The sequence below is a fragment of the Phodopus roborovskii genome, unplaced genomic scaffold (assembly GCF_943737965.1).
Source record: "Phodopus roborovskii unplaced genomic scaffold, PHOROB, whole genome shotgun sequence".
In the NCBI taxonomy this organism is placed as follows: domain Eukaryota; kingdom Metazoa; phylum Chordata; class Mammalia; order Rodentia; family Cricetidae; genus Phodopus; species Phodopus roborovskii.
Window position 1 is genome coordinate 1301296 of NW_026126624.1, and position 71763 is coordinate 1373058.

At 46.3% G+C, this 71763-nt stretch overlaps 1 protein-coding gene across 1 annotated transcript; it reads left to right on the plus strand.

Moving 5' to 3' along the window:
- The first annotated feature begins 3649 nt into the window (after positions 1-3649).
- Fam174b (family with sequence similarity 174 member B) lies at positions 3650-43618 on the plus strand. The gene is made up of 3 exons (XM_051206523.1): positions 3650-4211; positions 33461-33592; positions 41609-43618. Exons 1-3 carry the CDS (start codon positions 3892-3894, stop codon positions 41610-41612), a joined length of 456 nt encoding a protein of 151 aa, XP_051062480.1. The 5' UTR covers positions 3650-3891; the 3' UTR covers positions 41613-43618.
- The last annotated feature ends 28145 nt before the right edge of the window (positions 43619-71763 follow it).

The window sequence follows — 71763 nt, forward strand, 5'->3', positions numbered from 1 at the left end:
CTTTTAATGGACCTTCACTCACCGTTAATTCCTAACTATGTGCATCTGCCTCTCAGGAAAAATTAGTCTGCTGGTGTAAGCAGACTTTCCAAATTTTGATAGGTTTCATTATAAAACATTCATGATTTCACAGCCTTTAAGGCATAAACTTTGGATGCCATAGTCTTGTAATTTGGTGCTTAGGAGGAGTTCCTGCAGGATAAGAGTTATAAACTATAAAATCTACAAAGGAGCTGGAACAACAGCTCAGCAGTTAAGAGCACTGTTGCCCTTGCAGCAGATCTGAGTTCACTTTCCAGCATCTGTGTGGTGGTTTAGCCTCTGTTCTAGACTATAGGATGCTCTCTTCTGTCCTCCATGGGCACCAGGCATGGGCATGGTACATGTACATACATACAACTAAAACACTCAGACAGACAACCAGACAGACAGACAGACAGACAGACAGACAGACAGACACACACACACACACACACACACACACACACACACACACACACACGCACAAATCTAAAAACTGAAAAATATACAAAAAAGAATTCAGGTACTATGGTACACAGCTGTAATCCCAAAGCTCAGGAGATATAGGTGGGAAAATTGAAAGTTTGAAGCCAATCTGTGCTACACTCACATTATTTGTCTCAGAGAGGGAGAGAGAAGGGAGGGAGGGAAGGAGTAAGAGGTGGTGGAGGGAGGAGTAAGAAGTGAAGGGGGTAAGGAGTAAGAGGTGGGGGGGGGAGGAGTGAGAAGTTGGGGAGGCTTACACTTTTAAATACTTCCATACTCAGAAAAGTTTTGAGGCACTGGGAAACTATCAAACTCATGATATAAAGCATCCTAATGGACAAGTTTTCTAAAATTTCACTTGAAGTCTTGGATTTTATCATTGGCCACAATACTGTCAGCTGGCTTCCTTGAAGCTATAGCTCGTTTTGTTCATATTTTTGGGACACTGCCTGCCAAAGACCCACTCTGAAGTCTGTCAGTCACTCTGCTGTTCCAAGAAAAAAAAAATGACCATTTGGTTTGCGGCTCCAAGAATCCCATGCTTGCTTTTCCTCAAGTTCGCCATCAGTTCTCAGCATGGAACAAAAGTGACTTATTGGTTCTTCCTGTCTTATCACATATGATGGTAACATGCCCTGTTCTCCAGAGTCAATGCTCAACAATTTCAGGGCTATATCAAGGGAATTTTGCAGTGACATTGGCTCTGTCTGTGCAGAGCATGGCTTTGAGATGACACCTGGCTAAGTAGAATTTGCCTTGAGTCATGCTGCCACCCTTGTTGACAATAGCACAGGTGTCAGCTCAATGAAAAAGGAAGATCCCCTCTCAGCATCATTCTGGAATTATTTCTCACTCTGAAGATTCCACAAAATGGTGTGGGGAACCGCAGTGGGGACCATGCTTCTAGACTGTTCTAGTGGACAGTCGTCTTGGAGGCAGCCTAACCTGTGTCCAGTAACCCTTGATTTAATATCAGCTAAAGTTGGTCACTGTCACCTGTTACCAATTTCCCACGTTAAAAAGGCCATTGTTCACAGCTATTTGGAGCAAAATGCTTTAGGGAATTCTAATATGGAGCAATTTATAAGTGAGCCTTAATTAGGACAAATGAAAGACCCTAAAATGTCACTTCACTAGTTTAATGTTTATGCTTTCTATATTCTTGGTGTTAAGTCAATGTCAAATAATCACATCTATAGCTCATATGTTGTGGCAAGAGGAGAGAAGGCTGATATTTATTTTTATGTATGTATATGTTTGTGTGCCTACATATGTGTGTACCAACTGTGTGCAGTGCCTAGGGAGGCCAGAAGGGGGCGCTTGATCCCCTGGAACTGGAGTTGTGTTCCAGTGGGTGCTAGGAACTGGACCAAAGCCCTTTGCAGCTCCATTTCTCTAGCCTGCTTCTCCATTGTGGATTTTCTCAGGGACCTTATTATGTTCAGCCCTGTTACTCTTATTACATATTAAAAAACCTCTACTCATTGGTTGTCTTTACAGCTAAGACCACTCAACAGTCAACGTCCATCCTTACTGAGTAGCTTTAACTTGGGTACACCTGTGCTCTACTTTGTTAGAATTTCTTTTAAGTAACAAATTACAAGTCTGTGGCCTCTGAAGCTTGTTTTAGAGAAGGCTGGGGGAATTATCCAGATCTATAGAAAGTCTTCTGTGTACATTCTGATATGAAAACAATGGTAGTTTAGAGTTGAAAGATCTTAACCATATGATTTTTCTTTTCTTTCTTCCTTCCTTCCTTCATTTCTTTTTTCTTCTTTTTTTTGGGGGGTGGTGGTGGTAGGAGTTTGGATCTCACCATGTAGCTCTGGCTGTTCTGGTACTATATAGACCAGGATGGCACTGGATGCATAACAGATCTGCCTGCCTCTGCCTCCTCAGTGCTGGGATTAAAGGTATGCACTATTATGCTGAACATATGATTTCTCTATCTCTCATCCCTGTAGCATGTGCAAACACACATTACACATAGTGCCTGATGGGCAATGAATGTTGTTCATCCCCTCCAAAATAAAAATTCATCACTCTATATGGCAGACAGCTGTTAGGTGGCCCTAATGCTCCCAGCTTCCTGTTATTGCCATCATTGCACAGTCTCAAGTGTGAACGAAAGCTGTGGCATGCTTCTAATGAATTGTTTCAGGAAAAAGTGTGGGTATGTCCCATCTGCGAGTATGTTTTATAGAACTGTCTTCTGTCTTGCTCACTGACTTAATTGCTAACTGGGCTTGAATGCTTTGAAGATGACAAATGTTCTGTTAGAAAGTCTCCCACCAGAGAACTCAGGACAGCTTCTGACAGACAGATGGTGGGGGTTGGGGCCTCTGGTCTCATAGCCTGAACAGGGTTGAGTCTGCCGGGAGAAGCTGACTGAGTCCAGAGACAGATCCTTACTCGGTGAACCTTGGGAGGTCTTAAACTTAACAAGACATAGAAACCTCAGAGCCCAGATAGCCTTGGGTCCGGGGCAATATATGTGTGCTGTTGTGAGGTACTAAGTTTTGGAGTAATTATTGAAGTTTGGTTAGGCTGATACAGACACCGAACATGTCATTATATTGGTTTGCCTCTCTAGCAGGACCAGAAATGGGGCGTTCAAACTCTCCTGGTCTTGGTCTATCGTTGGGGAGTGCCTTCCAGATTGTTCTGGGGTCTGCTCCAGGAATACACTCAGCACTGCCTCAATTCATGGGCTCCCAGAAGAGTGCCCACAGCTGTTTTCCACTCCAGCACCATTTAGTTTATATACCAGAGACTGCACAACAATCAATTACTCCTCGGAGTTTGAAACTTCAGGCTGGTCTGGAGAATCTGTTTAACCAAAGGTGGGAACACAGAAAACTAGTTCACCAGTAGAAAAGCAAAATGCTTGCAAGCTCCAGGTGGGAAATCTAGGTTGCTGTGAGCTGGCTCTTTCGTGCTAAATCAACTAATGAGGACAAGAGAATACCTGTTCCTAGAGGGGGCTGCTGGATTGAATGAGAAATCGCGTGAGCCGCTCAGCATACTGCTCTGAGCAGAGTGAGCCAGGCCCTTAGGATTTCTCCGTGGGGTCTCAGGTCCGGATCAGCCTGGGGCCACCTAGGGGCGGAGCACAGCGGGGACCCAGCCGAAGTCTGCCCCGCCCACGCGGGGCCGAAGCCCGTCGAATGACTCGGTGCAACGTGTTGGTGGCTGCTGCGCGGCGGCGCGGGTTCTTCCGGGCTCTGCTGCTTCCTGCCGAGCACCGCGCAGCCGCCTCGGCCGCGGGAGCCCCCGGCGCAGGCCTCCGGGGTGCAAGCCTCCAGGGCACAGACCTTCTGGCTGCGAGTCTCCCAGGCTCAGGCTTCCTGGAGGCAGACCTCCGCACCGTGCGCACAGCGCACCATGAGCGCCTTGTCGCCACCGCTGCCGCTGCTGCCGCTGCTGCTCGCTCTCCTGGCCGCGCCCGCCGCCCTCGCTCACACAGCCGAGTCCGTCTCGGCCTCGCAGCGCGAAGCGGAGCACCAGCCTTCGCTTAGCCTGAAAAATGTCACCCGGCTGGAATCTGGCGTGGCGGGCGGGGGCGGCTCCAATAGCAGCGGCCAAGCTGTGGTGACCCGAATCTCCAGCTTGCTTCGCGACCTGCCCACCCTGAAGGCGGCAGTGATCGTGGCGTGCGCCTTCAGCGCGCTGCTCATCGCCTGCCTGCTGCTGCGAGTCTTCAGGTGGGTCGCATCGTCCCGCTCCTAGCTCAGCTGGCTCTGCGGGGCGGTGTCGCCATGTTGTTGTCCCCACGCGCCGGCCCCACCTGCGCGCACAGGTGCCCAGTTCTGGCGCTCTCTCCCCCGACGCGCACTTTTCTGCTCTCCCTCCGATGGTGGGATCCGGAGGGCGGGGGCGTGCATTTGATTCTTACAGGTGCAAATTTCAGGAACCATATTCCCCTTTAAGGCTGTTCGGTGTTTCCCAGGTCCTCGATTCCATTGCTTTACTCTCTCTACTCAGGGTTACACCGCGGTTTACTCACTCTGAATTGACCACCTTCCGCGGAATTTATTTTTATGCCCCCCAAAAATGTTAAGACAGGTAACATTCAAAGAGGGGTGGCTTACACAGGTACTTAGAGGAGGAGGGACAGTTTTGGAATAGAGTTCTCCCAACATGAACCTCGCTCCTCTCCTTACCACCTGCAGCTCTCTCTCCCCTGTCCCACCCGGTTCTCTTCTTTTCACCTACAGAGAGCAGAAGAGGAGAGAGGGATGCTCGAGGAACCCGGGGGGGGGGAGCACCCGTTTTACACCTGTTTTGGTAATAAGTTTCAGGAGATTTGGTGGCTCTCCACAGCTGCAGTGACTTTCCATTGCTGAGCTTCCAGAATGAGCTGTCCCAGTGCACATTTACAGGGGCAGGTTGTTCAAGGCCAAGGAGAAAGTGTCCAGGAAATTTAGACGATCCCTGGGACAATGAAGCGGACAGGGTCACAGGGGAGGTCACTTGGACATTTCTCTGGAATGCTAGGGAAATCCTGGTTTGTAGGGAAAAAAGCCAAATACATCCTGTTGTTCCCACCAGCCAGCCAGGAAACATGCGTGTGTCATGTGTTTTGTGTGTGTGTGTGTGTGTGTGTGTGTGGTTATTGACCCAGCTACTGAAGATAGGGCAAACGGCTTGTTCCTCTGGTGAACATCTACCAGCAAGAGTAGAAATTAGGCCGGGGAAAGTCGGGATTGGGGGCTATGTGTAGAGGGGTACTCTCAGGTTTATATAAGTCTATTGGGTCTCATATGATGACACTGAGAACAGAGAAGAGGGGTTCCAGGTCCCCTGCTCCCTCCCACTTCCTGCTCTGGCTCTTCCAACCTCCCCACTTCCCTCATGAACTTCACTGGCTATGTGTAGGCACAGCCTAGGCGAGGGATTAGTTACCTGTGTGAGGTGTTTGGGGCCCTTACACACTGGCCCAGTTCACCTTGCTTCCCTTAACCAGCCCTTCTGAGCCTTGCCCTTTTTTTTTTTTTTTTTTTTTATCCCTTGCTTTTTCCTTTTACACCCATGGCCCTGGATTGTGCTTTTCTGTCTCTAGTTGGATTTGTACTCTACATCTTCCAAGACCGCATACTGAACCCTGAATGGTTTCTGGACAACTGAATGGGGTCCTTGCTTTCTTCTCTGGCCTCTTCAGCCCTAACCTGTGTCTCCTTCACTACATCCAATATCCCACCATGCTGGATTATAGTTCTTGGACTCAGCAAAGATGCCCCATTCATCTTAGTGTTTCTGTGCAGAATGAGGGTCTGGCATTCAGCTGAGGCAGCGGTGTCTTTTATTGACTTCCTCATTGTTCACTGGAGTCAGTGAATGCCTAGAGCAGCTCAGAGCCGGGAGGTTTGAAGCATTTAGCTCAAAATAGTCCCAGCCCACACAGCTGTGTGCTTTTAAAAGAAGGCATTTCAACTATTTTGCCAGTCTGCTCTTTATTACCCAAGAGTGGGGGAGAAGACAAGGCATCGTGTGGCCAGATGTTGGGGACGGGGAACAGGACTGTGAGTTTAAGTTGATGTGGCACTCAGACCTAGAAGGGAGAATCCTTGGCTTGGGTGTGGAAGGAAGAGACCACTTCATAAAATAAACTGCTTCTGGTTATGATCAGTATCCTCTTCCTGGGAAGGCATGCTTGTTAGTTGAGTCTCTGGGCAGAGAGCTGTCAATCTGGATTCTGATGTAGATAGGGTTTGCAGCATTTTACCGAAGGGAAGGGCCTTGATGGTACCCAGTACCCTAGTGTTCCTTTGGAGATGTTGCGCCTCCGAATGTGGGACAAGTATTGGCTTATAGAACGTCCCACAGGTGTGTGTGTGTGTGTGTGTGTGTGTGTGTGTGTGTGTGTGTGTGTGGATAAAGAAGGGGGCTGCACCTCAGCCCTGCTGCTTGGTACTCTGTTCTGGGGCTGTTACCTGTAGTCATGTTCCCCTGTGGACATGATTAACTGGGCTTCCAGAACATCTGGACTGCTGGCTGGGGATCTTTTGTACCTCTTTGCATTCCGTCTCCTTAGCTTGTAGACCCGAGTCCTGATCTTCAATCACCTAGAAGGCCCAAGACCATTTCACTCCCGTCCACTTTTGCATGGGTTGCACCTTCCTCATCCCTCCTGGGTCACAATGATGTTCTGTGGGCTGGGGTTCCTGGATGACCCCTGTTCCTCTGCACTCCACCCTCGCTCTTCCTCTGGAGTGATGGTCTTGGTCGTTGATTCTCTCAGTCTGCTGCATCCAAATCTTGGATCCATGTGTGAGGCTGTCTTTTCATGATTGCCATCATGCCTTGTTTGAGTCCCCACTTAAGCTCTGCCCAGTGCTCTTCTGCCTTTAGCTGTGCTGTACTCCAAGGGCTCTCTAGTGGCATTGTATCGTCCTTTATGGATTTATTTGTTTACTTAACTTTTTTTGGGGATTGGATTTTTCCAATCCTATAAGGCCCCAGTTTCTCCTGTGCTATCCAGTCTGGTAGCCATTAGCCACCTGTGGTTATGGAGAACTGGAAATTTAACTCTCTGAACTGGGAGGTATTGTAACCATGAAATACACATGGAACTTATTAAGGGATGCTTGACTTTTTTTTTTCTTTTGCTAAGCTTTTGAAGTAATGTTATTGTTTCAAATTTACAATTTTGATGTATTGGGTTAAATATATTAAAATTAGGGCTGGGGATGCTCTTCAGTGATACATGCCTGCTTGTGCACTCTCTCTTTCCCTCCCACCCCTCTCTCTCTCTCACACACACACACCAGTGAGCATTCATATCTTCAGATCTGTTTCTTTTGTTGAGCCTAGCAGGCTGGTCTCAAGATCAAGCAATCCTCCTGTCTTAGTTAGGGTTTCTGTTGCTGCGATGACACACCATGACCAAAACACAAATTGGGGAGGGAAGGGTTTATTAGGCTTACACTTCAGCATTGCTGTTCATCACTGAAGGAAGTCAGGATGGGAATTCAAACAGGGCAGGATCCTGGAGGCAGGAGCTGATGCAGAGGTCATGGAAGGGAGCTGCTTACTGGCTTTCTCCTCATGGCTTGTTCAGCCCACCTTCTTATAGAACCCAGGATGACCAGCCCAGGGATGGCACCACTCACCATATGTTGGGCCCTCCCACACTGATAACTAATTAAGAAAATAACCTACAGTTGGATCTGATGGAGACATTTCCTTAAATGAGGCTCCTTCCTCTCTGGTGACTCTAGCTTGTGTCATGTTGACACACAAAAACCAGCCAATATACCTCCTGTCACAGCTTCCCAAGTGCTAAGATTACAGGCATGAATCACCATGTTTGGTTCTAGGTTTTCATGTATTTACGAAGGCTCTGGTGCCATGTAAAACATACCACAATCTCTGTTAGAGGGGAAAATACTATGTTGGGTTTTCATGCTGCTGAGACAAAAATCCTGACAAAACAGGCTGAGCATGAGCTGTTGGTCTCAGTTCATGGTTTCAGAGGTACCTGGGCCCCAGAGCTGTGGAACTGTGCTGAGGCAGGACATTAGGGCTGGGAGGTTGGGTTGGAACCAAATTGCTCACTTCCTAGTCTCTGAGGAAAAAAGAGAGAGCGCCTGAACATGTTGTGCCACTCTGCCCCTTGTCTGGATTCCCCTGGGACACCAAGTCTACACGACCAGCTCACTGCTGACCATCTTGTGTTATTACTCAGGAAAGCTCCCTGGTTAGGCCCCCTTCCCTCAAGCTCCCAAAGCACACTTGAGCTTTGAATTTCCTGTCCCTCTGCATTACCAGGCTGATGGCTGCCAAGGGCAGGGCTTCCATGGCTCTCTAGCACCTAGTGTCATTCCAAGAATAGGCTGGCATTTAATAAAGATATTTTTAGCAAAAGAATGTTGAACTCCCAAGTATTTCACATTGTTGATGACTCTCCAAGTGTCCCCTGTGACTAGATGCATGGTCAATGTGGGATGTGTGTGGGGTGAGAATTTGGGTGGTACATGTTCATTGTCTTAGCAATGCAGACATACTGGGGAAGAGAACATGGTATCATTGCTTTTAAATTAACACTCCTTCCTGTGTGTTTTCCCTGAAGGTATCACCTTGCTAGACAACAGTAAAAACATGGATCAAAGGAAAGAGTGTAATAAGAGGAAAGATCCATGTAGCAAAAATCAGGAACTTTTAATTAGGCGGCCACACTGCTAAGGTCACTTATTTTCACTTTGGTATTCTTATTTTGATGCTAATGATTAGAAGAAGATGATGAAATGTGTGCATGTTGGGGTATGCACAGCAGTTCTGTTTTATAGTGAAAACTTTTAAATAACTTATGTAAGAGCTGAGTGTGGTGCACACCTGTAATCTCAGTATTGAGGAGGCCACACCTGTAATCTCAGTATTGAGGAGGCCGAGGCAGGAGGATCATGAGTTGGAAGCTAGCTGGTATGAAGTATGACCTTGATGAAACAAAGCACAAAAACCAAGACACATCCAGCAGTTGACAGTGTTTAAAAGAATAGGGTAGTCTGTGATGGGTTAATACTGAGTGGCAACTTGACAGGGTCTAGAATCATCTAGAGGATGGACCTATAGGCATGTCTGTGATGGAGTTCCTAGATTGGGTTTGTGGAGGTGAGCCGATACACCTTAAACGTGGTCAGTGCTGTGGCATGGGCTGGGGTCGCAGATGGAGTGAGAAGGGGAGACTGAGCTGGGCATCAGTGTTCACATCTCTCTGTCTCCTGACTGTGGGTGCCATATGATGGACACCTCCTGCTGCTGCCATCCTGGGGTCCCAACCATGCTGCATTGTACCTTCAAAATGTGAACCAAAAATCAGCCCCTCCTTCCTTATGTTGCTATTTCAGGTATTTTGTAACAGCAACAAGACAAGTACAGAATATGCAATCCTTAAGAGCTGCTAGAAGTAATGACACGGGGAGGTGGGGGTGTGAATTAAGTAAGACTCAAACTATGGGAAAAAGTAATATTGTCCCTGTGTCATTGAATGCAGCCGATTATAGAGTGGCATGGAAGTATTGGTTCACTTCACTCAGTTATAAATATATGCATATATGAATGTGCAAAGACATATGCCAGCATGTGCACATACCTGTAAATTTGGGCAATTCCTTATGTATTTCAATTCATGGCATGATTCTGTGACACCTGGGCTCTTTTACAGTTCTGAGTCATGTATTCATGCATGAACATTGTATCCTAGGACATGTCTGAAGACCAGTAGGAAAACATATGGGGTGTACCAGTGGCCACAGGATTCCTGGGTCCCTTATACTTGGTTTCCCTGGTTGGCTACCAGGATATGCTCCATGCAGCCATGCCTGGGGATCCTTAATTTGTACCTGACACTTAGGATTTCTGATGCTTTCCCATGTGCTGCAATATACTGTAGTATCTCTTTGCTTTGGTTTCCATTTCTTTAGTGTCTGCAGGACCCAAACAACACTCAGTGCTCGCGCTCTCTCTCTCTCTCTCTCTCTCTCTCTCTCTCTCTCTCTCTCTCTGTGTGTCTCCCCCTTCTCCCCCCTCTCTCTGTGCTTCTTTTGTGTGTATGACATGCAAGTGGAGGCCAAGGGAAGCTTTTGGTTGTCCTCTCTTGCTCTCCACTCTGTTCCCTTCAGATAGGATCTCTTACTGAAGTGGGACTTCACCATTTTTTTTCAGTCAAGGATGGCTGTCAGCAAACCCCATCCATCCTCCTGTCTCCATTTGCCTAGGGGGGTTTTCAGGCATCCCCAGCTACACCCAGTTTTTTTTTTTTTTTTTTTTTTTTTTTTTTTAGTGGGTTCTTGGAATCTGAACTTTGGCTTTCATGCTTGTACAACAAATGCTTTTAACCACTGATCCCCAGGACCCATACTTCGTCTGATTTCCCATCTGTTTTAGCTACTTTTCTCCTGTGATAAAATGCTGTGACCAAGGCAACTTAACAAAAGTTTAATGGGCTTTGGTTTTAGGGGGTTAGCATCATGATGCTTCTTATTAAGTGTTTTGATTTTTATTTAGTTTTACTTTCTATTACATTTTAATCTCTCTCTCTCTCTCTCTCTCTCTCTCTCTCTCTCTCTCTCTCTCTCTCTCTCTCTCTCTCTCTGTATATGTGTAGGTTAGAAACTTGTTGGAGTCAGTTCTCCCCTACTACCATATGGGACCCAGAAATTGAACTCAGGTCCTCAGGATGGGCGGCAGGAGCCATTACTCACTGATCCACTTTATCTGCCCCATGTATTGATATTTTGCCATTAAGGAAAACTCTTTAGATAGGAGATCAGATCTGGAGAGAATGGTGTTTTGATTCCAGAGCACCCTCTGGTGCGTATGATTGCATGGTGTGGGTGAGTGTCCTGGAGGCTCGGGGCGGGAGAACAGGCACCTCTGGGTTGGCTGCTTCATGCCTTTCCTGAAAGAGCAGGAGGTAGACTTTTTTTTCTTTTTTTAAAGAGGCTATGTGTAGGAGTATAAAACTGATTTCTCCTACTTTTTGGGTGCTGGTAGCCTTGCATGGCTTCAGGGATGATGCCCATAGACCAGAGACTGCAGAGACCCTTTCCCAGAAGCTCCCTTGCAACAGCTCCCTCTTTGAGCTTTGGGAATTGCACTTTGCACTCCTGTGATGAGGCTTCCAGCCAGGAGGGCTTTACACCTTGAAATCCTTGAAACCACAGCTTCCTTGCTCTGTGGCTTGGCCGCTCTCCCAGTTTTCTGCTCTCTCCCATCTCCGTGGCTGCATGCTCAACCCCTTCTTCTTTCAAAATCTCTGTGAAACCCTCTTATCTGAAGGGGTTTGTTTTGGTGCATACCCAGGGATTGGGAAGACAAAGTTGAGGTGATTTAAAACGTTGCCCAATGTGGTGGTGAGGGAGTAACCACTGTGTTCTGGAGACAGCGATGCCTCGCATCCCCGATTTGCTGATCCAGGTTTTGGAGAAGGGGCTAAAGTTTCCTACTTGCCTTGGGTTCCCCAAATTTTTCATTATTAGTATTTATAATAAGGAGAAAAGTTATATATAAACACAAACTCCAGGGCTGGGTTCAGTGCCAGGAGGGCTCCTAAACTCACTGGCCAACTAGCCTAGCTGAATTGATGAACTCCAGCCTCCATAAGAGAACCTGTCTCAGAAACCAAGGGGGAGAGTAGTGGAGGAAGACAACCAGTGTAACACATGTATGCATGCACACACCCTCTTGGATGTGTACATGCAGCATATATAATCATCACTCTCATGTAACCACAAACATCCGGGGTACTAGGGCTGAGCCACTCTCAGACATGGCTTTCTGGTTTGCTTGTTGGCAATGTGAGCAATTTTATGAACAGGGGTAGGTATCCATTCCCCATTATTAATTACAGAACATGCTTCTAAGACCTGGTGGGATAGTTAGGGTAACACTGTGTCAACCACATCCCAGTTTCTCCTGGAGCAGCAGAGTGTCTTGTGGTACAGAAAAATATGACTCTGAAGACAGAGGCAGTTTCTATTCGACCTTTTGGTCTTGTTTCTGCTTGTGAGCAAGGCAGCCATATGGTCAAAATAATCAGGCAGCTGCATGCACCTTCAAGCACATTTCAAACGAATTGGTAATGGGCTCAGCTGAGCCCTTTTGAAGGCTTGGCTCCCCAGCAAAGAAGGTATCTTGTGACTACGCTTATGAATAGGCCTTTTAGGCATGGGCACCTGCCACTGGTTCCTTCTAGCAAATTGAAAAGGGAAGAACAAATCCCTCTTTAATTTAACCCTGAGCCCCTGGCTTACATGGCGTTTCCATAGACTCCCTGGCACACATAACTCTTGCTGGTGTGGGTTCTTGTGATACTGGACATATGTAAGGCTAAGTGGGAATATAGATGGCTGAGGGTTGGGTGGAGTGGGTGGTTCCACCAGAAAGGAAACCCTCCTGTATTTAGTCTTCTGGTGCATGCTTAGGTCTAAACATTTGCAAGCGGATGTTCTGGAAGCAGGCATTTAAAATCTATGGTTTCACTTAAAAAGTGACAACAATATCTCCTAATTTGAGGGTAACCTGCAAGGAATCCAGACTTCATGTTTATTTTCTGGGGCTACAGGGAGGAGGAAGCCTGTTCTAGCTAGGTGTGGCTCAGAGGAGGGTGCTAGCACAGAGAACTCTGGCAGGGTCCCCCAGATCTGGGAGGCTGTGGGCCCTGTAACCTCTCAGGTGTGAGCTTGCTTCACATTCAGGTCTCTGTTGACCTTCCTTCCCCCTTTTGCATTGTACAGTTGGAACTGAGGCCCCTAGCTAGGAGAGCTGTATCCTCAGGTGCTTGTATGCTCAGCTGGGCTCTCTCTGGGCCTCCAGGATTTGGCAGGCTGCCTATTGGCCTGTCAAATGGGTCTCCCTAACACTTAGCCCAGCAGCTAGGAGGAAGCCTGACTGAAGAAACAGCACATTCTTCCTCGTGTGTCTCATAAGTGTCTCTGAGCACAGGGTGCTGTGCTGAACACAGGGAGCATCCCAGAGACTCAGGAACATCAATGTGGAAGGGAAGCTAACACCTTTATTGCTTATCTGATGGGAAGGAAGCCATGCAGTTCAACAGGAGAGTCACAAATCAAAACTGGCTTTGGATGGAGATAGTGTGGCCTGGTAAGGCAGAGGAGGGAGATTCGGACTTAGCAGTGGGAAGGAGGGCTTCTTCCAAGGTTGGCTAGACAGGGCAAGTGTGACGGTTAGTTCTAGTTGTCAACACAATTTCAGATCATCCAGGAAGAGACTCTTAATGAGTCATTGTCCAGGTCACATTGGCCAACAAGCATGTCTGTAAGGGGTTGTCTTGGTTACATTAGCTGATGTGGAAATGGCTAGCCTGCTGTGGGTTAGGAATTGTATAAGAATTGAAAAGATGAGCTGAGCACAGGTATTCATGTATTAATTCTTTCTTTGCTCTTGATTATGGATGTGAATAGCTGCTTTGTTCCTGCCTCGACTTTCCTAAGTCTGTGATGAACTGTAACCTGGAATTGTGAGCTGAAATAAACCCCCCTCCCTGGAGTACCTCATTGTCCCACAGTTCTGTGCTGGACAGTTTATGTTCCCCACTCCAGGGAGAGGCACTTTGTTGGGGTTCCCATTTTACAGATGAGCAAAACAAGTCACTGAAGGTGGATGCGTCTCACTTAAAGGCCTATAGCTGAATGGGGGAGGGGAAGAGTTCAACTCATGCTTCTTTTGTTGAAATGAAATATGTGTGGAAAATACCCAATACTTTTCAGAGGTTTGACATGCTGGAGGCAACAGAGAGATAATTGAATACAGGCTTAAAACTTAGAGCGCTGTTTTCAAAAGACTGGTCCAGATGAGGTCTTAGTTATGGAATGAGTGTCTGAATAAGGATTGGTTGCAACGGGGGTGCATAGTGTTTAAGGGGACCCAGAAAAGGTGTTGGAAGAACCAGTTGGTTGGGCTGGTCTGAGTGATAATGATGAGAAAAAGAAAGTGTCCGCAGAGGGTGAAGGGGGAAGGAGGGTGGTCAGGCTTGATGACAATAGGGATGGAACAAGGGAGAGCAGTCAGTAAGCCCCTGCCCCTTTCTGTGCCATGGACCACAGATGCTACTACTAGCTTACTCTGTCAGGTACCCTCATCTGTTGAGGGTAAGAGCGCCCCTCCCATCCCATCTTCATAGGAGGACTAACTCTTAAGTGTTCTTAACTCTTTTCATTTTTAAAATCAGTTTACAAGCCAAAACTAAATAGAAGAGCATGTCTGTGGTCAGAATTTCCAAGGCCCGGGCCTGTGCTTGGTAACCTCTGACTTAGGATGAAACACACACGAAATTTGTGAATGAATATGCCTGAAAGTTGTGAATGATTATGCCTGTAAGCAGCTGGGTGGCTGGCCTGGAACTTGGCATTTCCCCTGTTGGGTGGTAAAACCCGACAGTGCCATTGTTCCCCTTACTGTGGGCAAGGGTGTGTGGACACTGACAGGGCTGCTTGCTATGTCTCCTAAAGCATGATGGCCCCAGGCTTCCAGGCTCCCTTGGGCCACTAAATGATCCATTCCTCTTGGTTACTTGTCACTGCTCTCAAAATGGTGAACTCTAGAGGCTACTTTCTTTTCTTTATGTTTGTCTCTTCTGTCCCCAGCCTCCTATACAAACAAAATAGACCCAGCCCTTTGCAAACACACCCAGCAGCTGGAAGAACAGGACCAGGAGCATTGGCCACGGCAGTGTTTCACATGGTTCCCTGCCACAGGTCAAACTCAGGATGTGCTGTATTTGTCTGGGAGAACAAGAGAGATCAGCCTTCCAAGTGTGAGGGTGACAGGTTAGGGGGCAGGGAGTTGGATTTGGGGCTCATAGATCTGTAGTTGAGATCTTATGGGTTGTCTGGCTCATATTGTCTAACACCTAGGGTTACAGTCCTGGATGCCAGTGTTGGGATGTATTGATAGTACCATTTTCCCAATCCTAAGTGAGTAGAGACAGGAAGCAGATTGATTTGCTGATCATGGCAGAATTGCCATGGTAGAGGGAGAAGGAGGGGATCCTGGTTGATGTGCATAGCATTTCATCTGTCAGGGGTCCTCAGCTTTTAGTAGAGTTATTAAATACCACTCATGCTTGGCACTCATGACCATATAAGCCACAGCTAAGAAACTTGGATAAATTTTACCACCAGAAGGCCTGGGAGTTAGAAATTCTGGCCACAGACAGGCATGCTGTTCTGTTTGGTTTTGATCTGGTACTGACTTGGAAAACTGGGAGAGCAGAGAACATTTATTGTAAAGATTGGGGTCCCTCTTCTCTTGTCAAATGAGAATCCATAATGATACAGTGCCAGCAGTCCTCTGGCCAGGAAGGGACAGGAGCTGGCTGCTCCTGCCCCCTTTGGGCTGGGCATGGCACTTCTCTCTCTCTCTCTCTCTCTCTCTCTCTCTCTCTCTCTCTTTTTAAAATTATTTTTACATTTATGTGTTTATTGTGTGTGTGCACAAATGTGGGTGCTATTTTTACATTTATTGTGTGTTTGTTCGCACATGTAGGTGAGCACGTGCTGCAGTGTGTGTGTGTGTGTGTGTGTGTGTGTGTGTGTGTGTGTGTGTCTATGTAGAAAACTTTGGGAGTTGATATTTACCTTCTGTCATGTGGGTCCCAGAGATCAAACTCAGGTGACAAGCATTTCAGCAAGCACCTTTGTCCACTGAGGTATTTCAGTTCTTCCCCTCCAGGTACTGTTCTCTGGGTCTTTGATTTGAAGGCAGTGCTTAGTCACCATCTGTCACCATGTTTGTTCCCATATTTACATCACAGCATTTCCACTTCACGGGTCCCTTGTAGCCACAGGGCAGAGTAGCATCTGAGTTGTTGACTTGCTGCTTTGAGTCACAGGGCTGGGTCAGTGCTGGTACACTGGGACAGCATCTTGGGGGAGGGGTAGCATCACGGCCCTGTGAGGAGTGGGTGCTTACAAAGAGTCTCATCACAGCATTCAGGAGGCCCAGGTGGAGCCTGCCTGCTGGAGGCCCTAAAGTTACTGCTGCACTATAGGGATACTCCCATGTTTCATGTGACTGTGTTTTTTATTTTTTTTTTTATTTTTTTTTATTTTATATGTTGATCCCAGTTCCCTCTCCCTCCCTCCCTTTCTCCCTTCCTCCCTCCTTCCCTCTTACCATCTCTCCCCCATTACATGTACCCTGACCACCCTCCCCTCCCATCCCCCCACCCCAATTCCACATGTAGGGCAATGCCATCCAGGTGGGGTCATGTAAATCTGTCAAGTCATTTAAAGTAGGGAATAGGGCTTCTCTCCTGTCTCTAGGTTAAGGCAGTATCCCTCCATAGGGGATGTGTTCACAAAGTCCTTTTGTGCACCAGGAATACATCCTGGTTCTACTGTCTGAGGTCCCTTAGACTGCTCAGTCCTTCTGGCTGAGACCCATATTCAGGGGGGCCTGAGTCAGTCCCATGCTGGTTTCCCAGCTATAAGTCTGGTGGTCCATTAGCTCCTCCTTGTTCGGGTCAGCTGTCTCTGTGGTTTCTGTAGCCTGGTCTTGTCCCTATTTTTTTTTTTTTTTTAATCACTTCTCCCTCTCTGCATCTGGATTCCAGTTCAGCTCAGTGTTCAGCTGTGGGTGTCTGCTTCTGTTTCCATCAGCTACTAGATAAGGGCTCTATGATGGTTGGATAAGTTAGTCATCAATCTTTCCACTGTTGCTCAGATTGTTAGTTGGGGTCATCCTTATAGGTCTCTGGACGTTTCTGTAGAGTCAGTTTTCTCTTCAAACCTATAATGGCTCCCTCTTTTATGGCATCTCTCTCTCCTCTCTCTTTTCTCTCATCTATTACTCGCCTGCTTCAATCTTCCTAGTCCCACATGCTTTCCTCTCCTCCCCTTCTCTTTCTCCTAGCTCCCTCTCCACTCACTGTGCCCACCCCCACTCCCCATATGCTCAGGAGATCTTGTTCCTTTCCCCTTCTGTGAGGGGCCTTGTATGAATCTCTTAGAATCCTCCTTGTATCCTAGTTTCTCTGGCAGTGTGAATTATAGGCTGCTTTATGTCTAAAATCCATATATGAGTGAGTACATACCCTATTCCTCTTTTTGTGACTGAGTAACCTCATTCAGGATGGATTCAAGTTCCATCAATTTGCCTGTGAATTTCAAGATTCCATTGTTTTTTTTTTTTTTTGCCACTGAATAGTGTTACATTGTGTAAATGTGCCACATCTTTATCCATTCTTCAGTTGAGGGGCATCTAGGTTGCTTCCAGGTTCTTGCTATTACAAATAATGCTGCTATGAAGATAGTTGAACAGATGTCTTTGTTGCATGGATGTAGATCATTTGGGTATATGCCTAAGAGTGGGATTGCTGGGTTCTGTGGTAGACTGATTCCCATTTTCCTGAGGAAATGCCATATTTACCTCCAAAATGGCTGTATGAGTTTGCACTCCCACCAGCAGTGGAGGAGTGTTCCCCTTTCTCCACATCCTCTCCAGCATTAAGTTGTCATTGGTGTTTCAAACACATATTTTTCCCCCAACTTTTACATCAGAATATTTTTAAACCAAAAACAACACATCATTTTGCTAGCTTGGTCAAATATTGAGACAGGTAGATCCTGTCTTTACAAAGCTAAAAGGAGATTGACATAGGCACACATATACAAGAACAACATTCTCATTCAAAACATATTTGCAGAAGTAGGGGTGATCTGCCTCCGATCCCGTCGCACTGAATCAGACACAGCTCTCAGGGTGTGGAGTGACAGCTGGCATCCCCAGACAAGAAACCTGAGAAGCATCAGCTCCCAGAGAATTTTAGGGGAAAATACTGGAGAAAAAAGTGGGGTTTCCAGGAATGATCACATCTGTCCCATGAATGGCTGACAACGTGACATTAGACTGCCAAGAGAATGATCAATATTACGAGAGAGAAGAGAGCCTGCAGGCTGTGTAGTCCCACACTGTTCTGTGTCTCACTAGAAGCAGATGAAGGACACAGCTTCTTCATCTGCTTGCCAACATTGGCTGCTGTCTGTCTTTCTGATCCTGGAGTGTGTGAAGTGGTACCTCATTGTGGTTCAGTTTGCCCTGTGCTGTTTGATAGTGGTGTGACCTTCCCTGTGTGTGTTTATTGGCCATTTATATGTTTGCTTTGAAGAACTATTAAGTTCTGCCTAGAGACTTGGGGGAGATGGCTCAGTGGGTAAGAGCAGTTGCTAAAGCACTAGGGCCTGAGTTTGACCCCAGTGCCTGTGTAAAAAGCCAAGTGTGGTCACTTGCTCATATAAACCCAGTGCTGTGCACTGTGTGTGAGGGTTGAGAGCAGAAGGCAGGGAGATCCCTGTGCTTGCTGGCTACAAGCCTGGTTCTAGGTTCACTGAGAGATCCTGTCTTGAGGAAGTAAGGTGGAGAACTGTCGAGCAAGGCACCCAGAGCCTTCTTCTGGTCGAGCAAGGCACCCAGAGCCCTCTTCTGGACTCTGCATGTGTGCATGGGTGCATTCACTGGCACTCTCTCTCTCTCTCTCTCTCTCTCTCTCTCTCTCTCTCTCTCTCTCTCTCACACACACACACACACACACACACACACTCTCTGCTGGTAATTTGTCAAGTTGATATAATCCAGAGTCACCTGAGAAGAGGGGGCCTCAATTGAAAATTTGCCTCTATTAGATTAGCCCATGGGCAAGCCTGTATGGCATTTTCTTGATTAATGATTGATGTAGGCAGATCCAGCTCATTCTGGGTGGTGCTATCTCTGGAGAGGTGGTTCTGGGTTCTATAAAATAAGCAAGCTGAGTTGGCCATAGAGAGAAAGTCAGTAAACAGAGTTCCTCATGGTTCCTGCCTCTGCCCCTGCTTGAGTACTTGTCTTGATTTCCTTCAGCAATGGAGTCTGATCAGGATGTATGTATAAGCCAAATAAGTCCTTTCCTTCCATTAGAAACCTAACTAGAAAACACATACACACACACACACACACACACACACACACACACACACACACACACACAAAAGACATTTTGCCTATTTTTAAATGGTATTACCATTTCATCATTGAGGTGGAAGAATATTTTTGTATAGCAAATGCAATTTTATCCTATTCTCTCGCTGTCTTTTCTCTTTTTGAATGGTATTCTTTGAAGCACATTAAAACATTTTTTTTTAAAGTCTAATGTATCTTTTTTTTTTCTGCTTTAGCTTCTGATGGCCTAATCTAAGGTCACAAAAACTTATCCTATGCTTTCTTCTGTAAATTCATAGCTTTAGTTCTGCCATATCTGCTATGTATTTACATACTTCTCTGGAAATACTCTGAGGTAATTTTTTTATATGATGGCTTAATGTTTTATATCTTGTATGGGGGAAGCTGCTTCCAAATTTATTTTTTGCATGCGATATCTTCTCTCTCTTTACTCATATACTATATGTCTCATCTTGGATTTTATAAATATTAATCTTGCATATATGAGAGATTTTTTTTTCACGTAGCGACAGTAGCTCCGTGTTGATGATGTGGAGGGTTCATGTTTTGTGTGGTCAGTCTCTTACTAATGGGCCCTTGTATATCATATAACTAAGATAGTTTTTCAAAAGGGGAATTCCTGGTGAGGTTTATACTGTTGTGATGGGCATTGCTGAACTGCTTCCTGTATGTGTAACGGCGTGAGCATCCAGTATGATAATGAGAGGACCCGTTTCCCATGCCCCTGTCCATTGTGCATCTTTAGTCATTTTGATGTTTGTCAAGCTTGCAAGTGGATAATGGGATCTCTTTAAAGGCTGAATTTGCATTTGTCTTACTGTGAGGTTGCAGAATGCAATGCTATTTGCTTTTTCTCTGCCTGTGACGTGCCTGCTTTTATATCCTTTGACACATTTTTCAATTAGATGATTGGTCTCTTTTATTGATTTGTAGCTACTCCTTATATCTGTTAAGGAGGTTAGTTTACACCTGCACTGGAAATTGGATATCTTTTCCCAAGCTTATCGTTTATCTTGACTGAAGTTATTATCATTTTCCCCCATGACCCCCATTGATTTAAATTATTTTTCTATGTTTGAATTCACCACCCTTCTCTTTGTATGGCTTTTGGATCTCTTCCATATTTTCCACTAATAGATAGGCTTAAGGGTAGGAAATAAAACTATCTCATTTATTATGATAGAGTATGAGATATAGGTGGTTATAAGCAAAACACTGGATAAATGACTTCCCCTGAGCCACAATGCTACTTTTATTCTGTGTTGGATTTTGGGTCACAGTGGTGTCTGTCTCTGGGTGCTCTTGTCTACTACAGCATCTCTTTGTTGGTGTGTAGCTCAGTGTTGTGGTTGTGGCTTTGCTATGTGGAGAAACCAGTTCCCTCTATTACTCCTTTGCAGAAGGCTCTTGGCTCTGTGCCCACCTCTATGCTTTGCTTTGTGTTCATTTGAGATGGGGGGGGGTCTCCCAGACTAGCTTTGATCTTCCTGTCTTAGCCTCTGAATGCTGGAACTACAGGTGTGTACTAACATTGAAATCAGCATGTCTAGATTTACCAACAAAAGTTGTGTTAGTATTTTATTGTATTTCATTAAACTTGTAGGTTAGGTTAATTTAGATGGCTTAATATCGCATCTGTGCACAGATGTCTTCTGGTGACTTTTAGTTGTAGTAGTAACGGCCTGGCAACCAAAGGAACTAGGGGCTGTCCTTATAGTCATCTGGGGAGAATCACAAACTGCCTGTACTTCTCAGCAGTGGTTAAACCCAGACTCTGAGTTTATCTGGATATACCCAGCACTCCCTATCCTTTGCTGGTGTGTGATAAGTTTGAAGTTTGAGTCCCACTTACTAGGTCAGGCTCCTCAGCATCTCCTGGATTTGGTTTTCTTGGCTTCAAAGTGTGAACTCACCTGCATTTCCAGCTTCAGGTGGTGATGAGATCATGTGTTTTGTTGTGCTAAGGCCATTGGGGTGGCTGCTCCTACTGTCACCCCAGGGGAGAGGCTGGTAGAGGACCAGCTTATAAGTCACAGGTAGACTTGTGTCCCTGTTGAAGCTGTTGACAAGAGTCAGAACAAGATTTAGGTGTCCTTAATGAATGGGGGAAAACTTAAAAGTCCTGTGGTGTAGGTTGTCTGGGAGATCCACCACCAGAACCCCAGAACCTCTTGGAAAGAAACATGAAGTTTGCATTTAGGATGAGCATCGTATTCACAAGGACAAGGGCTAGGATTCAAACCTCCATCTCATGGTCTATGTCTCTGATTGCCATACTCCAAACCCAGCCTACCCACTGGGGTTCAGGGTTGCTTTGCTCTACCTAGTTGGGGAGCACAAGTCTGGAAGGTTTCTTACCAGGTTGTTCTGCCAATCCTGGGGCTTGCTCCCCGAGCTTCCTTGCCCTCTGAGTAAACAAACCCTCAACCTGGGGACATTCCAGAGTGGAAGAATAAAAAAAAAATGTATTTTGTAATATCTCCCTCTTGTCTTTTCATTAAACTTCTATTCTTGAGGATTTTATACATGTGTACGATGTGATCATATATACTCCCCATTTCTCCTCTCCAACTCTTGTCATCTCCAACATGTCCCCCTCCCATCTCATATGTATACAGGTGTGGAGCCATCTATTGGAGCATGGGAATCCTATCAGTGCCTGTATTTAAAAAAAATACTGATTCTCTCCCAGCAACTACCTACTGCCAACAGCTCCCCAGTAAGGGGTGGGGCCTGTAAATCATCTACATCTACACTGGGCTTTTGGCTTGCTTGATATTGTGCAGATGGCCACGGCTGCTGTGAGTTCATGAATGTGATGCTCATCTATGTCTAGGACACAGAATTTTATAGCATTCCTCCACATCTTCTAGCTCTTACATTCTTTTTGCTTCCCATGCCATGCTATTCTCTGAGCCTTCATAGGGGGTAGGGTGGCATTGATATAGATGCCCCATTTAGGACTGAGTATTCCATTTCCTATACTCAGTATGGATCTCCCTGTTGACTGCTACTCCTTGCAAAGAGCTTGAGAACAGCCCAGTTCTATAGATATAAACATCTGTATGTAGGAGACATTTTGAAATCATGACCATTTAGCAAAATAATAGTAGCAGGCTCTACCTTAGGCTCTGTGATTTCCCTAGTCATGGGTTTTTGGCCAGGTTTATCCCTCCTGTGGAGCAGGCCTCATAACCAATCAGAAAATGGTTGGTTACCCCCTCAATAGTCATGCCACTATTACATAATTGGGCACATCTTGCCTGGAAGGCAATATTGTAACCAGCAGGGTTCAACTCTGTGTAAAAGACAATTGAGGTCTTTTGTCTCTCAGAAGCACTGTGACAGCTAGCCAGTAGGGAGGAAGTTTACTCTTGATTCAAGATTGTCCTATAGTCAAAGTATGTGTTGTCTTCAGCAATAGAATCTTACCATGTAGTTTGGAGGGTGATCAAAGGGAATGATGATACTCTGTATTGCTTTGGATATCTCTAGGGCCTCCTTGACCAATAACTCAGCTCAAAAGGAGAGATGCAAATGACTAGAAAACATTTTAAAAAGTGTTCTACATCCCCAGCCATCTGGGAAAGTGTCTTGGTTAGGGTTGCTATTGCTGTGAAGAGACACCATGACAACGGCAACTCTTATAAAGGAAAAAATTTAATTGGAGCTGGCTTACAGTGTTAGAAGTTTAATCCATTACCATCACGATGAGAAACATGATGCAGGCAGACTTGGTACTGGAGAAGGGGCTGAGAGTTCTACATCTTGATCCACGAGCAGCAGAAGAGGACTGTGTACTACACTGGGTATGGTTTGAGTATATGAGACCTCAAAGCCCCCCTGCACAGTGACACGCTTCCTCCAACAAGGCCACACCTCCTAACTGTGCCACTCCCTATGGGCTAAGCATTCAAATACACAAGTCTATGGGGTGCATTTTAAAATTGTTTTTATTTTTATTTTCTGTGCATTGGTGTTTCTCCTGCATGTCTGGGTGAAAGTGTCAGATCCCCTGGATCTGGGGTTACAGACAGTTGTGAGCTGCCATGTGGGTGCTGGGAATTGAACCTGGGTCCCCTGAAAGAACAGCCAGTGGTCTTAGCCACTGAGCCATCTCTCTAGCCTATGGAGGCCATTTAAACCACCACAGAAAGGCAAATTAAAACTATTTTTAAATTCTGTCTGACTGAGTTAGGGTTGCTACTGATGTGAGAAAACACCATGACCAAAAAAGCAGTTTGGAGTGGGGTGGGGGAAAGGGTATATTTTGCTTATATTTCTCCATCACTGGTGACCATTGAAGGCAGTCAGGGCAGAAACCTGGAGGCAGGAACTGAAACAAAATCCATGAAGGGACAGTGCTTACTGGCTTGCTAATCATGGCTTGTTCAGCCTAATTTTTTAATAGCCCTGGACCACCAGCCAGGGGTAGCATCACCTATAATGGTTTAGGCCCTCCCCTATTAATCACTAACTAAGAAAATGCTACAGGATTGCCTGCCCATAGCCTGTTCCTATGAATCTATTTTCTCAATTAAGGTTCCCTCCTCTCCGGTGACTCTAATTTGTGTCAAGTTTGATGTAAAAACTGTCTGGCATGACATGTTACCCCAGTCATAATGGATATCATCAGTGATGTTAATGACAAAAACAAAAGACCAAAAACCGTGACTGTAGCAAAAGAGGAACCTTTACATACTGTTGGTGAGGCTGAAAACTAGTGCAACCTATCTGGAAGCCAGTCTGGAAATTTCTCAGAAAAATTAGAAACATAACTGCCATGTGACCCAGCCATACTGCTTTTGGGCATATACCCAGTGGACTTATAATGTCTTTCCACAGAGACACGCATACACGTTCATTGCAGCAATATTCACAATAGTTGTGGAATGGGATCAACCTCAATGTCCATCAACAGGTGAATACATAAGAAAAATTTGGAGTTTATACACAGTAGGATAATATTACTTAGCTACAATGAAGAAGGAAGTCATGAAAATTTCTGGTAAATGGATAGAACTGGGAAAATCATACTGAATGACGTGACTTGGACCAAGAAAGACAAATAAACCTTACCTTCTCTCTCATATGCATAGCTTACCTTCAAATCTTGCGGTTTGTGTTTAATTTGGAGCAAAAGTGGAAGCCAGGAAACAAGAAGGGTGCTTTTTGGGCTTATGCTCATTAAGGGAAGGAGATAATAGATTGAAGGTAAAACAAAAGCAGAGAGGAGGAATCCTTGGGGTAGAAAGGGTAGAAAGGCTTAAGTAGGGAGGATACAAGGGTATGGGAGAAGCCAGGGGGCAGAGACGAGGTAATCCAAAGGAAAACTCAATGGCACTCTACTGTCTATATTGAAAAAACAATTGGAGGATAGTAGAAAACATGGGAAAGAAGAAGGAGGGGTGGGTATCAGGGGTTAAAGGATTAATCATGGATGGGAGGGGGATGAGGGAGAGGAGAAGGTAGTGATAAGTTAAAGCTAAGGGTGTATAAAAAAAAAGCCTGTGGAAATCCACTACTCAGTAAGCTAACTTCAGAATACAACTTAAAAACATTAGGAAGGAATTACCCTGCATGGATGGATGATGTATCTCCCAGTATACATGGGTTATTAAATGAAAATCTCAGTACAGGGCAGAATGGAAGAGGTTTGAATGACTCCTTGGGAGCAAAGGTTAAAGGGTCCTGGAGATGGCTCAGCGTGTAAGTGCTTGCTGTGCGAACATGAGGACCTGAGGGTGTTCAGATCTTCAGCACCCAAAGAAAACGTCTGGTGTGGTGGGCTTGAGGGGGAGGGGTGGGTGGAGGCAGGTAGACTTCCAGAGCTCATGAAGCAGCCAGTCTAGCCTACCGGTGAGCTCTGGGCTCACTGAGAGACCCTGTCTGCAAGAGAGGAGAGTGATGGGGGAAGACACAACATTGACCTCTGGCCTCCATGGGTGATAAAGGCTAGTTGAGCAGTGCATGTCTGTAACCCAGTGTTGAGAGGGTAGAGATGACTGGATCCCTGGCCAACCAGTCTAACCAGTCAGTGAGCTTGAGAATATGTGAGAGACCCTGTCTCAAAACTTAAAGTGGAGGGAGATAGAGGAAGATACTCACAGGCAATGCACACACTGCCTGCTTACCCACAAACATGTGAACACGCCACACACACAAAAGCAGGAGGAGGAAGCTGAGTATGGGAACACACTTGTGAGTTGCTTAGCATCACTGACACAAGTGCAGATTCTCAGACAGCTGTCCCCAACTTTCTCGCACTCCCTCTTGCTGGTGCAGGATGTCCTGCTTCCTCACTCCCAGGACAGTTGGACTCTGGGGTCTGAAGGTCTGTGAAAATCATGATCCATTCTCTTTCTAAAATTTCCTGCTTGTGCCTGGCGCAAAGGTCCTCTGTGGAAGAAGTGTGAGACTCCCACTTTCTGCCCCCTCTGTCCACACACTGCACAGTGTCCCTCCTATCGCTGGATGTCCTTTTTGACGAATAATGTGATGTGAGCTCTGCCCAGAATGGACCCGAGCATTATCAACTTTTCATGGGTCTTATCAACTTTTCATGGGTCTCAGTTTTGTCTGGTTAACACGCCTGGCAAGGCTTGTGCTTCCCAGGAAAAGGGTATTTTTGTTTCAGAGTTTGAAATGCAGTTTCTCTAGCTCAGTGTCAGAGCTGGTGTTTGAAGTACATATGAGCACCCTTCCGGATGGCCTTATGTACTAGTGAGGGCTCTCCACAGAAGCAGCGGCGTGCTGTCTCTCTCTTCGCGGGGTGTGTGTGTGTGTGTGTGTGTGTGTGTGTGTGTGTTTCAGAGAGGGAGGGAGGGAGAGGTGGGCCATATACTTATATGAAATTGCTTATGAAGATCTGATGGTCTAAGTTCTGGCCTTTTTTTTTTTTTTAATTTTTCTTTATTTGTTGTGAATTTCATACCATGCATCTTGATCCCATTCATCGCCCTGTCCCTTTCTATCTGTCCTCTGCCCTTGCAACCTCCACTCCTCAAATGAAATAAAATTTAAGAGAAAGGAAAAAAAGAAAAAGGAAAAGGAAAATCTCATTGTGGAAGCTGTAATGTGACACAGTAAGACACACCAGTAAACCCTTTAGTTCATTTGTCTTCACTTGCAAATGTTCTTTGCAAAGAATCATTGGTCTGGTTTGAGGCCTCTGCTTTCTGCTACACCATTGATGCTGGGCCCTCTCTGGGACTCTTCCTGGACATCTTGTTGTTGCTCTTTGGGATAGAGATCCTGCAGCCCTAGGTTCACAGGACTGATACCTCCCTCCCACTCCCCAGGTGCTGCAGCAGATCCCAGAGGGTGTGAGTGTTGGGGTGGACCAACATATAACTTGTTCTGGGTCTGGATTGATCAGCCTGCCAGGCCCCCCCCCCCACTAGTTTACCTTATAAGGGAAGAAGCAAGGGGCAGGGCTAGTTCTGCTTTAATACCCTTAGGGCTGGCGCACTGACCCTATACCACCAGGGCTAGCTCTACTGTGTCGCCCAGGTGACATGCAGGGGCCCCTCTCCTGAGTGTTGTAACTGAAGAGGGACAAAACCAGCTCTTCCATTCTCATGACCTCAGAGCCAGCTCTCCCAAACCACTACAGGCAGAGTGTGTGTGGGGGAGGGGAAGAGCATCTCTCCTTTGCCCACACCACCATATGGCAGATGAGGGGTGGGGCCAGATCTCCTTCACATATGTTCTCAGGCCTGCTTGGCTCACCACTGCCTCAGTTAGCTCTATCGTGCTGCCCAGGTGAAGTGCAGGACTTGTTGCTAAAGGGGAGGGTCTGCTTTGGGAGGGCATCTTTCCCTCACCATTGATACCACATGGCAGGTGAGGGGTACAGGGCCATTTCACCCACTCTCATGACCCAAGGGCTAGCTCTCCCACCTACTGCAGGTGTCAGAGGGTGAGGGGCAAGAGGAGGGACATCTCTTCCTTGCCCGTATATGGCAGGCAGATGAGGGGCAAGGCCATGCTCATGTTCTCAAGACTGGCTCACACATACCTCTCTTGACAAGATTAGCTCCACTGTGCTGGCCAGGTGAGGTGTAGGGCCTGCTCTCCTGTGTGCTGCAGCTGGTGAGGGCCAGGGTCAGCTCTCCATAGTGCTGCAGCCAGTGAGGGGCAGAGTCAGCTCTGCGCAGCTTTTCAGTGGTATCAGGAGCCATGAACATCAACACAGATCATGGCTGCAGCAGAGCCACAGACCCAGACATGGGCCTTGGCAGCATCCCAGGCCTGGACATCACCATGGCCCCTGGTGGCAAGCAGGCCACCCACCTCAGCCCCCTCATCACTTTCACCTCTTCAGATCTGCCTCTCTACACAGGACATGAACAATTCTCTCTCTCTCTCTCTCTCTCTCTCTCTCTCTCTCTCTCTCTCTCCCACACTCCACCACATGTCTGCCTATGGTAATAGTGCTCAACCATCTAGCACTACAAGGTGCCTAAGGGCAGGGTCCCTGGACAAGCAGGCATGTGGGTCTCCTCCTGCTTAGTTTTAGTGATGCTGAGCAGGGATTTTTTTCCAATTAGTTAATTACTTTGCCTACATTTATGTCTGTGTGAAGTGTTGGTTCCTTTGGAACTGGAGTTACAGACAGTAGTGACCAGCTATGTGGGTGCTAGGAATTGAACCCAGGTCCTCTGGAAAAGCAACCAGTGCTCTTAGTCACTGAGCCATCTTTCTACCTCCTAGGTTCTGGTCTGAGTGCAGACACACTTAAGGCTGAGAAGCAGCCATTGTTTCGTGAATCTAAGGGCAGTATATCTGGCTGTGTGGGGTAGTAACACTTCCTTGAAATGGAGGCAGGAGGATGTGAGTCTTGAGGTGAGTTTGAGATACATAGCAAGACTCCCTTAGAAACCAATATAACAAAACAAATGAAGAAACACCCACCTTTCCCTGCACCCTGATGTCTGATGGGTAGGAAGACTTCCCTTTATTCCTCAAGGAAGAGTCTGCCTTTTGTTTTACTCAGGCCTCAAGTGAGTGAGGCCCACTCACGTGGAGGACAGCTGACTTATTTAAAAAAGTTTAAAGTGATTTATTTATTTTTATTTCACATGCAATGGTGTTTTGCCTGAAAATATGTCTGCATATGGGTATTGGGTCCCCTGGAACTGGAGCTACAGACAGTTATGAGCTGCCATGTGGGTGCTGGGAATTGAACCCATGTCCTCTGGAAAAGCTGCCGGTATTCTTAACCACTGCACCATCTTTCCAGCCCCAGCTTTATTTAATCTATCTACTTTAGATGTTATATCCATTCAGAAATACCTGGGGTAATGTGTATCCATGTGTCTGGGTGTCTGTAGCCCCGTCATTTTACATATAATATTTCCTATTACATCCTTGGTATCATCTTGGGGTTCATGATTCTGTTTTGAGTTTTTGAGGTCTCCAGGTTGATGTTGTTTTTCCTAATCTCCCATGGTAAATATATAAGGCCTTGATGGATGGTGGTGGCACATCCCTTTAACCCCAGCACCTGGGAGGCAGGGGCAGGTGGATCTCTGTGAGTTCAAGGCCAGCCTGGTCTATGGAGTGAGTTCCAGGTCAGCCAGAGCTGTACAGGGACCTCCTTCCCAGAATCAGTACGAAAGAATATGCCACATTACACATGCACACTGAAGTTTGTAGATCAGGGCTTGCATACTGCAGAGTTCACCATATCTGGAAACACAGCCCTGAGACTCCTCAGTCTGAAGCCATCTGGGCATGGCTATTTTGAGTGTGTACAGGTGGCTTTCTCAAGTCCTTGGGTTCAGGGACATTTCCTTCTCTAAACACTTCAGATGCATCTTCTGCCCAGGCCTGTGTCATAGCAAACAGAGTAGGGGCCTCACTGATTCTCAAAGCCACATGTACCCCCAGACAGCTGTGGATCATCTAAGGGGTGGGGGGGTGTTGGATTGGCTTCCTGAGGAAGGTTGAGTCTTCATGGACGGAATCAGACCTTCCTCCTGAGGGATTAGAGCAAGGGTGGCTTCCCCTGTCAGTTGGTCTTGGATGACTTGTGGAATTTGGAGCCATTGCTGAGCTTACACTTCCCAATCAGGTACTGGAGTTGGAGCTGGCAGTGACGAGGAACAGAACGTAAAGATTATCTTCCCTTTGGGTAGTGCAGGTGGAGAGATAAGAATTTTGTTGGAGTGTTGATCTGACTTGCACTGTTGTTTTTGAACATAGGTTGCTCCCTGAGTCACTGGTAAGACTGAGACAGACAGGAGGACAAGTGCTCCCTCCCTAAGGGTATTTGACTATTAAGACTGTTAATGTCATTATATACGCACCATTCAGGGTTTACTTTTTCATATAAACTAAGCTACTGAGGTCATCCTTGTTGTACCCTTAGAGGAATATCTGTCAGAATCTTCCCTTGTGCCTAGCTGCTTTGATCGAGGGACTGCTGATGAAGTAGGCTCCTCCTATCTCACCTCCGTTATTCTGAGTTAGGGTCTTAGGGTAAGTACAGGCTAATCTTCAACTTGTAGCAATCCTGACCCATCTGCCTCTGTCTCCCGAGTATTGATATTACCAGGTATGTGCTACTGTGGCTGGCTGGAGCAGCTTTTCCATGCATAGGCTGTCATTCCCAGCTGCTTTTTTGTACCCTGAAGAAATTACAAGCCAGCCACAAGGAAGGCTGCTGCTGAAGCCACAGAGCTCTGGTTCAGGAGGGCTTCTGCCAGCCAAGACCATTGGTGCAATGTGCATTGTGTTTGGAAGATTCTGCTCCAGGCGAGACAATCCCAGATGGATTCTGGATGCTGCTTCCCACCTTGCAGCTATTCTCACTCAGGATAGGAGGGGACGGCACTCCCCCAGCTCTTCACCTGGAAGTCTACAATTCCTCTCACGTGAAGCCTGTGGTTAGTTCCAGTAATATGGAAGGGCCCACTGGTGGAACTATAATCGGTGTGTGAGCTTGCTGTGCTTTTCTTCTGCCTGTATAAGCAGACTGTTTCCCACTGCTTTGGGGGCTGGTCTGGGAGTCTTTCTCCTGCAGGCCCCCATCACATTCCAACATTCGGCCCAGTAAAGACTTCTTTCAAATGATCTTGTATTGGCTGGGCTGCTTGCACCTATCCACCCAAAGGTAGCAAGAAGGCAGTTGTGGGATTTCAGAGGGTGGCCTGAAGCAGGCATTATAGAAAGCTGGGGCTACTGAAGGTGAGAAGATAGGAAAGCTGAAAATCACACTTCCCCTGAGAGCTGTCCAGGGTTAAAAGCTGATCATCTCAACACCTGATAGTCAGGAGTGCACATCAGCCAAATACCAGTCTGCTGCCAGTCAAAGCTCAGAACACCTACATCAAAAGTCTGTGGCTTTGAAAGCTTAGGGCCACAGCCTCTGGTTCTAGGAGCCTAGAGCTGTAAGCTAGTGGTTTTGCAAGCCCAGCCTGTAAATCTCAGGCACTCAGGATCTCATTATGGCAAGGCGGCCAGCTATGTCCCTTTGGTTTACTGCCTTGCTGTGAGGTATAGCATTTGCACCATTCTTCATCCTAATTTTGGAATCCAGGTAGACACATTTGTGCCCATGAGCATACCTGTGAAGACAGCTGGGAGGAAGCATTACTCTGCAGCGAGGCTTCAGGTTGCTGCATTTTGTTGCTAGGTTCTTATTTGCCAAGGTCTTCCCTCTGTCTGTGCTGTTGCATGACTTCTAGGAGAACACACACACACACACACACACACACACACACACACACACAGATAGGGCCCTAACAACAGATAGAAGGAGTTATTTTATGTAAGCCTATCTTTGTGACCAGTGAATTTATTAGAGTTACTTAGAGGAACATGGGTGACTTAGAGGCAGCTGCACCATGGAAGAGCATGTTCCACTTTGCACATCTGGAGTTCCCTGCAGCTTGTAGGCATCAAGGCCATGGAAATGTCACCTACCTCCAGCAACTATTCACTACTTATGTACTTTGGGGAAGGAGCCTTACGAGGCTTAAACTCGCTTGTAGCTTGTGAGTTCCCCCAGCTTCCCACCTCCCCTCCTTAAGGAATATTTCAATCTAGAGAAAACCTGAAATACATGGTCAAGCAGGCACTATACATCGCATAGGTTGACTTATGCTAGAGCTCAGTGCTAAAATTTACTACGTAAATGACATGACAGCTTGGTAAGTCCTATTTTTGGTAATTTGTAGTAGGTAAGCCAAGAGCATGTTGCTGTTCCTAAGACATTTTTAGAGGACCTAAAAGTGAGTTTCTGTTTTGATGCTTTTTGAGAACTTGAGTGAATTTCTCTTGGCAAGAGGGAAAAAGATCTGCTGGTGTCTTTGACAAGTGGTCTCAGGGGAACCGCCCGCCATCTGCGGGAAGACTCTTCAGTGCCCTACTTAGGATGTTTGGATTGGCTGCGTTTTCATAGAGAGCATCCTTAAGAGGAGGCTGGCAGAGAATACAAAGCATTGGGGACAGATGTAAAACCACAGAGGAGCAGGCTCAGAGAGCATCGGTGGTCATTAGTAGAGGACTTTCCTTGGGTGGCATCATGCATCTTCCAGACACTCCCTGAAAAATATTGCAATCTTCATGCAAGGAGTCATATGCTAGGGGCTCATGTTAGCTTTTTTCCTGTGGCCCACCATGTCCCTCTACCATATTATCCATTGGTAAAAAATAGCATAGTAGTATAACCTTTGGCATGGAAGGAATACTGACTCATTTTCACAGGTCCTAATCTTAGGGTAGAGGCTGGAGCATGTGCGGTTTCTATATTTGTCATTATCAACTCAAACTAACTTATATCAAGAGCCTCCTGTATGCAGGCTTGTTAAGGACATCAGTTGCCTCAGAGACCATCCCTCACCTTTGAGGAAGAGTGCTCCTATCCCATTTTATATATAAGGAAACTGAAGGAACTTGTCTGGGCTTTGTCCCAGATTCCATAGGGTGGTGCTTGCATCTCTGGCCAGGCTATCCTTCTCTTGTCCTCAGAGAATGATTTGATCTTTTGTTCCCAATGCATTTGCTTTGCATGAATTTTACCTTTTTGAACTGCTGCATTTGAGTTGTATTTCTCTCAGTTATTGAGTTGTTGGTACTCAAATAGCTCTGCTTTGGGAAGATAGGAAGGGTTAGGGTGTTGGTAACTTAGTCCTATGGACACTGTGAACACCTGGGGTGTGTGTATGTGTGGGGTATGTGTATGTTTATCTGTGGAGTATGTGCATATGTATGTATGTACATATCTGTGGGTTATGTGTATGTGTTGCATGAGTGTCCATTGTGGGTTCTTCCTCAATTGCTTTCTAGTTTGTGAGGCACGCTTTCTTGCTGAACTGGGAGCTTACCTCTTGGGCTAGTCCAGCCTGGAGCCCTCTTTTTTTTTTTTTAATTTTTTAATTAAAATTAGAAACAAGCTTGTTTTACAGTCAACGCCAGTTCCTTCTCCCTCCCCTCTTCCCCTCCTCCCCTGCCCTACTGGCCAGCCTCCAGTCCCATCCCCTTTCTTCTCCCCAGGGAGGGTGAGGCCTTCCATGGAGAATCTTCAAAGTCTGTCAGATCATTTGGAACAGAGCCTAGGCCCTCCCCCATGTGTCTAGGCTGAGGGAGTATCCCTCTATGTGGAATGGGCTCCCAAATACCATATACTAGGGATAAATACTTATCAGCAGCCCCATAGACTGCTCAGTCCCCCTAACACACACACACTCATTCAGGGGGTTTGGGTTTCCCAGCTATCAGACTGGAGTCCATGAGCTTCCCCTTGTTCAGGTCAGCAATTTCTGTGGGTTTCTCCAGCCTGGTCTTGACCCCTTTGCTCATCACTACTCCTCCTCTGCAACTGGATTCCAAGAGTTTGGCTCATTGTTTAGCTGTGGGTGTCTGCTTCTGCTTCCATCAGCTACTGGATGAGGGCTCTAGGCTGGCATATAATAATCAATCTCATTATTAGGGAAGGGTATTTAAGGTAGCCTCTCCATTACTGCTTAGATTGTTAGTTGGGGTCATCCTAGTATAGCTCTGGACCTTTCTCTAATGCCAGATTTCTCTTTAAATCTAATGGCTCCCTCTATTATGGTATCTCTTTTCTTGCTCTCCTCTATTCTTTCTCTGACTCAATCTTCCTGTCCCCTCATGCCCACCTGCAGCCCTCTTGCTCCAGGGATTCCCTGTCTGGCTTCTGAGTGCTGAAATTTCAGGAGGGCCATTATACTCATCTGGCATTTGACCTTTCCCTTGCCGCTGAGGGTGAGTGCTGGCAATTCAAACCCCAGTCTCCATGCTTGCACAACAAGTTCTATACCCCGAGGTCTCCCTCTAGCCCCCAGCTTCTGGGACCTTAACCAAGTCTTCTGGGTACAGCTGCAGCATCTGTCTGGAGGTGGTAGCAAGCTTTGTCTGCAGATGTCAGGAAGTGAACTTGTCTCAGCACAAGCTGCTTCATCTGTGTGGAGACTTGGCTTCATCAGCATCTCTCACAGGCATCACAAATATGCTTCTCCTCCTCCAGGATGGGAAAGAGGTTGAAGAAGACCCGAAAGTATGACATCATCACCACTCCTGCTGAGCGTGTGGAGATGGCCCCACTGAACGAGGAGGACGATGAGGACGAGGACGCCACGGTATTTGACATCAAGTATAGGTGTGTGCTGGGGATAGAGGCTTCCTCCCAGGCTGTGTCTGGTAGGATGGTTCAGCCACAGTGTCCTTGTGCTTTCATTAAGTGTTAGGCTTTGAGATGCTCTTATTGTGGTGGGACCTGTTCCCATCACTGCCTTAGTAACAGTACCCCAGAGTCCAGAAGAGCAGGACTGGTAGGTTAAAAACAGGTCTGCACTATCATGGTTGCTTCCTGACATATTAGCTTCAGAAACAGAGTTTGTGTGTGTGTGTGTGTGTGTGTGTGTGTGTGTGTGTGTGTGTGTGTGTGTGTTTGTGTATGAGAGAGAGGGGGGGCATTTTCTCTCTGTCTACCCAGCTGTTCTAGAACTTGCTTTGTAGACCAGGATGGCCTCGAACTTAAGGATCCTCCTGCCACTGCCTCCCAAGTGCTGGGATTAAAGGGGTGAGCCACCACACCTGGTACATTTAAATTTTATAAGGAACAGTCACACATTGAAACTGATTCTATATATCAGAGTAGGAAGAAACCCATGACCTGTATTTTGTCAGGGAGAGAGTGACTAGTAACATTCAGTTACACTACAAAATAATACGTGTGTAGCATTATTAATGACTGTACTGGTTTTATTGCTAAGTCACTTACTCATCTCAGTCAGTACATAGACACAGAAAAGAAAATCATGTCATTTTAAAAGGTATCCCCACTTATATATTTCAAAAGGTGTGTAGAGGTGTGTGTGCATGTGTACACGTGTCATAGTACATATATGTGGAGGTCAGAGGACCACGTTGCTCTCTCCTTATACCTGAGTTTATGGTTAAACTCAGGTCACCAGGCTTGCATAGCAGGCTTCTACCAGGCCATCTTTCCAGACTTCACTTGTATTTTTTTTTGTTATGTTTTTATTTTTTGTTTGAGACAGAGTCACATAACCTGGGCTGTCCTGGAACTTGCTGTGTAAAACTCATGGCGGCTCTCTCGCTTCCATCTCCAGAGTGTTGGGATTACCGATGTGTGTCACCATACGGTGCAGTGTGCTTCCTGCCTTTCATTATTATTCACACTAGAAAGGGTCTGAGTCCTCCCGCAGGCCTGTGACACATTGTGCAATGTGGAACCTTAATGGAGTGGATTATGAATACTACTGATGCACGTATGATAGGCATGTGTGTATGTATGTATGCCTGCACACAGGCACATGCCACTGAATGTATTTGGAGCTAGAGAACAACTTTTTGGAGTTGATTCCCTCCTTGTGTTATGTGGATTCATGAACCATCTTGCCAGCCTTTGTACTTTTTTTTTTTTCTTCTTGATTCAGAGCCACTGTTAGAATCTTATTCATATTAGGTGTGATCCTTAGTATTGACTGTTAGCTTGAAAGGCTCCAGCATCACCATGGGGACAGATCTCTTGCCAAGTCTGTGAGGGAGTTTCTAGACTGAGAAGAAGACCTGTCTTAAATGTGATCAGCACATTTATCCCATGGGTTGGGGTCCTGGATTGGATGAAAAGGAGGAGCTGAGCTGAGTACCAGCATCCACCTCTCTGCTTTCTGACTGTGAATGCCATGTGGCCAGCTGTCTCATGCTCCTGCTGCCATGCTGTCTCTGCCCTGCTGGCCTGTACCCTCAAACCGTGAATCAAACCAGCTCTCTTCCTTTAGTTGTTGTCCTAGTTAGGGTCTCTATTGCTCTGCTAACACATCGATCAAAAACAACCTGGGGAGGAAAGGGTTTATTTCATATTGTAGCATATAGTTCCTTAGCTGAGGAAGTCAGGGCAGGGACTGAAGCAGAGGCCATGGAGGGGTGCTGCTCACTGCCTTGCTCCTCATGACTTGCTTAGTCTGCTTTCTTATAGAACCCAGGACACCAGCCCAGGGGTAGCACCACCCACAGCAAGCTGGGTCCTCCCATATCAATCATCAATGATCATTCAAGGGGATGTACTAAAGGCTGGTCTGGTGTGAGAATCCCCCTTCCCAGATGACTCTAGCTTGTGTTAAAGCGATGTAAGGCACAATTATTTTTGCTAAGTATTTTCTCATTATCACAACTAAGAGAAAAGTAACTAATACATTGGGTGACTGAACTGATTCTGTGAGAGTCATGAGAGAATGGTCTGGGTTTTTTCTATTTTCACATGTCTCTAAGTAAGAAAAGTCCCTAATCTGGACATGGCTATAGTTCCAACACTCAGGAGACTGAAGCAGGAGATTTTGAGTTCAGGGCTGGCCTGATACACACACACACACACACACACACACACACACACACACACACACACACACACACACACACACACACACACTTCAAATAACTGGTCAGGGGACTTAAACAAGGTATTATAGTATCTGTTTAGAAATTCTATCTAGATTGGGAGATGGGGAAGGGATCTATTCTTTGAGGGCCTGGATGTCAGTGTTACTATAGCCCAAAATACAGTCACACTTGGTCTCAGTTCTTCAAACTGGACCGAGTTGCCTTTCTGGGCTGATTGTCAGTTCTAGATTGGAGTGGCTGCTATCTCTGAAACTCATCAAACACTGATAAAACTGAACCATTTGGTAGGTACTCGGGTAGGAGAAATACTTTTGCTTTTTTTTGAAAGTCCAAGTTCCCCCATGGCCTGATGCAAGAGTGAGAATCAAGGATGAGAGGAAACTGTACTGCATACTGGCATTTTACAGGCACACCCTTTTTGGGACCTGGTGATGTCTGATACAGGATCTGGGTTTGCTTCCCCCAGCCTCTTGGTGTGCTTTTTCTATTCTAGGCAGAAACTCAGAACCCAGCAAATCCATTGTATTAATTCTGTACTCTAAGCTGTTGGCCATTGTGAGCCCTAGTCTCCATGCTGAGTATGTGCTCCTGGGCAGTCTGGCTCCCTCTGTTGTCACTTTGGAAATAGCCTCAAAAACAGGTTCCTCTATAAACAGTGGCACTACATTTGTAACCTTACCTCTGATAGCCTTATTTTATTTAAAAATTATTTGTGTATGTCCACGTCCATGCATGTGTGCACACTAGCAAGAATGCCCACATGCTGCGGGATGTGCGTGGAGGGGGTGTGGCACTTTGCAGGAGTTCGTTCTCTCATTCTACCATGTGGGTCTGTTTGGTTTGAATGAGAATGGCCCTCGTAGGCTCATGTGTGTGAAGACTTAGTCCTCAGTGGATGGAACTGTTTGGGAAGGATGAGGAGGTGTGGCCTTGCTGGAGGAGGTGTGTGTGTGTGTGTGAGCTTTTAGGTTTCAGAAGTTTATACCAGTCAGCTCTCTATCTGCCTTGTGCTTGTGGCCTTTAAAAGGGTATACATTCAATATTGGACCACAGAGTGAGGTTTGCTGTTGGGTTGCTACATGGAGTTTTCCTCTATCTCTGTGTGTTGCTTCTGAATTTTATTCCTTTCTCTAGCTCTCTTGAGCAGGTCATACCTTTTCCTTTGACCCATTGTGATAGTGAATCTATATTCATTAGATTTCTAATATACAGTCAGATCAGTATTGGGAAGTTAAGAGAGCTTGGTCATGTGTTACCTTTCTATGTGCATTGTACTGTATGTACAAGGCTTCCTTTCCCTAGGGAATGGTGATTGGCCTGTTGGTTTTTTTGTTTTGTTTTTACTCTTTTTGCCAGGCTCTGGTAAAAGTTATGCTGGCCTCATAACTTTTAGGGTAGCATGTTTCCTTATTTTCCTTCTCTGGACTAGTTTGAATCAGATTGGAACTGTTTGTTTCCTAAGTGTTTAGTAGAGCATACTAAAAACTGGCTGCACCTGAGGCAGTCTGCATGAAACTTTTAGGATCAGTAACATCCAGTTCCGTGAATAGTTCCAAGAATATTCAGTCTTTATTTTTTTCTTGGGTCAGTTTTAATCAAAAGTAGTTTTGGGGCATTTTGTTCATTTCCATTTACAAACCTGTTTTTGTGTGTTGTTCCCAACATTCTCCTCCTTTAAATTTGTAAATGTTTGTCATATGAGTAGCTATGGCCTTTCTTTGCTTTTTTGAAAGATAGATTCTCTGTGTAGTTCCTGGCTGGCCTTGACTTTGCAGAGATCTGCCTGCTTCTGCCTCTCAAATGCTGGGGTTAAATGTGTGTGCCACCATGCCTGGCTCTTTTGCATTATTATTTAAAATTTAATGTTATTTTCTCATTTTTCCCCTGGCTCGGTCTTGCAGGATATACATTTCATTTTTATCACTCTACATGTAGACTCATCCTAGGGCTTTTTAGATGCCCTCTGTGACTATTATCAGTTTTCGGTTGATATCTGTATCCTGTCTGTCTTAGTCAGGGTTTCTATTGCTGTGAAAAAACACCATGACCAAAAAGCAAGTTGGGGAGGACAGGGTTTACTTGGCTTACACTTCAGCATTGCTGTTCATCACTGCAGGAAGTCAGGACAGGATCCCAGAGGCAGGAGCTGATGCAGAGGGCATGTCTTGCTCAGCCCACCTTCTTATAGAACCCTGGACCAGCAAGCAGCCCAGGGATGGCACCACCTGCCATGGGCTGGGCCCTCCCCCATTGACCACCAAATGAGAAAATGCCTCACAGCTGGATCTCACAGAGGCATTTCCTCAGCTGAGGCTCCTTCCTCATGACTCTAGCTTGTGTCAGGTTGACACACAAAACCAGCCAGTACACCATCCCTCAGCCTTCTTTGAGCACATTCTATTTTTCCACTGAGTGTATAACCCATTCAGTCATTGTCAAACTTCCCAGATGGAATCGGCATTTTTTCTGTGGCAGCCTGTACTGTAGACATTCAGGACTATTGCCAGCCCCCCCAGACCCCCCATCCTGAAGAACCGAATGATTTCAGGGAGCTCCCATGTAAGCTCCTGCTGTTTGTGGTTGAAGTGGAATGAGGATGTGAATGAACTTGGGGATGAGTCAGTCAGGCACAAAGGGTGCCAGTCCAGAAAAGACTGACCCAGCGCTGGGAGGCTAAGTAGCTTTTCCTAATGTGCAGGTTTATAGGAACTATGGGTGAGAAGTGGGGGACATGAATCCACTGTCATCTCACCACTTAGTAGTAGCCATTAGGGAGTGTGTGAGCACACAACTGTGGGTTTTTCTTTTTCTTTTGAAACAGGCCCATGTTACAAAGGCTGATTTGGGGGCACTTTCCCCCCTGAATGGCACATTTGTGAACAGCTTTCTCATGTCAATAAATATGAAAGAATGAAGGTTTTTAAGGTTACTTTCCTGTTTCATGTCGTGTTTTTAAGGACTTTTCTACACACCTATTTGAAGAGACTTTTTCCTGTCCACCAAATGTTTCTGGTTCTCTCCAGGAAGCACACTCCTTGAAACTGGATGTGGATGAATCATGGCTTTGGGTTATTTTATGATGGAGTGGAGAGGGACATCATGTGTTTGGTACCAGGGTAGTGAGGTGGGTCGGTCGGATGCCTCTTACTTTCGGATCACATTTCATGACCTGGAGCCCATGTGGATCAGCCAGGTTCATTTCCCCCAAGTTTCTCGTCATATAGAGAAGAGGTCACAGGCTAGGGAGGCTTCTGTGCAGCACCTCCCACCCAGTGCTGGGTATCAAACCTAGGATGCTCATGCATGCTAGCCAAGCACTCTACCACTGAGCTACAGCCCCAGCTCAGCAGCCTTCTTTGTATGTGGAGGAAAGAGCCCTGGAGTTTTGGAATGGTTGCATATTCCAGGAGGTGTTTGGATTTCACTTCTGTTTTGTGCTTGACCGGCCTGGTGCACAATTGCAGTCAGTGTTTTGCATCTCTGCAAATCCCTTGTTTTTTAGGGGAGACTTTTGTTACACCTCCTAGGCATCCCTGGAGGACATCCCTGGTCGTATGGCAAGCAGCCTAGAAGCTGTGTTGAGTGCAGCCCAAGGTACCCAGCTGCTGGGAAAACCCACCCAAGGTACCAGGCTGCTGCTGTCCCCACTAGCCCTGCCTCTTGCTGAGATGGGCTTTCCTATGTGTGGAAACAGTGTGTCTCCTCCAGGGTGTGGACCAGCAGGCTTGCTTTCCCCTCCCCACTTTGTGGCTAGAGTTTCCTGCAGGAATGTTAGACACCAGTGGCATGACCTCGGCATAGGAGACTGTGCCTGCTCTATTCTCTAGAGCCCTCGGACCCCTGGAGAGCTGAAGTGGAAACAGAGCTGACTGCCCCCCCACCCCACCCCATCTAAGGTTGAGCCCACCCCACCCCATCTAAGGTTGAGGTCTGGACTCAGTGCATCTTAAATGAAGGTGTTAATACCTTCCCAGAGGCAATGTCTTATGGCTGCTTTTCCTTCATAAGGAGCTTGGGGATGGTTGATTCTGGAGGTGCCTCTGCCCGCCTCATGTCCTCAGGGTTTAGCGCTGTGAAAGGAGTTGATGATGAGAGCTGGGTTCCCCTTTGCACTGCAGCTCTCCTGTGCCTACATGTGGCTGATTATTCCTACAGGTATGGGGCTTGGTTGTAAGCAGCTCTTAGGGTGGAAGGTACAAGACCTGCCAGAGGTTCCATGCAGATACTTCTGGGACCTTTGTGAGATGGTGGGAGAGGGTCATCTGGCAATTGGACTTGAGCACCCAGGCAGGTGACAGTACCACATGTTGGTTGTTCAGTGTATCCCTGTGCTGTCCCTATCTACCAGCTCTGGCTGGGGCCAGCAAGCCACCATTGCTTTGTTGTGATGTCATTGTGGAGATCGGTCTGTACACTGGCCTGATTCTGAAACCATCCCCGGATCTTGAATTCTGTTACACCTTTGTCTGTCATGGGTGATTGTGCAAGGTCCAATGCTGATGGAGGAAGCAGCTTTAATGGGTCTGTTTCCCCTCTTCATAGCCCCTTTGACACAGCGTGTAAGCGTTCATGTGTCCCTGCTATTGTCCTCCCTGCTTTAGAGCTGCAGTTTGGAGATGAGCAGGCTCATGCATGGACCCTGCCTGTTCACATGCTTACGCAGGTCCAGCTCCTCAAACTGTGGCCAAACCCATGTTGCACTCATCGGGTCTATGGTCTATGTTACTGTAACAAAGTACCCAAGACAACAACTTGAAGGTTTCTTTTGGCTCAGAGTTGGAAGTTTCAGTCCATGGTTTGCCCTGTGGGTGTGGTAGCACGAAACCTCTCACCACACGTAGGAGCCAGGGAACAAGAGGGAGGGAAAGATTGGAATCCCATAATTCCTGTGTGTCTCTAGTGACCTGGAGGCCTCCCATTGGGCCTCACCCCTGAAGGTTCTGCTGCCTTTCAACAGTGCCGATCCTTCTAACTCAGCGGGCTGAGGGGAGACATTGTGGATCCCAGACTGTAACAATAGTTAACAGGCGAGTATGGGTTCTACTTGTTCTGTGTGCACCCAGGTCTCACTGTGAAGTCCAAGGCTTTTCTTAAACTCCTTGCCTCTGTCACCTAGCTTCTGGGATTATAGACCGGTGCCAACATGCATGCCCAGTTCCAATCTCTACATTTCCATGTTTGAAAAAGAATCAAAAGGAAGAACAATATTTCAGGATGCATAACAGTCCAATGTAATTCAGATTTCAGAGCCCATAAAGTTTTATCGGAACACAGCCACCACCAGGCATTCTGTACTGTCATGACAACGGGGTTCATAGTTGACAAGATCTACACGCTTTAAAATAGTTACTCTTGGGTAAATTTTGAAGCAATGCTTTGTTGACACTTGGCCTGAACACCTGTAGGAGGTCTAGGAGGAGGGATTTAAGGAGGAAACAGCTTGTGTTCTAAGGGGTGTGGGGGCTGTGTGTGGAGGGAGGGAGTTTCGTGTGAGAGCTGAAGGGCAGAGTTAATAGGAGAATGGAACATGCCTTTCAGACAGCCCATTAAAAAGCCCCACGGTTAAGGAACACGTTAAGGGCTGTTGAGGACAATGATGACAACAATGATGAAGTTAACTGCTCAGATGGCAGGAATAGGAAAAGGGATGGAGTGTGACAGTGAGATCCAAGGGGTAGAAACTGCGTGGGAGGAGTCTTGTGGCTTCACTGCTCTTCCCGAGTGATGACTCTCCTTCCTCTTCTTTCAGGTAAAACTGTTTGGGCGTGTCCGCATCCTTCCTGGGGGAAGCTGGTCGGCTGCAGACTGGGCACCATCTCTCACCTGAGGTGTTGAAACCAAAACCAATGTTATTTATGAAACTCTGGCTCCACTCTTGTGTGTCCAGCACCTGCTTGGAATGTCGCCATCAAACTTGTCCCCAGTCTCCAGATGCAAGTCACCTCAGCCACCCTTGGATACCCCTTGGAGATGCTCTTTGCATGCCTTCCTTGAGGGGTTTTCTACCTTCTTAAGAGGCGAAGATGGGAACATTGATTTCAAAGAATCTTTCTAGAACAACTGTACAAGGAGTATCAATAATCTTAAAAAGCAGGGCTGGGGAGATAGCTTAGCTATAACCTGATTACCTTGTAAGCAGGGGACATGAGTTTTGTCTTTAGAGTTCACATTTAAACAAGACAAAACTAGTATGATGTTCCACACCTCTAATCAGCTCTGGGGAGAGAGGTGACCCTGGGTTGACTGCTCAGCCAGCCTAGCCTAATGAGTGAGTTCCATTGAAGACACCTGATCACAGAAATGGTGGATGACTCCAGAGGAACAATGGGCAACGTTCATTTCTGACTCCAACACACATTTACCAACACCACACACACACACATACACACACACACACACACTTCAAAAGCCTGAAGGACCTTCAGATGTACCTAGCAGAATCCTGACATCTTGCTCTCCCAAGTCTTTTCATCATCATCATCAGGTCTGGCTTTTTTTGGCTGTGTGATATTTCAGAGTGGGCATACAAGTTCCCCACCATCCCACACCCTACCCCACTCCACCCCACCCTTTCTAAGAGGTTCAGCATAAATAGGAATGGCTACAACACAAACATATTTCAAATTTTCAGGGATCACCACATGGGTGAGTGTGTGAATGGGTGTGTACACTTGTTTCTCTTCTCATGGGGATGGAGAGTGCCAGGTAGCTTTTGGTGATTTGTGTGTGTGTGTGTGTGTGTGTGTGTGTGTGTGCTGAAAAAAACGTTTCTCTGTCCCACCCTATTTCTGTGTTGTCCATCTTAGTGATATAATACTAAGAAGAAATCTTAGTGGTAATTAAAACGAATGGTAGTTTGGTTGGCTGAAAAAGGAAAAAGGGACACTGTCAGGGACTCTGTTGGAAGTCAGCACAGGCTAGGTTGGACTAGACTGGAGTGTGAGCCATCCTGGGCCCATTGCACCTCACCTGGGAGCTGGGTACCCAGGGATGCCCAGAGGAAATAGGCCCTGGACTAACTGCTCAGGTTAATGGAGGCCTCCCACTTGGCCTTCTTGTATATTGCTGTGGCTGTTATGCTGTGCAAATCTAACAGCAGTGCCTTGGGGACCCTGGGAGTGTAGTAGTCTGGGAAGGTGGCTGTTGTTTTTGCCTTGTTTCCTTCCTAGTGTTTGTGTACTTGTCTGTTTGATGCCCTTCTCTATTGCTTTGGATGAAAACCCCCACGTTGGCCAGCTCCGCCCTACTGCCAGACTCTCTAGTTCCTGACTGGGGTTGTGGCAGTGGGTGGAAAGGGCCACCCTGGCTCCAGAGCCTGGCTGGGCATGGTTGCTGTGCAACCCTAACTCATCGTGAGGTGTGCCATTCTCCTGGGTTCCCGTTACCTCTGCTCCTCAGTTGACTTCTCTCAGCCTTCTGCTCTGTTGGCCAGAGGGGTGGGGCTGGAATCAGAGCAGGTGGCTGTCTGCCCTCACCATGTACTCAAGGACAGTGGTGACTCTAGGAAGCTGGCCACCTCCAAGCTGTGCACCCTGCCCTCTCAGCCTGTGGTTACCACCTCCCATTCAGGGGTTCTAGAACTGCAGCTGTACCATCTAGAAAAGCTGGATTCTCCTGCCTTATGTGTGAACACCACGGATCCGGCTGCCAGTCTCTCATCACTGACTGTGGCAAGAATGGCAGGACAGTGACCTTCCAAATCCTGATGAAACTTCAGCACCACAGACACTTAAATAAAGACCCTTAAAACAAACAAGAATCGTTTGAGTCACAAGTATGTTGGGTTTGGATGTTTTCCGATGGAGTTGGTGAGATGACTCTCTGTGGTTACAAATGTCAACACTGGTTGTGGGTAGGGATGAATTGGGGTTTCTAGGGGTGTGTGTGTCCTGGCGATTTAGAAAAGGCATACGAATGAAACGAAGCTGGGGAAACATGCCATTTCCCTCTCTCTCTCTCTCTCTCTCTCTCTCTCTCTCACACACACACACACACACACACACTTCATTTACTCTTCTTCTAGATGCTGGTTCATGTTTTGAGCCCTCATTGGAGACCCTTAAGGTGCCCAGAGGATGGAGAGCCCATCATGTGCACTCTGCGGTCCTATCCTTGTTTCATCTGAGTTCAGCATGTGATTTTTGTGACAGCCAGGTGTGATGGCACATGCTTGTTATCCCAGGGCGGAAGAGGCTGGCCAGCTTGGGATACAGAGCAAGACTTCATCTCAGCAAACAGAAAGCCACCCCAAAATTTCTACGAATGCCTAGGTTGGATTAACACCTTAGTGGATAGAAGCCAGAGATGATGACTCACTCATGTCCACTTGAATAGCTTGATGGGCGTGGTCTACTTAAGTCTCCTAGGAGTGTGTTAGTCTTTGTGGCCAAGCATTTCCCTGCCAATCTATTTCACTCCTTTTGACATCCAGGGATGAGCCAGCCCAGGGAGGAAGGAGGCACCCTCCTACATCAGCAGTGCCCCTTTTGGTGTAGGACTGGCTGCTAGTACAGCTTGCTCTTTAGTTTTAGGTGTTCCTTGCCCCTTCTGCACAAAGAAAGTCTTTCTTCCCCCACATGCCCAGTTAGAGCTACCTGTTTCTGGTTGCCTGTATTTCCCATCAACAGTGCTGACACTTAGGAAGGAAGGATAGTTTGGGGCACCACTCAAAATGGTACTTTCTAAAGCTGTGACTCTATTTATATGTGCCTTGCCTGCCTTTTTCAGCAGGATGCTGGGTTTGGGGACCTTTTGAATGGAACTGGGAAATAACCAGAAGAGAAATTTCCAGGGGCAGGTGCACTGCTTGCTGGTAAGACTTTTGACTACCAAAGTTATTTTGAGATTGATTGGCTCTTTGGTATTGTTAGCTCTGTGAGAGAGGGTGGGCTATGCTGTGAGCATCAGTAAAGGGGAAGAGGTTGTTCGGTGACTACCCTGTCTGCTCACTCTCCAGAGGCACAGGATCTGCCCCACGAAGCCTGCAAGCTGCTTCCAGTCACAGGTGGGAGCCAGCACTTGCAGTAGAATATTTGTGGCTTTTATTTGAGAATTCAGGAAGCCTTTGGTGAACTGTGAAATACACAGCACACAACTCATGCAATGGCTCTATTTTCTGTTCTTGTTGGGAACCAAATAATGTGACCATTCCAGGCGGTTGCTGTGAACCGCTACCTGCATTGTTGCCTGAGTATTTGGTCAGCAGAGTATCTTTCCTTTTGGTAATTGCCTCAGAATTTTTTTTTGCTATAGTTAAGCTCAGTGAACTAGATTAGCAGCAAGCTCCACCTTTCTGGATATGGGCTCTTTTTGATGAGCTGAACTGATGTGGAAGGGTTACAATGAATTTACATGCATCTGTTAGCAACAGGGATGTCCCACAGCCTCTAAGTGTTTAAATGGTCCATCTGACACAGGTGCTATGAGTGGGTAAGACCATTGTGAGTAACTGATGGTGGGATTCGCAAGAAGTCAGCTGGGTGGTTCTGGGTGTTGTGGGGAAGAGCAAAAGGCAGAGAACTGGTGTGATTCCTGCCTTGCTGCTCATAGTAACAGGAGGCAAGCCTCTCCAACTAGCCATTGTGATCATCTAAAGGTTAAGCCTAGTTTAGCATTGCTCAGTGATGGATATCTCTTTGAAATACACCAAACTACAGAACTTTCTTGGTTAAGACCTTGTAGCTTCTACCTGAAGGTCATTTTCAGCTCCTGGAGATGGAGCCAGTCCTCTCCTGGCTCCTCTACCAGCTTGCAGAAGCTTTAGGAGGTCAGACAGAGTGTTTACAGCTTCCACAGTCCCAGATACCTCACCAGACACAAAGTCATCGAAAAGACCAAGGCCCCACATGTGGGTGATGTTACCAAAGTACAGCACAGGCTCGTGTCTGGAGATGATAGAATAAATGACAGAGACAAGACCAGGTCATTGGGCCTGGGACTATGGGCCTAGAAGTGGCCAGGGAGGCAAGAGGTACAGGAGAAGGCCACATGTCTAGACTCAAAAAAAAAAAAAAAAAAAAAAAAAAAAAAGGGTAGAATTGGAGAGTTGTAGGTGTCTGGGAATGGTCACCATTACCAATAACTTTTGGGGTCCTTCTATGTGCTTGGAGCCTTGGCATAGAATTTCCTGTTCAGTTTCTCAGCTGGCCTTTTAGGTGAGTATAATCTTATTCCTAGAATAGGCTCTGTGATCATTTCCACAGACCAGGGTCTGTTTCAACTATGTTCCCCTCTACAGTTCTCCACTAGGAAACCGGCTTCCTATTTGCCCTGAGTGCCAGCACCACGAAATGGAGTTGGCAGTTGCCTTTGCTTTGTCTGCCTGGGACAGGCAGGCAGTTACCACACAGGGTCAGCGGTTTGTAAGGGGGTAGATCTTGGAGCAGGGGCCTCTTACCCTCTCCAGCATGTTTACTGGGAGGAGAGAGATGGGACACCATAAAAGCTCATATTTGGGTGGCAGAGGATGCCTGAGCTCTGGGGCTAATGGGAATTAAGGTGGAGTACTCCAAGAGGCACCCAACTCAGGTGGTAACCCCCCCACCTCCTATGGGTAAAAAGTTTGCATGCCCAGGAGCCCTTTCCCTTTAAAATTCTTCCTGGATACCTAGGGCCTTGGGAGTACTCTGTGCAGGTGCACCAAGCTGGGTTCAGGGTGTATGCTAGGAACACTTGGCATGTATGTTGTTGGGGAATGCTGCCCTCTAAGCATAGCATGACTGTTACTACGCTCATCAGAGCAGCTCTGACCACCCACACAACATCTGCATAAGACGGGGTCTGTTGATAGGAAGTGTTGGCGAAGTCATTAGACTCTCACCTTAAATTATAGTCATCTTCTTTTGTCTCCTCCTCTCCCTGAGCTGTGTGCAGCTATGTAATCTTGCCCCAGCTGTACATGGTCTAGAATACATAGGAGGTAGGAAGTTAACTGAATGGTACACTCCATCTCAGGTGTGATACTGGGCCGGGCTTTGCACACAGCAAATATTAGAAGTAGCTGGGAGGATGACCTGACTCTGGGGAACCAGTTCCCTTTTATTTTTGATCTCATCATGGTGTTAATAACTAAGCCAGATGAGCAACTTCAGGGGCAGACTCTTGCTTAATGCACATTCAGAGCATCATTTATTTCTAACAGAACTTTATGGTGTGGGCTGACAATGCTCCCACTGAACACATAGTTAATAGAAACTGCAACATGAGAATCCCTCCCTTTTGAGGTTTTTTTTTTTCTTTTTTGGTTAAGGCCCTCGAAAAGATTCCCCAAGCATTATAGATTATTGCTATTGCCCTTGTTTGTCCCTCAGAGGTAGAAGGTAAACCCTTATTGCTGGAGACACTTCAGACCCAGAGGGCATGGACTAGGAGATGTGACCTGAAAATACCAAGCATTCCATTTTCCAAGGAAGGGAAGCAGTCAATAGTCCTACCTAGCTATTACACCTATAAACCACAACAATGACCAGTGTGGCATGATAACCCGAAGGATGCACACATGCCTTGATTGTAACCAAATATTCTGTACTTGGGCTTAAAGGCCCATTTGGAAAGAGGGAAATCATGCCTGGTCCAGGAAACCTAAGCAACAATCTGGGCCTAGAAAAGTCATGGAGTTTGGAGGAGAGTCCATAGCCACCACTAAAACCAGCACAATCCCTATCTTCCAAATAGGTATTCTTATGCCCACCAATAAGTGTAGTTATCACTCCTTATCAAGAGACCGTCTCTTTGCGATAGGCCATTACTGAAAACCACAACTGACCAAAATGCAGATTATGTGGTGCCCAGCTCCAACTTATAGATACACACAACTATTGTACCTAAGGCTCAGGGGTCCTCATGGAATCAGAGATGGAAAGACTGTGAGGGCCAGAGGGTTAGGGTGTTAGTGAACTGTTATCTCCTAGAAATGTCAGAGAAGCTATACTCATGAAGTCTCATCAACATGACTGCCTAAACAAGACTTGAATAAGGACAACAATAGACAATAGTAACACGGAAGGGGAAATCTTATGGGGCCCCAACTCTAGACAAAGAACTACTGGTGAATAAGGAATGCTGCGATTGGGAAGAGCTTCCCAGATTGCGTATTCAATGTTAAGTGGTCAGCCCTGAAATCATATGCATACAAGTAACATTATGTGAACTGAGCAAGTTATATTTATTCACTTAGGTATGTGTACACACACACAAAGTGACCATGAATTTTGAGACAGGTGAGTCCATGGGAGGGGTTGGAGAAGTGGGGAAGTAGTGTAATTTCAAAAAATAAACTCAGTTGCACAATGTACTTTGAGACTATTGTGGGGTATCCACCAGAGAAGACGACTTGGATGGATTTAAACCAATGCAAAATTTTTATTAGCCAGCCAGCAATATGCTGTGTGTTCAGATCCCAGTGTAGCCCTCAGCCTTTCTCAGGGTAAGTTTTAAAGCACAAAACCTACGTCCTGCGTTGACACACTTCTGTTAACAAGAATAGTTAAGCCAGAAGCAGAACTGCAGAAGACAAAAGCAAGGTTAGTCCATTCAGAGACTTTCCCAGAACCATGGACATCTTTGTTCTGGCAGGCATTGCTGCCTACATGATGGGTTCCGTGGCCTGAATGCTTCTTCCACCATGACGTCAACTGTGTTAAGGTCTGGGGCACTTTGTGGTGCAAGCTACGAATGCCCAGAGGCATCTCTGTCATTTTCACTTTACACATATGTGTGCCATGACTTTGAGCTAAGCATGCCTCCAAATGTTTGTGTACTCTTTTTATTTTAAACAGCACACCCAAGAAAGGGCTGACCCCTATATACCTATATATTGCCCCTTCACAACAAAACCCCGTGCTTCTTTTGTTTGGGAGGGTGTGACTTCTGGAATGACTCCTCTGCTCTCCTTGCCTGCTAACAGGCAGTGTGTTTTTCTCTGCTCTTTCCTACCTTGGCTGTGTTTATTTTGGCTTTGCACTCACCAAGATACAGACCCTTTATGTCTGGTTAATTAGTAAGCCCCCTTGGTGCTTGTGAGGTGACCACAGGCCTTTTACCCAATCAGAGGAGTCTGGTTTGTGGGACTTCGGTCTGTCTCCCTCTTCCCCTATTGAGGGCCTGCAGATGAGTATTGGGATTGCTGCTACTTCAAAATGGTGTGCTTTCCTTCATAGTGATCATCTCTCCACATTGTAAGAGCTGGAGAATGTTACCGATTCTGCCTGCCTTGATGTCCGTGCCATTATCTGATGTTCTTATTCTCCTGCCACATCCCCTCAAGGCCTTGCCAAGCACTCGTGTCCTCCTCCCGTCTTACTTTAGCTGGGATCACTATGCATGGAAAATAATTACTGGGAATGTTTTGGAAATGAAAGTGAAGAACAGCCGGCTTGCAGAAGCACTGCATAAAGCAGCTAATGAAATGGAATAATCTCCTTTTTATTTGGAAGCCCAGCCAGGGGCACGGAATACTGCTGGGAATTAAGTCTCCCTCTGCACTGTACATCTGACACTTTGCTCAGACACTGAAATTCATACCTCTCACAAGCCAGAAAGGAGTGACTGGCACACAGTGGTGTGTGTGTGTGTGTGTGTGTGTGTGTGTGTGTGTGTATCTGCTGAGCTATCCAACTAGGTGGACAGTGTGTTCACAGCTGGGTTTAAGGCTATTGGAGTTGGAGTTCCACACAAGAGCCCTGTCAAGACTGGTTTGCCTGCTTGACTCAGGCACCTGCATCCTGCCTTATGGGTGTGCCATCTTCTGTTTAGTGAACTTTTACTGTGTTTTAGGCAACACAGGAAGAACTTTACATGGATAATAGGGAGGCTCATTTGCAGTGAGCTGGACCAGGGACCATGAAGCCAGACTCTCTGGGAAAGACTCAACAGGCTCTAAGGCTTGCCACCTTGTGTGACCTTAGATGCATCTCTTCATCTCTGTGAGCTCCTCTCCTTGTCTGTAATAGAGGAATCAGTTTGTCTATCCTGGGTATTGTGAACTGGATGTGTTAATGACTTCTAGGGTACATTTTGACACTGCCAGGTACTTAACGTGTTATTGTGTATGACAGCCAGTGCAAAGTAACATCTGTGTTATCATTTCCACTTTCAAGTGAGGAAATCTAAGCTTTGGTAGTAATGACTTTGCCCAAATTTCCTGCTAGCTGAGTTAGATTCTTGCCTTTGACGGCCTGGGTGCTGTGCACAGTGTTGTGTCCCTATCCAGGATTAGCTTCTGCTAGTCCTGGGAGCTAGGAACCAGGCATGCACAGGGGGTGGGCCGATGATCTCAACCAGGTCCATGGAGCGATTACAGACATTCAGAGAGTTCTGGGTAGGTGGAGGGGGGGTGGGCTCCTGAGGCAGCTCTGCATTTGTGGAGCAAGAAGTTGGAAGTTGGTAGTGACTGTTGCTTGGGAGAGAGGGGCAGGGGGTGTCCTGGATAAAAGGAAAGCAGGGAACTTGAGGTGGAGAGGATGCTGCAGTTCATATTCTGTTTCTAGAATGAGTAGAGTGGGCCTTCCCCCAGAGGAGCAAAGCTGGGTTGAAAGGAACCTTGCACAGGTCAAGTGCCTTTCTCTTGCGCACGTCCCCTGGTTTCCTTATTGTAGGCACTCTGAGATACTGCCTGTGGGGGGAACACAGCCCATGCTGCCAGCTCTGCCATCTTTCTCCACAAGTGGGAATTACACTTGGGGCTCCTGCTCAGATTTGTGAGGAACCAGCATTTTAAGCACTCAGCCTCATTTTTTTTTTTTTTTTAAATGAACATTTGAAGACTTATCAGGTAGTGTGTCCCAGCATTGTGCTGGAAGTTGTATACTGACCACTATTGTAGACACCATCGAGGCATAGTGCTTTCAGGATTAGTAACATGGGAGTCAGCTTAAAGTGAAGAGAAACCATTTGTGGGTAATTTTCATACGAGATTTCGGTCAAAAGAGTCTGACCAAAATGGTAATCTTTCTGTTGACCAAATTTTGGACAATGAATAATATATACAGAAGGCAAAATAAGTTATCCAGACAGTAATAATATTCAATGGCATTTGGTGTTTCCCCCTGGGAATGTTGTGCCTTCATTTTCCTCCTACCCATAATTTAAAAATGCCTGTTGAATGTGTGCTTGTGCCAGGTGGTGTGAGTCAGTGGGCATGGCCTGGGGAATTCGATGTGGGGATCCTGCTCTCGTTTATGAGGCGCCGGTATTCGAAACACTTAGCCTCTTCTTATGTGGATTTTTTTTTTAAGGAGCACTTAAAGACTTATCAGTTAATGTGTCCCGGTATGTAGGGGAAGCAGAGAAAACACACCAAAAACATTTCCCTGCCAGAGACAACAGAGAATAAAGTACTAGGATGGAGACTCAAGGGCTTCCTGACCAGTGCGGGGTCAGCTCTGCCAGGGCAAGTGACCTTTGGGACTTTTGTATTTTTGCCTTGGCCTCTTTTTCACTTGAGAATTGGATCACATGACCTGTTTTTCCCCTCCCACATCATACAGTGTGCATTCTTCTATGTCCATACATATTTAAGGGAGGGTGCACTTCCAACTATACTTTGTTGGCTAGTTCTAACCGGTGTCACCAGAAGCTCAGGATGAGAAAGGCCTCCTGTACGAGGGGTGGGGACCTGGGCTGTGGCTCCCAGAAGGCCTCCCTTTCTCCTCCCCTGCTTTAAACATTTCCAGTCTGAAAAAATGAAGGAGGTGTGATACAAGTGGGATGGTGATCCATCTTTACGTTAGCACAACCAGGGTTACACGGGCTTCCCACCAAGGCCAGCCATCGGGATGGAAAGTGGACCAGCTCTGAACCTGTCCTCTCCCCTTCTCCTGGCAGAGAGCGGCTCAGTGGCTGTACTGATAACAATGGGCAAGGCCCATGAGAGAGGCAGGTGCTGCCCACATGGAACCTGTCGGATGAGGACTCCAAGAGGAGAGGAAGCTGGGACTCTGATCATGACACACCTTTCAGTCCCAACACCTATCTTTCTCTCACCCATCATAGCCCCTAGGAGCCCTGCTGCTCCTTACTGTCCCTGAAACAGCTGTCCCGAGACTTTTAGATCCTGTTTTGTTGTGCCCAGGTGTCTGTCCAATGCCCATGATCATAGACTACTTTCTATTAGAGTTTTGTGTTTAAGGCTGCTCTATCTTTCCTCTAACGTGAATGGTTATCCTTGGAACGAGGTCCTAGAATGCAGAAAGGTCCACGTTACAGTGGCTACCTGAGGACTGGGCCCTGCTGGGCAGAATTTTAAGCGTAGGTGTTTGAAATATATAAGAGCTACGAAAACTGAAGAGTTCTGTCATTTTTCCGCCCTAGTGAACACCGAAGCTCAGAGAGTTTATATGAATTCCAACTGTTCCCAGCCCAGGAGAGAAGACCCTCTCTAAGTCTAGGCCACCTGGCCTGGGGGCCTGCCTGCATTTCTCTTCACTCTCCCCAGGGTACCTGGGTCTTAGCCCACCCTCTTCTGATACAGGAGGGGGGGGTCAACAGCCATTCATCTGCCAACCGACTGAAAGAGGACGCAGCTTCATACATCAGGAAGGGAAACGGGTTTGGGTTCAGATGTATTAAAATGTTATAGGTTCAAAACACAGTACAATTTTAAATGAATGAACGTTTCTCTGGCCAAGTGACCAAGAGTCCCAGGAGTCTGAAAGCCTTGAATGTCAGCCTTAAATGGCCTGGGACCACTGTTTGCCATCGGCTGGTTGACTAGATGGTCAGGCCAGCTTCAACTTCTGCTGAAGCTGGGTGGAGGGTGGGAGACTTCTGCTACATGTTTCTCAGTTTGGGGAGCCTGGGAAGGCACTCTGGAGCTGAGGAAAGAGGCTGTAGTGTCACATGCCCCGTGAGAGGGTATGAGAGACCATTGAAAGAGGAGCTAAGTCGATGGACACCAACATTGAGCTGAGTGGGGCTTCCAGGAGTCACCTGTCCCCCTGCCCTGCAGAGGTCAAGGCCACACAGCGTGCGGAAATCCTGAGCACTGACCACAAGAGCCTTCCCTGTCATGCTCCCTGTCATGCGGTATGCTGTTTCAGTGAGTGTGCAGTCCCAAAGACAGCATCCCATCACCCTAGGAGGCCTTGGCAGTCCTGGTCCAAGGGCCTCGTCTTGAGAGGGACATTTTTAGGTTGCCTTTTCTCCAACACCGTGTTTCAACACTGCTTTTTGCCTTTCTGTGCTCTATCCTTGCAAGCATGGGCCACGGCCCTGATGTTATCAATGAGAGCCAACCCCTACCCCACCCTGGGAGTCCCTGGCACTCTCAGATACCATGACACTTCCTGAAATCAAAATCATGGGGACCAGACAAAGATGTCATGGTTGGAGAGTCACACATGTGACTCCAAATACCATCCCAGAGACCTGAGGCCAGAAGGCCTGTTGGAGTGTATTCATTCACCCTAGAGAGCAGTAGGCAGTTGAGTGGAGAAGAGATCCCTCCTCAGTCTCAGGGGACCCAATCTGTCTTGAGGAACTGGGTTTTCAGGATGAAATCTGAGGAAGGGTTACCTAACCTGGTAGGATGACAGTTAACCCTTCCCCTGCCATGCAGATGTTTACTTGGGTTTCTGAGGAGTAGTCAAAGACTTCAAAAAGTACTACAGATTTTCCTTCACCCAAAACCTACAGGCAGGGAAAACTGATTAAGAAGGGGTTTCTCCAGACCTTGGATAAGGCTGCTTGCCTTGGCAGGGGGATTGTGTGAGAAGAAAACTTGCCTTAGAGCCCTTCCCACTAAGTGTGGCCTAGGCCTGGAACAAGTCACAAGGAAAACCGCTTACTGTTGGGTTCCTAAGGATCTGGCTCAGTATGAACAGACCAGGGCTTGGCAGGGAAGGTGGAAGAGTTAGGCCATAAAGGCATGCTGGGAAATTCTGGAGCTACTGCTGTGAGAGGACACTTCAGTCTGTACTAGAGAAAGTGCGACCCAGAGAAAATGGATGCAAGCAAAGCATTTGGAAACTAGCTAAGTGGGGGGACACAGACTCAGTCCCGGGAAGACATAGATGCAGAGGAGAGAAAGAGAAGCATTCAACTGCAATATTAAAAAAACAAAAGACAAAACAACAACAACAAAAACGACAACTTCCGACTTCAAAAGCTAAGGGGAAGCCCTGTGAGGCTGGTCCAAAAGGTGGGGAGAGTAAGATGCACGGGGGCACTTGAGACTTTTGATCATGGGAAAGTAACCAAACAGCCAAAGGGCTGCTTTTGTAGGTGGAAGACTAATTGGTGCAAAGGAAAATGGGAGTTAGGAAGCTGGTAGAAATGGAATAGAACCAGGACAGCAGCAGGGAGAACCTAGTAAGAATCGGCCACGGACAGGCAGCTGCTAGGAGTAGCTAGGCTGAGGTTCCCTCACACAGGGGTTAAACCAGGGCCCCCGAGCGTCTGCTGGACTCGGGTGCCACACTTCTGTGTCCAAACCAGACAAGATTCTTGCATTAGCCCAAACCTGGAAAGAGGAAGCAAGCGTTTCAGAGGAGCATTGTGAAGGCCAAGAAAGCCACTTCGGAAGCTTGATGCTGAGTGTGGCCCAGGGCCACTCCCATGACCACCAAGCCTTGCTTTAGCACCTGCTCAGAGGCTGTATGCTGCCTTCTGGTCAGGGGCCTGGCTACATATCCCATAGTAATACTCCCAACATCCAGATGACACAGCTCTGAAGCAGTTACGGTGGCCACCACAGCCCTGAGAGAGCCACTGATGTGGTCATCATCGTCGTCGATGTTGTTCCTTTGGAGCTGTGGAAACACCCGCCCAAACACTAACGAGACTGGTTCCCTCTGACAGCATGGAACGATGCACATGGAAAACTGAAAGACGTGACTCACAAGATTAACCAGCCCCATATAATGGGTAGGGCAGAAGAGCCAGGACCCCTTTGCTCCATCAGAGAAAATTCATCAGCAGCTTAGCAAGCACCCACTGATGGAGAGGCTTGGGTTCCTGGTGGTAGGCACCAGGGCTGATTGTGCCTGCTCTGACGACTATGAGACACAAAACCAGCACTATGGAAAAGCTTAACAAAAGCAGCTTGGAAGGACAGCATTTCCAAGTTTTTCCATAATGGATTCTGCTTAAGAACAGATGCGGTTGCCTCGGGCTTTCAGAAAACCAAGACGGTTCTCCAGTGGTTTGCAAATCAGAAGCACTTTAACTCTGAGGTAAGTTCACCAGAATTGGTTTCTGGAAGCCCACCTCAGCCTGAAGTGGAGGGACAAGAGTCCAAAGGAGTCCAACAAACATTGTTCACCTGTTCAGCTCCCCAGCAGGCCTGCTGGGCCGTCAGTAGGCAAAAAAAAAAAAAAAAAAAAAAAAAAAAAAAAAAAAAAACCAAAAAAAAAAAAAGTGTATTCGGAGCACAGAAAGTTGAGCTCAGATAAGCACCATATTCATACTTCATTGAAAGTTGAAACTCTGGAGCAAGAAAACGGGTGGAGAAACATGTTCTAGGAACATTTAAATTTCTCCCCGTTGGAGAAAGCATTGTACCACCTTCCTGCCAGTGGCCAGGAGATGCCGGGAGATCAAAGTAGTAGAAAGAAGCGCAGGTGATAGACTTGGGTCAGCGTTCCCTAGCAACACAGTAGATATATTTAGGGTCCGAAGCATTTAACTGCAGTTCCTAGACAAATCTTGCTGTAGCCTGGCCAATCATAGTGGAGAGTTGCAGGCGTCAGCTGTGCATCTGTAATGTTATGTAACACATTTGTATCGTGAGTCTATGCTTTGTCTTTATACATTTGGTAGAAGGCTGCTTTTTAATACTCTTACTCAGGAATTCGGATCTGGTCATTAGACAACTATAAATAAAGCAGGAGGAATGTCTAGCAGGGAAGGTGTGGGAGCAGGGAGTAAAAAAGCCACAGTACTTTGGCAAGTTGCAAGCCATTGCTCAGTTATTCACAGTTCATTTAGCTTTCCGTCATCAGCACCATGAAATCTCTTGTCCACTAAATCTTGCCAGTGAACAGTATCTAGACTGTGCCATTATCAGACCACCTTATGACCTGGAAAGCACAGGCTGATGCCCTCAGTGCTCTTACATCAGAGTTCTCTAAGATGGGAAAGTTCTACACTGAAACAAGGCTCAGCAGGTTCTGTATGAAGACTTGAGACTGGTGTATGAAAAGGTGTTTTAGATAGCTGTGTGCCACAAGCAAGTTTCCTGCTGTTTCTTCTCAGAGTATTGTGTTTTGTGGGAAGGGTGAAAGAGGCAGATGGCCCACAGAAGCAATGAAAGCCTTGAGAGTAAGGGTTCCAAGTTTCCTCCCTCAGTTCGGAAGAAAAGAGATTTGATTTTTTTTTTCCCCTCAAGAATTTCAGCTATGGAAAAGTCTTCATTTACTCTCCAGTGAAAACTGTCATAAACTGACACTTTTTGTTCTCAAACTGATACTTTAGAAAGGTTGAAACTTTGTTTTATTTCTTTAAGTTTTTGAGAAACCTTTCCCTTTCAAGACTCTTTGTATTTGTGTGTCTCCATTACCCGTAAGCCTTAGCATGGACATGATTCTCAGAATTCTGTTAAGCACTGCACAGGGTTTGCTATAGCTTGGAACCCTGCTTTGGTTTTAGCTTTCATTGTCTCTGACAGAGAAATTATTTAATTTCACTCAAAACAGGGCTATGTGACTTGTCCTTGAAAAACAGATTTGTGTCATCTTCGTGTTATAGTTACCCTTTCCCAAATATATTTGTCACTGAAGCATTTTAAAAGTTGAAATTAGGCTTGCAAATCCTTTTGCTGTTGTTTCCACTTTGACTCAGGGGTGTATGTGTAAATGAATAGCTTGCCATATTTCTGCAAAATATTTTCAGTTATGATTTGGACTTCTTTATCACCCTCCACCCCCACCCCCTTATAAGTACACAATAAAACAAATTCAAGTGCCATTTTCTGTAGTGTGGAGGGGATTTAATCTTCCAGATCCCCATCAATGGGTCGCTTGCAAAAGCCCTTGCCCAAACTAAAACGTCAAGTAAATGGGCCAGTCAACCCAAGTGACACATACATCTTTCGGTCTTTCACTCGAGAGGCTGTAAGTGTTCTTCGAAAGAACTTCCCTTTTCCTGCCTAAGCAAGCACTGGCTACAGATGAGTCTGCTTCTCCCACTTACAGCTGTTTCAAACCCAGCATCATCCTGTCTGTCCCACACATCAGGTCTTGTTTTAATGAGCTACAAAGTGATTCTATCCTGCTTCTCAGAAAAGGGTTAATAGTGAATTCTTTTTGTTTACATTTTTAACACGGTCTCCCAAATTTGTGTAACTTTTTGGTTTATGCTTAAGCTTGATCAGCATGTTTTCTTAATTAGCATGTTGTCCTTTGCCCATCTGTCCTATCTTTTAAGGTGATGCTGAGATCTACCACTCTGGGGATCAGGTGTCCATCACTAGCCAGGCATATATGAGCATATAAGCTTTAGGAAATAAACAAATGAGGAGACACTCTGGACTGAAAGGAACACTAGCCCTTCCCCAACACTGTTGTGGTGTATTTCTTATGCAATGAATTCTTGGAAAGGACTTTTTAAAAATTGTGGATGTGAATACATTTCTGAAAGGAAAGTTTAAATTGTAAAATGGTTTCATAGTAAAATATTATTTTAGAAAACCTCTGCTCCTTGCATGAGCTCATCTGAGGTTTTACTCCTGGTGGGTGCACCCTAGTTCTGCTGCTTCTTTTGGGGTTTCTTGGGGTCCTGCCTCTCCCGCATTGTCCACATCATCTTCAGTTCAGCTCTGCCCCTTCATGGACCACTTGTCTGCTCCCTGACCTCTATTACCTTTCCAGCCATTGATTCAGTGATTCTGTCCATTCTTAAGTACCCTTTTCCTGTCCAGGTCCCCTGTGCCCAAGGTTTTCCTGCAGAGTCCTTTAACTGAGCTCTCAGCTCTGGAGCCCCTCAGGGGCATCTCACAAGACATACTCCCAGCAAATGTTCTGAGCAAGTAGTCCTTTGGCTGATACATATCCAGTGTCTCCCCATAGCCAACAGATTAAAAGTCTAAATTTAGGAAGACTCTAAAGCCCGCCACTGGCTCTACCTGCCTCATCCACAGCTTTTGTTTTGTTTTTTTTTTCCTCCACCACACTGACCTTGTTCGTTCCTGAACATGCCACATGCCCTCTGCTTGGGTTTCTCCAAGGTCAATGTTCAGGGCCAGTGCCCCTTTGAAGTGGTGATATTCCCTACTGGGGGGTTAAGTTTCCTTGGGAATATAGGGTTTGGGGAACTCAGATGCAATTCCACTTGGCAAAATGTCCTTGGAGGCCAAAGGGTTTGGAATCCTGGGATCCTTTGAACCTGCCAGCATCAGCCTTAGGGATCCTGACTCCGTTTACTGAATTGTTCTGGGATTAAGTGTTTTTGCATTAGTGATTTGGTTTTGTGGAAGAGTCTGGCAGGGTGTTCTGGGGACAACAAGCCTGTGTATGATAGACACACACATGCTCACATGTCTTAGGGTTTCTAATTTCCTAAACATTCTTCCTGGCTAGTTGCCAATGAATGGACCCCTTTATTTTAGTTCAGTGTCCGTCTTCCTGTTTGTACCCACTCTGCTTGTTTTGCTTGCCTTTATTTTATTTTCCTCAATGACTCCTTGAGCCCCCCTCCCAGTAAAAAAGATTAAAATAATCCCACCCTCCCTCCCTGAGGGCAGTTAACTCCTCTCGGGTTCCACATAGGCTAGGTCAGGCTCTGGGGACCCTTCTCCCTAAACCCTGACCAAATCCTGCGGCCCCCCCCCCCCATAGGCCGGCCATCTGCCCTAAGAAAATAGCATTCTTTCTCTGGGAAAGGGCCTGGTATTCAGATAGCTCAAATACACTTGGTCACATGCCCGCAGTGCCCACTCAGTGCAGGTTTGTCTCCTTTTTCTGCCTGGATCTTGCACTTGAACAGCAAAGGCCAAAGCTTCCTTTTGTAATGCGACTGTGAGAGGTTTGCTTCAGTGGGACTTCGGGAGTACTTGCAGAGAGGTGGGTCAAGTGCTTATTGCTTTGTTGTAAGAGGGGGAAGTTCTTGTACAAAAGGAGGAGACAAAAGAAGAGGAAAGTGAAGCAAAGAGAGGGGCCCCAGCATTCTAGAAGGAACAGGGGGTAGGCACTTTAGGAGAAGCAGGGGAGGAGATGTGACTGCATCCATTCCCCAGAAGTGGGCTCCGCGTCCTACTCCATGTCAGGCACTAGTCTAGAAACTGAACACCCGGGACCATAAGGCAAGCCTTGGTTTCTGCTTTTGGCTTTTGCAGGGATTTTGCTACAGGTGTCAAGTTGCTAACAAATAAACAAACCCCACAAAAATCTGTGGTTGTGCTGAGAGTTCCAGGAAAGATGATGGAGTGGTCATTTCCTGTCCTGTATAGAGTTCAAGAGGTGGCCAACATTGAATCTAACTGGAGGAGACAGAAAGGGAAAACTTCTGGGCTAATGATTAGACCACCAAACCATGGCAAAAAAAAAAAAAAAAAAAGTGACTAAGAAATGGGATGTGTTCTGAGTACATCACAGGGGAAACTGTCCTAACAAAGAGCATGGAGCTAGTTTCCCAGTTTCCTAGTCTCTTCTGGGGGAATGGGCTCCAGAGGTTAAAAGAGCATTATCATTCCCTACAACGAAAAGTGTGGGAGCTTTGAATGGGTCCAACTGGAATAGTCCTTATTTACTTCACTTAGCAAGAAGCAGCATCTAGTGCAGACATAGCTGACTCTGTATCTTCATCTGGATCCAAGTTCATCCCAGAAAAGTGGAGAGTGAGAACCAGTCAGAGTTTGGAGAGTTTTACCCTGTGGTCCAGACAGCATCAACATCCCTGTGGGGCAACTTTTGTGATTTTTTTTTTTTTAAAGAATTTTGTAAGGGAGGGAAATCTACTAGGAGTTGCTGGTAAGGAAGGGCTTATAGGATGGTTGGCTTTATAGGGATCACTAAAGGCCATCTTCTCTCAGACAAAGTGTTTCTCTGTTCTGACAAATAGTGGCACTAGCACACCTGGGTACCCCCACACTACAACTTAGCACCTGGTATTTCCTGAGGCAGCGAACAACATGTGACAGCAAGTCGGGCAAGGGTTGGTTTAATTGATTCTGGATCGCCCTTATTTATTCCAAGCGAGTGACCATTCAGGGTGGCTGGGGCCCTGGGCTGTGACTCTTACCTATGAACCAATCAGAAGGTCAATTCAGGGTCTAAGCTGATCCACCTGGATCTATCAATAACAAAAAGCAGCATGGAGACCCGTGTTACTTCTTCTGGTTTTTCTTTTCTGTGACTGCCTTTACCCAACACTACCTTGTTCTCTCTTTGATGACTTTAAGATGGTAGTTTTTATTTATTTTTATTTTATTATTATTATTATTATTTTTAATGTCTTGCCCTCTTTTCCTTATTGGCTCCAGTGGATGGTTTCACCTGCCTAGTAGGCCATTTCTAGATAATCTTAGCACCTTCTCTTGGCCCAGGCTAGCTTGGCAGTTTCTCACCAGCGTCCGAGATGCATCGGCTGGGAAAGCAGCAGAGCTCAGGTAAAGGGCAGATGGTAGGGGTCCTGGGCTGAGAGCAGAGGCTGGCACATGAGTTGTCCACCCCAGGAGTCTGAACTCTGCCCCCCATCACATGGCAGACAGGGCCAGCCCAGGAGACAAGAGTACTGAAGGGGCCTGGAAATCCTAGCAGACCCAAGAAGATCCAAGAAGGTAGATCTTGCTGACTTATGGTCCCTGGCACCGATGTCTTCCTTTTTTGTCTAAAGATTTCTTTGGCCTTGGACTTTTATCAGTTTTTGACTCAGAGGGAAAAAAAAAAAAAACCAAAAAAAACAGCACTAGGCTTCTGCCATTGGGAATGTTGGATGGAGACCTCATGCCTTCCTTGGTCCTCCCACAGCATCTTGGGTACAGTATACCCATTGGAGACGAGCCGCCTGGCCTTTGGGGGAACTGGCCTGGGTAGTTCTGCTAGCATGTTGCCTCCTCATTTCCATAGGTCAGCCTTGTTTTTAAGAGGCTCATCTATTCATCCATTCATTTCACAAATATTTACTTGAGCATTTACTATGTGCCAGCTCCAATGTTGGACACACCAGGGATGCACCAACTCCTCCCCTCCCCTCCTCCCCCCCCCAGACAAATCTAAAGAACAAAACCCCCCACTCACATGGAGTTCACATTCTCAGGCCTGTTTTAACGGTGTGAGGGTGACTCTGGGAATCTTCCATTCTCCCACATCATCTGGGTAGAATGTTGCTCCCTTTGTGCTACAGACCACCTTTCCCCCCAACACTTTCCTTGTTCTTAGGCAAGGATGAGTCTCTCCACTATCTGCTAATAGACCAGAATGCCTGGAGTTTCTCCAGCTCTTATCTCTAGCCTTTGGAGCTGGCGGTGGCTCCTTCTGCTTAGATGATACCTGCAGGATAGAGCAGGTTGTACACAAGCAAGAGCCATCTTTCATCAAGAGGAGAATGCTGTGCAGAGTTGAGGAGGTGGGCTGCCAAACAGACAGACAGGCAGAGGCAGCTTGGCTTATGGTCTGGAAAGTCTAGGTGCAGCAAAAGTACTGAGAGACCAGTTAACATCTCAGAGCTTAGGTGTCTGATTTCACCAGAGCACAGACACCCAGAAAGACTTCATTCAGCCACAGTGTCTTCTGAACATTCTATTGTATCTCATTTCCAGTACATGCTTTGAATGTATTTGCATTATTGCAACTTAACACTTCTCAGAATAGCTACATGGCCAAGCCCACACAATGTCATCAGTGAAGCTGCTGCCCAGGAAACTCTCGGTCCCCTGCCAGTCCCTCCTGGCAGTCCTGGCACTTGGTTTCTGAGGCTGGTAAACCACATCCCTTTGCTCCAGGTGACAGATCTTCAAATGCCAAAGTGAACCTTTGGATTCTGGCCACTTAAAGGAAGGGGCTCTTACTGTCCCCTGGCTTTAGCCTTCCCTTTGAATTCCTGATCCATGTGCTTAGAATTGAGAAACACAGCCCCGGCATCTTCTCCCCCGATATCTCAATCACGTACAACACTGGGTTCTATGCTTCACCACTGTTTCAGCTCTCTCTCTTTCTCTCTCTCTCTCTGTGTGTGTGTGTCTAGGCCCATGTGACAAAATATCACCTGTGCTCCTCATCTGACTACTACCATGCTTTCCTCTCGCCTCTGTCTCTCTAGGATTCTCCCCTTTGTTAAAAACAACAATACAGGCCTCTGCCTTAAACTATTACATCTGAACTACTACTGAAGGTCTGCAAAGTCAGGATGCTTCAATTCACCAAATCCACCCTCCTGACAAGGCAATCAAAGTTATGATTGGAACCTGGGGGCCAGAAAGGGCAAGAGCTTCCAGGGTGATGTCTTTACACCCTGAGATCTTGCATATCTTTTCAATGATGTTGGATAGCCATGCCTAGTCACCTGCTAAGCCTGGCTATGGGTCCAAGAATAGCAGCTCCCTCAGTAGACTTGGAGACAGTCTCAGAGAGGATGAGGCTAGACCATCCTATTGCCACTGAAGATGATTTCCAGGAAAAGGGGAGAGTCCCTTCCAGTCTGGTGAAGCTCTGTGTCACAGAGATGGGGATAATTTGGAGGGGGCAGGGATGTGCTTTTATTAGGCAAGATGTCCTCTGTTGAAAGGAGGGCAGCTCACCTGTCTCAAGGGCCAGTTTCTCCACTGGCCACCGTGAGAAAAGTAGTAAAAATTGTTGGGAAGAGGAACTCATTTCATTAGGAACTGTGGAGAGAGACTACCATATCAGGTATCACCTGTGCAACACACCAACACACTCTACATGTGTGTTCCGGTGGAATCTTTGAGGACATCCTCTAGGATTCATTGTCTTTGTATCTTGCTGAGGGTCAGTCTTCCCTAGTCTAGGTTCCTCCTAGAATTTCTACCCATAGAAGTTTTTGTCATTTCCCCTGTAGCCGTGTCAGTTAAGCTGAACATTGCAGGAGTCAGGGCTGGAGAAGCAGACTCCAAGGGTAGAAAGTAGCACGATTCCTTCTCCAGTGTCTGAGTTTTGCTGTCTCACACATCCAATAGTATCACATCACCATTTCCCAAGGAGCTTGGTGGACAAGAACCTGTTTGGCCACTGAATTCAATTCTTTTTTTTTTTTTTTTTAAAGCCCAATACAGAGTACTATTGTTCCTAGAAGGCCCCTTGAAGCACACCCTTGGCTCTGTGGTGAGTACAGCATCAAGGACTGCTCATGGCCGAGCACCTGGGAGCTGATAACAGCTTCAGTCTGAATTAAACAGAGGTGTTGGAGAGCTCAGACTTCAGCTGAGCTGCTTTGACAAAGGGGCATTGTTCTATGGTATGGTTTGCTAGCTCCCTGCTGTATGCTCCATGCTCCAGGACAAGGACAGTGTTCACCTTCTTTTTTTCAATCTAGGAGGTATGTGATGGGCAAACTTTCATGGAGTGAATTTCCACATTGGCCTTTAATTTCACATGGAGGGCTGGCTTAGCAGAGGCTGATGCCTCCAAAAGTGTGTGGTTATGTAACCCTTCATTTAAATGTTCATGTAGTTCTCAAGCTGCATAGGTTAGAACTTTTGAGTAGCTAGTTATGGAGTCCAATGGTTAGGGAAGACGTGGGTCTTTGAGATCACCTTAGGACAGGTTAAGCTGATGTCGTAAGTAAATACGAAAGATTATCACCCAGACACAAGAGATGCTTATTTCTTTCTCAAAGCACAGTCCAGAGAGCTGTTCCAATTTGTGAGATTGCAGCAGGGGAGGAAGTGCTACCCCTATGTTGGCCCTCAGGGACTGGGCTGATATGGTTCTGCCCCATTCAACAACTGGCTTCCAAGGTAGTTAAGATCACTGTCACCATCGTTTCAGCTCAGAGGACATATAGGGAAACACAAGATTTTATGGCCATCTGGAAACAGCATTCACCTCATTAAAAAGGTAGCTTCATTCTACCACTAAATGAGCATGGTTAGTAGCTGGTCAGACATACACCTGAAAGCCCTGGAAAAGAGGATAAATTTGGGTCAGAAAAGGGGGACTTGCAGACCCTCGGACAAGGGAGAGAACTTAGTCCAACACAGTATAGGTGTTGACTTTCAAGTTCCGTGTGCTTCCTGCCCACTTGGTGTCTCAGCTGTCTCTTTGATCTGGGAAAGGGCTAAACATTGGGCCCCGTTTTTTTCTGCGCATGCCCTGTTCTTCATGACAAAGATGAAATATAGAGGGAGAAGGGATATAGAGGCTGTCTATTCTCTGTGGCTGCAGGAAGCAGAGATGATGCCAGCTGCAGGCCTTTGTTTTTCTCAGCCTTACAAAGCTGTGCCATGTCGCCAACGATGTGACAGGATCTCTTGAGTTCACTACCACCATTCCAATCATGATTGCTGCTTGTAACATTTGCATTTCTAGAAGAATTGTGTAGTTTGTGTGATTTTGGAGAAAAGCCAGCATCAATCCATAGATGTTTTAGAAGGCCTCCACAAACCTTAACTGCTTATTTCATGAACTGTCTTTTTTGTTTTTTTCCTTAGTTTGGCTGGACCAACTTCCCCACATCTCCTCCTCCCCTTTCTTGTTCAAGTCTTTCTGTCCTGACCTTCTAGTATCTTAGGTCTTGTTTAACTTGCATACTCCTACCACTGCCGTTGACCTATCATTCTATTTGCCGATGCAGGTCTTTCCAAATGTCCTACCTTATTTTGTAGGCATTTATACATCGCTTGGATTCTTGTGTAGATTTTCCCCAATACTCATGTCTACCCAGTGAGACATTGGGGGTTTGTGTATGTGATGGAAAATGTGCCTGTTTTATCATGTTTAGTCCTTGTTTCCTCCAGACTGACCTGAACACATCTATAGTTGATGGTGGCCTTCTGTGAACCCAGGGGACTGTAGTGTTTTGAGCCTGAGATGTGGATGAATGTATTACTTGTTGAGTAAATAAAATCCATCTCCTGGATGTGTTCCAGGTAGTTTGGAACAAGAGGAGAGAACAAGAAAACAAGAAAAGAAAGAGCCCCAGACCTCTCTAATGAACCAGTAATATCAGGACCAACCGGAGTCTGGCAATGCCAGAGTGCTACGAGCCTGTGGTTATATTCCTGGATACACTTGGCTCAGTCAATAGAACAACATGGAACAAACAATAAGGCAAGGTGAGGCAAGGCAAGCGAAGGGCTTAGGGCTCTAACTCCCCCAGCTTCATGCCTTTGGAAATTTCCAGACTAAGACTTGTCTTGGGAAAGGTAGAGGGTGGGCTGGGTAGGGGAGTCCCTAGTTCTTGAGTGTCAAGAGCAGCTCAGCCTTGCAGTCTTCGAGGGGACTGAAAGGACTCCCAGCTGCCCCTCAAATCCAGCCCCACAAGAAATGTCTCATGGGCCCTCCTCAATTTGAAATGTAGTGTGACCTGTGGGATCTTAGGTCTCCCTTGATTGACTGACCTGTGGGTGTAAAATGTGTTTCTTCAGCAAGAAGACAAAGGGTTTCATGGGAGAGGCTTAAATAGTACAGTCTATACTGGGCAATTTGGCTTTGGACCTAGATGAGACCCAGGGATGAGAAAAGTGTCTGCTTTTCCTGTAACAATTTACCCTGGAAACGCCTCCTCTCAATGTCTTCACCATGAGCACCATCGCTCACACCTCCTCGCTCAGAGACCTTAACATTTGGCCTCTACCTAAAAAGTGACAGAAAGTATGCAGGGGTGAGTGGTGGGGAGATGTGGGTGAGATTCTGGAGTGACACCTGTAGGGTGGGCTCTGATGAGACCACTCAGCCTGGGCCTGTCCCGTCTCCATGCCAGCACAAGGTTGTCCAAGTTTGGCTCTGTTCCTATAGGACTTCTGCCAGAGTTCTGGGTGCTTGTTACAATCCACCACAAAGAACCAGCTGGAGGGAAGTCCTTCATGAGCTTATGCCACCTCAGGTGATTTCTAACACCTAAGAAGAGTACTAGGTCACCCAAGGGCCACCACTCCTGTCCTTCAACAGGCAAACTGTTTAAGCTGCAACCAGTAGTTGTCAAATCATTTAGTGGGTCTTGGACAATGCTAGGGTGATCGTGCCTGTGTCTGGGGAAATGCCCACTTTTTTCATCTCTAGGCATGCCAAGGGTACAGAATGTACTTACACAAAATGCTTTTATTATTATTATTATTATTTTTAAAAATAATGATGCTCAATTTAAAAAGTGATTCTACCAGAGCCTCTAGTAGATCCCAAGTAGTCCTGGAGTTATGCTGGGTGAGGTGGGAAAAGGGGCTTGAACCTTTTTGTCTCTGCTTCTACTGGATGTAGATGGCCTCCTCAACTCCTTGAAGTCTGAAATTTTTTTTGACCCAGATTCTGGGTTCCAGAGCTGACTTACTTGCTCTGACCTATTTTTGCAGTAGATCCTATCAAAGGTACCTGAGAAGGCTGTCATTTGGGCACTTTATCCATTTAAGTGTGAATGACATGCATAAGACTGCCCTCACGTCCCCCCCAATCTCTGAGGACCCCTGGAGATTGAAAGAAGGCATGCCTGCCGTCGTCAGGAAAGGAAGATGAGCAAGAGCCTGGGCCCGTCATCCCGTGTCCAACACTTTGCCTTCCCAGGCTGCTTTCCCCATCACCCTCAACCACTCAGGATGTGAGGGAGATTGGGTTGAGCAGGCTTTGGGCAGGACAGGGTGGAGGAGACAGAGACAGAGAGAAAGAGAGAGAGAGAGAGAGAGAGAGAGAGAGAGAGAGAGAGAGAGAGAGAGAGGGAGGGAGGGAGGGAGGAAAGAGTGCACCCACTATCTCTGATGCTCTTCTTGTCAGGTCAGCTAGCTCCACATTGGTCAGAAGACTTCCTAAAGGGGACCTCAGGGCTGGTGTTCATTGAAGAAGTGGGGGTCCTCTGGAATAGCAGCTGGAGTTGTATGGCTTCATGTGACTTGTGTCCAAGAGGGGCAGGTAGGATTTGCTTTAAGTTACAGAAGTAAAACAAGCAAATATGAGGGTCATATGCAGGTTTTCAAGGAGATGGGATTTTCTGAAATCCCTAAGAATCAAAACAGCAACTCGGGGAAGCCCTGGCAGCATGGAGGGCCCTCCTTCCTTCATTTACTTCCTACATTTTTCCAATGGCAACATCTTTAGAAAGTCATAGTTTCCCAAAGCTATAAGGTAACGTGCCTGGGGTAATGTTCAAAAATACCCCTTTCCATCTTTTTTTAAGGGCAGGGGAGGAGATTTTTTTGTGTTTGCCTTCCCTTCCCTTCCCTTTCCCCTGCCCCCTTTTTAAAATATGTTCATCCTTGCTAGCAGAGGTCTCTTCAGTTCACAGCAATAACTGATAGGGAGGGACAGGGACAGGGACAGGGACAGGTCCCTCACCAGCTTGAGAATCTGAGAGTGAGGTGCACTTATAACCAGAGAGACTCCCATGATGGACCACATCTGCATAAACTCTGTCCCCACCCCCAACCAAAGACGATTCTATGGTTCCTGTGTCCCAGAATGCAGAGGACACCTGAGCACCACTAAATATTTGGTATACATCACCTTCTTGGAACAAGTAACCTATGTATAGTCCAAGCAAATGGGATCTTTCCCAAACATCTCCCTTTAGGATGGGGAACTAGGTAGCTCAAAAGAAAAGAGCAGTAGCTACTCTAAGGGGCACCCGCTTTTCCTGGATCAGAAAGGTTGGGGAATGGTGCGGTGGCTCTGGTTGTGTTTGCTGGGTGGGACTCTTGGCCACTGAAGTTCTCTGACAGATGTACGTGTGGGAAGGTTACAGGCAGCTAAGATCCAGAGTACCAGCTGGCAAGGCATGTGAGCATTTATCTGGGTGAACATTGACCTCAGGAATCAGAGTTCGTGAAGAATGCAGGTGCTTCTCAAGCTTCACCATCCCCCATGGGCTGTGATTGGGTGCTGAGGCCCTCTGCTCTTCTACTTCACTGTTTTTTTGCCTTTTCCCCTGGTTCTTCTTCCTGCTGGCTCTTCAGCTCTGTGCATACCTATTTCCTGATGATGGGCATGGCCTCTCCTGTCACCTAACCACACTCTTTCCCTCCAATCCAGGTGGGGCTTGCTCTGTCTTCTCCCAGCTCATTAAAGTCACCTCTGTCTACACCGGGCTTTTCCCTGTGCTGCTGCCTCCTGTGGCAACAAATTGTGGCTTAGATTTTAACTTTCTTTTTCAACATTTGAGGAGGAATTCATGTATATTTTTCTTTTGCAGAGAACATGAAAAATAGAGAAAATAAACCCTTTATTCTATTGAAGGAGAGAGCTAGCCATTCTACAGACCTTCATCTCCCCCCCCCGTGTGTATATCTATTTTATTTGATAGTTTATAAAATTGATTCCATAATATTGATGTATTTTTGTCTCTCATTATCTACTTAAGATTGTAATACGAGTGTTTTCCTAGCTGAGGTTCTTCCCAGACCACACCAATGTTCTACTGGACGATGAAGCATCATAATTCAATTATTTATAGCTTCCCAGTTGGTTTGCTCTTTTATATCCCCATGGGTAGGTAGCCTGGGAACATGGCTGTATCTCACTGTCACAGGAGATGGATGTAGGGGACATGCTAGTGAGAGTTCCAGATGAGAGAGCAGAGGAAAGGATGGGGGTGGGAGGACTCTCCCTAGATGTGTGATCCTAAGTATTGGACACAGTGAGGTGAGTCCCCAGAGCAAGAGTGGGCTGCCTTAGGACTTGGATGATGCTAAAGTCTGGTTGGAGCTGTAAGACAAGCCTGCTTCTCTACGCCACAAGTTCCTCCTTCCTAGTGGCCATCCCACTTCATCTGGTTAGTTGTGAATATATAATTATTAGCTATTAAAATGTTCTCACTTCCAAAACTCCGAAACTGTTAGAGGAAAAGGCAGAGAAACACTTCAAGATTGTGACAGCTAGTGTGGGATTTCAGTTTGGCAGAGTCTAAAATCATCTAGGACGGATGATTTAGATTAGGTTAGCCTATGTGAGGGATTATATTGACTGATTAATTAACTAAGTGAGAAAACCTACCCAAAAGGAGGGCAGCACCATCCCCCCGAGATTGTGTCCTAGACTGCATAAAAAGAGGAAGCTAGCTGAGCACCAGCATCTGTTGCTCTCTGCTTCATGATGCCAGATGCAACCGGACCAGCAGCCTGATGCTCCAGCTGCTAGGACTACCCTACTATGAAGGATTATACCCTCGAACAGTCAGTCAAAATGAATCCATTGTCCAATTTCTTTACCTTTTTTTTCTTTTTTTAAGGGTATATTATCACAGTAACAGAAACAAACAAAACTAGTGCCAACTGCTATGTCTACAGTACAGCTCCTGTAGCAAAGATCAGGATCCTCATGGAAGAAGGGACAGAGAGTAAGATCCAGAAGGTCCGGGAGTTTGCTGTGAAACCGTGTCTCCTAAAAATGTTAGATAAGCCACACCTGTGAAGTCTCATCAACATGGATGCCTAAACAAGACCCAAACAAGGACAACACCAACAGATATGATGGACCCAGCAGTATACAAAAAATTACAGACAGCCAAGGAATGATGTGATTGGGAGAAACAGCATTCCCCAAGGGACTACCAATTGGTATCCAACCAATACCAAGTGGTAAGGCCTGAAATCATATACATACATTAGCATTATACAAGCTGAGCTGGTTGTAGTTACATATGTAGGAATGCATTTGTATATCTCTCTATATAATTAAAATACTAATTTTGGAGATTCTGATGTTTATTTTGTATCTGACCATATTCCTGTTCCCAATTCTCTCTCCCTCTTCTCTTTCTCTCTCTCATCCCACCTCCTTTCCCTTCCTTTCTTTCCTCCCTCCCTCCCTCCTTCCCTCCCTCCTTCCTTCCCTCCCTCCCTCCCTCCTTCCTTCCTTCCAGGACAGAGTCTTTCTCTATAGCCCAGGCTGCCTCCTGCCCTGCTTCCTGCCTTTGCCATCTGAGTGCTGTGATTACAAATGTGAGCTTCCATGCTCAGTTTGTAATCCCGTATTAATCCCGCTTGTCAGCAAACCTGTAGCATCTATGTGCATTGCACTGTCTGCAGATAGCAAATACTTTTTCCTTTTACAGAATTTCAAAACAAGTTAGTGTGTGGTCCCATTCTCTCAACCCTTTTTGAGTTGTTGGGTTGAACATGGAAATCTCACACAGCTTTAGAGGATTTCCAAGTCCTTTTTTCTTTTTTTCTCAAGTTAAAAATGGGGTTGAGAAGTTTCGTACTGCCACTTTGGAGCACCAGTTGCCTAGGATGACCTGGAGCATTTTCCTGCTTGTCTGTACCCAGTGAGTACATGATATCTGAGAACAGTCATCCCATTGTGTAGCACTGGAGCAGGAAGCCCGATTGGAATAGCAGGAAGGACATGGGTTGCAAGAGCTGGGGGCAAAGATAAGCATACAAAGGCAGGTAGGGCCCCATACTTCTGGAACCTTGGTAGGAAATCACTAAAAACAAACCCTTGTGCAACTTTTCAATGCCCCTGTCACAGTGCCTTTTATCTAGGAGATAGTTCCTACCTGCTTGGGGGGGGGTCACCTCCTGAGACACATGGAGGGATGAATAAAAGGGGATCTGTTCAAGCATCTTGCATTTAAAAGCAATTACCTTTAAAGCAAAGCATGGGGGTCCCCTGAGACAGGACAGATGGTCCAGGGATGCTCAGCATCTTCAGGACCTGCTTCTCAGTGGCTCAGTGTCAGCTGCCACAGCTCTCACTCCTTCTTTTGGTCTTATTTGCTTTTGTTCTATAACAGACTTAGTAGCTGCAAACAGGAAGCCAAGGCAGCCCTCAGGTGAGGTGGTGATGCAGGAAAAGGGCATGGAAACAGGGCTTCGAGTTGTCTCCCCACCTCAAAATCCTCACTTGAAAAAAAAGTCTAGAGGTCTCTGGGGCCTCAAGAATAGTGTTCAAAGGGCAAATGAACAAGTATTTCAGCAAAGCCAGGGTTAAAACTTTCTTTGAGCAGTGTGTTGTAAGCACAATTGTGGAGCAGTCCTTTATTATCTAGAAATATGACATAAGATTATGAAAATGTGCCCTCTGGGGAGTACAAATTTCCATAATTAAAAACATACTGTGAAAGTGGCCATTTTTTTTTTTTTTTTTTTTTTTTTTTTGAGACAGAGTCTTGCTGTGTAGCCTCAACTGGTCTGGAACTTCTCTGAGGACTGACTGGCTGCCTAGCCATGAGCATGCTGCGGCACTCCATTCTAGGCATTGCTGCCATACCTGAACTGCAGATTTTGAAGCAGACGTAGTTCAATTTCAACCATTGTTGAATAGGCATAACATTGTAGTGGCACCATGTACCTCATAAATACGTATAATCTACATTTAAGTTTTTTTTTTTTTATCAAAACCCTCCAAACCTAGCACAATATTTCAAAAGCCACCCCCTGCTCAAACCCCACCATACTTACTATGCTTTTTCTTCTAGCCTGGATCATTCGGAAAAATGAGCCTAGCCAGATGTCTACCCAGCCTACATTTCTAAAAATCACTCTGAAAAGTAAGTTTCCTGGGTCCTTCAAAAAACACATTATTTCCAAAATGTCACCCCCGTAAATAACCACTGGCATACTCTATAGGCATAGCAGTTGAGGTATGTAACAACCTTTTAGAAATAGGTTCATTTGTTCACTCCAGTGTTTCTGGTCACAGCAGTGAAGTCATGCCACCCTTGTTCCGTTCCCCTTGTTTATGATTTTTCCTTTCCATGTGCCAGGTCACTGAGGTCAACCGGCCACCTTAAAATATTAACTGAGGAATCTGTAAACAGATTTATGTTGTGCTGTTCTGAGTAGTACAATGAGATATGGTGCTGTTGTCCTCCATGCTGTCCTGATTGTCAACCACCACTTTGTCCCTCCTGCTTGTAGTCAGTAGTGTCTTG

Bases quoted from the DNA above. Each gene is read 5' to 3' on its own strand.
- Fam174b (XM_051206523.1), top strand. From the start codon at position 3,892: ATGAGCGCCTTGTCGCCACCGCTGCCGCTGCTGCCGCTGCTGCTCGCT. The intron at 4,212-33,460 runs GTGGGTCGCATC...CTCCTCCTCCAG, and splicing joins CTGCTGCTGCGAGTCTTCAG to GATGGGAAAGAGGTTGAAGA.